At 41.5% G+C, this 72,089-nt stretch overlaps 3 protein-coding genes across 8 annotated transcripts in view; all 3 read right to left on the bottom strand.

The window, feature by feature from the left end:
- The window catches only part of cog3 (component of oligomeric golgi complex 3), a gene marked incomplete at its 5' end in the record, with an annotated part of 17,243 nt that extends 6,583 nt beyond the window's left edge, over positions 1–10,660 (bottom strand). The window contains 12 exons of the mRNA XM_080019264.1: positions 1,281–1,420; positions 1,885–1,976; positions 2,321–2,447; positions 2,566–2,609; positions 2,713–2,793; positions 2,881–3,006; positions 3,345–3,437; positions 3,614–3,688; positions 4,062–4,227; positions 4,451–4,512; positions 7,724–7,870; positions 10,493–10,660. Of these exons, the coding sequence (XP_079875390.1) occupies positions 1,281–1,420; positions 1,885–1,976; positions 2,321–2,447; positions 2,566–2,609; positions 2,713–2,793; positions 2,881–3,006; positions 3,345–3,437; positions 3,614–3,688; positions 4,062–4,227; positions 4,451–4,512; positions 7,724–7,870; positions 10,493–10,660 (1,321 nt within the window). The remainder of the gene's footprint in view (positions 1–1,280; positions 1,421–1,884; positions 1,977–2,320; positions 2,448–2,565; positions 2,610–2,712; positions 2,794–2,880; positions 3,007–3,344; positions 3,438–3,613; positions 3,689–4,061; positions 4,228–4,450; positions 4,513–7,723; positions 7,871–10,492) is intronic.
- Positions 10,661–13,415: 2,755 nt separating this feature from the next.
- mid1 (midline 1) lies at positions 13,416–41,248 on the bottom strand. 5 transcript variants are annotated; one of them, XM_080018671.1, is made up of 11 exons: positions 41,216–41,248; positions 25,209–25,930; positions 23,524–23,583; positions 19,549–19,644; positions 18,633–18,740; positions 17,382–17,530; positions 17,171–17,298; positions 15,829–15,972; positions 15,102–15,263; positions 14,772–14,979; positions 13,416–14,651 (listed from the first exon to the last, which is right to left on the bottom strand). In XM_080018671.1, the coding sequence occupies exons 2-11, from the start codon at positions 25,872–25,874 to the stop codon at positions 14,303–14,305; spliced, it is 2,070 nt and encodes a 689-aa protein (XP_079874797.1). In that variant the 5' UTR covers positions 25,875–25,930; positions 41,216–41,248; the 3' UTR covers positions 13,416–14,302. The 5 variants fall into 5 exon arrangements, with proteins under 5 accessions (XP_079874797.1, XP_079874795.1, XP_079874798.1 ...); XM_080018669.1 differs by lacking the exon at positions 41,216–41,248 and adding an exon at positions 32,037–32,253; XM_080018672.1 differs by lacking the exon at positions 41,216–41,248 and adding an exon at positions 32,037–32,253 and having other exon boundaries at positions 25,209–25,926.
- Positions 41,249–51,137: 9,889 nt separating this feature from the next.
- Positions 51,138–71,301, bottom strand: LOC307244177 (rho GTPase-activating protein 6; the record flags this gene model as incomplete). 2 transcript variants are annotated; one of them, XM_080019260.1, is made up of 13 exons in its annotated part: positions 51,138–52,511; positions 52,590–52,664; positions 52,781–53,040; positions 53,149–53,246; positions 54,182–54,361; positions 54,958–55,106; positions 55,443–55,593; positions 55,717–55,772; positions 56,116–56,311; positions 56,499–56,758; positions 57,677–57,748; positions 58,257–58,416; positions 71,158–71,301. In XM_080019260.1, 13 exons carry the CDS (start codon positions 71,299–71,301, stop codon positions 51,946–51,948), a joined length of 2,367 nt encoding a protein of 788 aa, XP_079875386.1. In that variant the 3' UTR covers positions 51,138–51,945. The 2 variants fall into 2 exon arrangements, with proteins under 2 accessions (XP_079875386.1, XP_079875387.1); XM_080019261.1 differs by lacking the exon at positions 71,158–71,301 and adding an exon at positions 61,798–61,856.
- Positions 71,302–72,089: the final 788 nt, after the last annotated feature.

The following is a 72,089-nucleotide window of genomic DNA, read 5'->3' as shown; positions in this document are numbered from 1 at the left end:
AAGAGCATGAGAGAAAAAGATTGGCCGGAAAAGAAGACAAAAACTAGCATTTCAATCAAGTTAAAGATGTCAATTTGAATAATGCTGCCTTGCTTCCTCCTTATTTTAACAACAAATCTGCTCTTCAGTGCAGCTCGTAGCAAATTGATGCCCTCGCCTTCCTCCTCATCTGCTCGTTTCCACTGTTTCTTAAGCTGTCGTCTCTCCAAAATAAGCCTATTTCTGCCTGTGGCCTCGACTTTACTGAACCCTGCTCTCCTTTGTTCCTCCCCTGCAGGAGTCCATATCTCTCCATACCATGATTATTAAATGATTTTGCCAATTCTCTCTTTCTATTCTCAGCAGCCCCTGCGGCCATTTAACCTTTGGTTACTGCACAATAATCGTTTTCCTTTTGGGATGCTGAGCGACCCCTTGCTCTCCACTATCCAGCAATGGGGAGAAAAATTACTGCTTATTTACTGCCACATGGGTATGTGGTATATTAATTATTATAGTAACAATAATAATAATAAATATGGGTGTAGGCAGCAATGTGCGGGGTCAAGGTTGGTCGTGTTAGTCAGGAATTAGTTTTCCGAGTTTCCATGAAACGCAGCATCTCTTCCTATCGAGCCAAATTACAATTTCCCGAGTTCCCATGGAACTCAGCATCAGCTCAAATTAATTTTCTGGGTTTTCTTCGAACGCAGCATCGGCATCAAAGCAATACACACCAGTGGGGTCTAGAACGCAGCACACTGCGCACCTTGCCCGCTGTGAAAGCCCCCCAAAAGCCACAAGCTGCACGTATATAACAAATTAGACGATGATGTCACAACGCACCCGGCTTCACCACCCCAGGCGGCTCCACCACTGCAGCCCGCTCCGCTCCACCAACGTCCTGCTACTTCAGGTAGATTGGCAACATTTTTTTTTTGTAATTCCTGCCCCAAATATAGATCGATGTGGATCAAACTGGCATAACAAAATGTCGGAACTGCGAATCCAACGACAATTCATGTCCGTTCGGCAGTTACTGTGCGCCAGACACTTTCAGATGGAAAAATACCAAGGAGAAAAAATGCTGTGAGCCAGACACTTTGAGCCGAAAAAACCCCCCCAAAAAAAATTAACTAAACTAGGACCCTTAACTCTGTAACTGTTGTTGATCTCACTTGTAGGTAAAGCTGATCAGTAGCAAAGAAATCAAGACCATATTGTATACTAACTGTCTTGGATGCAAAATAAAAAGAAAGAAGACGTTATTATTATGGGATTGGCACACAGGGGTAACGTACCATTGTTGTGAACGTGGTCTTCCAGCATTTCATTTTTGAGGATGCCACAAAGCTCGGACAGGGTCTCAAGGTGAATGACGTGGATGATTAGAGGCCGGAGGACATCGTACAGAGACAAACACAACTTCTCCAATAACTCACTGTCAGGAACGAAACAAAAATTTGTTATTTTACTCTTTTTTCCCAGCGAGAAAAACAACAATAACAAAGAATTGTAACTATAATATTGCCCCATCAAAATTGTTTTTAAATAACTGGTAAATGGTGAACAGTAGGTACTGATAATGAACGCCTTCATATAATCATTATGTTGTAGTGGTCGCTGGTTAGGTCGGGGCGCCGGTCAGAGTCTCAGTCTTCGGCGTTCCTGGTGACGTAGCGGAATGCTTCCTTAAAGGCGCAGAGCGTGCCAATGTATGTATATTATTATGAAGCAATTTTAGTTTGTACATTTATAAATAAGTAAGTGATTACTATACAACTAATAATGATAACAATAAACAGGCTGAGATAAAGGCTTGAAGATAAAGGCTACCACACAAATGGGCCAAAAACCAAAACAAGCATAATAATAGAGTCTGTGTGAAGTCAGGCAGTGACTTACTCTAGTTTGAGGGTTGGTTTCGAGAAGAACTCGTAGCAGAGTTGGTGTTCATCCTGGCAAACGTGAACCATGAAGGCACAGCCGCTGCGGACCTAAGAAAATAAATCAAAGATCCTCATCTGAAAAAGGGCAGTATATCTCATCCAGATTTGGTTGACACCAATTTCAATGCAGGGCTACAGGGAGAATCAACTCGCCTAGCTTCCGTGAAATTACGGAAATTCCACTTCCAGCACCTCAAAAGAGTTATTTAAGTTTGTCTTAATCTAAGTAAGAAGGTATCCCTTTAAGGGCATACATTACATTGTTTTAGTAATACAAACAACCTAAAGTAATTTTGTAATTAGAAACTAAATCATATTATTCCTGGATATGTTATATATACACAAAATAAACTTATACAATTCCTCTAAAGTGGCAAATCTCACTGCCCTACCAGTGCACAGTGATCTCTGCTGTTTTGACTGGTCAGGTCCGTGATGGTGGATGTGATGCATGGACTGAGCAGCTGCTCCCTCTGGTCCAGGTAGCACTGGTGGATCTGATCCAGGAGCTGATGGTATCTGGTGACATCAGAGTTAAAGGGGAAAATAACCCAAATTTAGGCACACAAAATAGAAATAACATGTCATTTTAATTCTGCAGATATAGATCCAAGCACACAGGGCTTGATGTACATACTCTGGGATCTTCTCAGCCCGCTGCTCTATCTGCTCAATAAGTGACTGAAAAAATAAAATAAACTCACATTCATAAAGCAAATTTTGTTCAAGTTGGAAAAGTCTCCAAAAATTCAGAGATTTAAGAAAATGTTAATATCATACTCACCCTGACTTTTGGTGCAGCTGCTCTAAATTTTACATAGTACAGAGTGAAGGCATTGTCTGCATTGGCCAAGCCAAGAGGATCCTGAAAAATAACAAGTGCTTAGACCAGAAAACATGGAGCAATACATCTAAACAACAACCACTTATTTGCAGAATGGGTTGAACGTACCCTTTTTGTTAACTGGCTCGTGAGATTTTGCATAGTATTTACAATGTGGGTCTTCATGAAGTGCATAGCTTTGGAGAGACACTGTTTGAACTTCGCCAGGTAAACTGGGTAGTCCTTGAAGTTGGGCTGAAATCAGTGAGATAATTATCTGTTAAGTGCGTGTATATATATATATATATATAAATAACATACTTATATATACACATTCATACATACATACATATGTATATCTAGACAAATGTGGGTACATATATACACACACATATACTGTAATACACACACACACACACACACACACACACACACACACACACACACACACACACACACACACACACACACACACACACACACACACACACACACACACACTGCCTAACAACAAAAGAGCCAGAGTTCCTATCAACCAGGCTTCACAGTTCACAGTTCAGAAGCATTTAAAAGGTAGATTGCAAACTACTTACATGGGAAGAAACATACTCTATGCAGTCATCCAGCTTTGATAGCATCGGTATAAAGCCTTCACTATTTACAGACAATGTGGGCGAGTTCAGTTTCTAGTAAGACAAAGAGAGGGGACATTTAGGTTGAATGATCCGTAAACTGTTTTGAGTTGAGCAGCAGCCCGTTGTGCCTGTCTGCACGTCTTTATATGTCACTGCATTTCTACGATAGACATTAGCGGCCAGACATCTATGACAAATAAATAGACAGATAGAAGAAAAATGCATACCGTGTTTATGTTCTCTAACTCGTTAAAGTACGAGAGTTTCTGCTGAATGCTCTCTGCCAGGTCGACAAGCTCCGACTGGAGAAAGGAAATAAAATTTGAGAAAAAAAATAAAATAAAAATAAAAATTGAACAGCTTTCACCCAAAGAACAAAACAATACAAATAATGTCTGAAGTGTGAGAATCAAACAACAGGGCTGATTGTAAGAGTCGACAAAATGGTTGATTAGTTCCTATATCAAGCTCTAGGAAGCATCACAGTTTTAAATCAGTGGTCTGCGAACGGGTAGTTGTGCAAATCAACATTTATTGGTCTGCTGCAGGCAACAGAAATGCCAGGCAGTGTAATTTAAATGATTTCTATCCATGATTGTTACAACAATTATTATATCCACTCCACATATAAACAACGCTACTATTCACTGTCAGCTACAATGGCATGCTGCTAACCTGCTCTTTGAGGAGTTGTTCACAGGCCTCATGTAGTGTGCCTGTCTTATTGGACACAAAAAGGTATTGCTTCTGAAGGGAGTCCAAGTGCTCAAGAGCTGCACTAACATCTTTCAGGATAGCGTCACACTGCTCCTGGTAGCAGTTGAGATGGTCTCTGGTTTTCCTGAAGGAGAAACAAACATACATAAACCGACTAAAGATATGTGACTCAAATATACTAGTTGGAAAGATGGCAGGCAGGTTATCACACAGTAAATCATGAACTAATTCAACTTGAAAGTAAACAAGCCATATATTTTAACCTTTTCAAAATTAATTACTGATACAAAGGATACAGCATTCATAGCACACAGGTATTGGAGCAATAACAATGATTGAAAAGTCACCTGTATTTTGCCCCATCTTCCTGGTCCATTTTTGTCTGCAGCTTGGCAAACCAGGAAAAAAACTATAAAGAAAAAGATTCTATTAGAAATCAGCCTCTGACCCATTTAAACATCTAACAGTTTAGATCAGTGTTTCTGTCATCCAGTAATTGCCGGTTTTTGACCAGGAAAATCTGTTAAAGTCCGACATATTTATATCTCTCCGGTCATAATGTCCAGTGAAAATAATAGCACAAAGTACAATTTGAATTAGTGTTGGGTGGATCATTTTGATAAAAAACGGGAAGCCAATCAGTTTGGACGAATTAAAGCTGATCTGAAAGCTTCACCTCTGACCAATCATGTTTGTCAATATAGAACTAAAACCCGCCCACTGCCAAGTGGACAGGTTGTGCTTGCAAGCACAGTAAACACACATGGAGCGGACCCACACACACACACACACACACACACAGCGTCCTGAAGAGAAGCAGAAAGATTATGTATCATTGACAACAGGGACACATACTGTTCATCCATTGTTTGCCGTTTTTTTGGATATTAAAGTTCCGACCCAAAGCAGACCATAAATATTCATTTTGTAAAATATGTAGACTGGAAAAAAAAATGGTGCCGGTGGCTGTAAGATTAAAATTTCCCGGACAAACGGGAGAAATTACGGTCAAATATTATCTTCTCTCTATCTTTTCGTCTTTATTAAGCTTTAAATCAATTGATAAGCAGGCTTTATAGAGAATGACATCATCAAGGCATGTAGATGTATAATTATTTTTATTGAATATTCAAATTAAAATCCGTCAGTCCTGTCAATAAACGCCATTTTAAAATTAAATAAATAAAAATGACGAATATTACTCCTTGAAATCATGTAATTTCCCAAGGACACATCATCTCTCTGTTTCTCCTCAGAGTTCTAGACGCTGCGGCTCCGTCTCCGCTCCTTGTGTACTATGTTTACCAGTGCTACCTGTCCATGAGGGAGGGGGCGAGGCTTAGTTCTACAAATTATTATGCAAACTGGATTTAAGTGTCATAAACATTTAATTTTTTGTTTTTCAATAAAACTCATGGATGGTATTGTGTCCCAGGGCTCTTTGGATCACCGAAATCAATCTCAGACCCCTGTGAAAATTAGTTTGCCAGGTGAGCCCAATTAAAGGAAAACTACTTAAGAAGGACGTTCCACGTTATTAAGCAGGCCACAGGTTTCAAGCAATATGGGAAAGAAAAAGGATCGCTCTGCTGCAGAAAAGCGTCAAATAGTTCAATGCCTTGGACAAGGTATGAAAACATTAGATATTCCACAAAAACGTAAGCGTGATCATTGTACTGTGAAGAGATTTGTGGCTGATTCAGAGCACAGATGGGTTTGTGCAGATAAAGGCATAATGAGGAAGGTTTCTGACAGAGAAATTCATCGGATTAAGCTGCTAAAATGCCATTAAAAAGCAGCAAACAGGTATTTGAAGCGGCTGGCGCCTCTGGAGTCCAGTGCAGTTGTGCATAAACCTACTATTGGGCCGCTCACAAGCATTGGTTAGGGGTTGCAGTGGGCCCAGAAACGGTTGCAGTGGGCCCAGAAATACATGAAGACTAATTTTCAAACAGTCTTGTTTACTGATGAGTGCCGTGCAACCCTGGATGGTCCAGATGGATGGAGTAGTGGATGGTTGGTGGATGGCCACCATGTCCCAACAAGGCTGCGAGGTCAGCGAGGAGGTGGCGGAGTCATGTTTTGGGCCGGACTCATGGGGGAGAGAGCTGGTAGACCCCTTTAGGGTCCCTGAAGGTGTGAAAATTACCTTGGCAAAGTACATAGAGTTTGTGACTGACCACGTTCTTCCATGGTACAAAAAGAAGAACCGTGCCTTCCGTAGCAAAATCATCTTCATGCATGACAATGCACCATCTCATGCTGCAAAGAACACCTCTGTGTCATTGGCTGCTATGGGCATAAAAGGAGAGAAACTCATGGTTTGGCCCCCATCCTCTCCTGACCTCCACCCTATTGAGAAACTGCGGAGCATCCTCAAGCAAAAGATCTATGAGGGTGGGAGGCAGTTGGCATCAAAACAGTGGCTCTGGGAGGCTGTTCTGACGTCCTGCAAAGAAATTCAAGCAGAAACTCTCCAAAAACTCACAAGTTCAATGGATGCAAGAATTGTGAAGGTGATATCAAAGAAGGGTCCTAATTTAACATGTAACTTGGCCTGTTAAGATGTTTTTGATTGAAATAGCTTTTGATTTCAGTAAATATGACCTCCTAATGCTGCAAATTCAACAAAAGACCCTTTTCAGTTCTTTACAACCTATAAAATGTTTTGAAACTCTGTTGTGCTCAATAATTTGGAACAGTGCATTTTGAGTATTTTATTTTTGAAAAAAATACTGTTATCATTGGGAAGTTTGTTCAATAACATTAGAACTATACCCTAATGGTTGATGACTTGAAAATTATACTGTCATTTGCATCGACTATTTAGGAAAATCAGAGAAAAATATCATTTGCATAATAATTTGGAACGCAGTGTATATTGACCTACGTGATTGGTCGGAGGTGAAGCTTTCAGATCAACTTTAATTCGTCCAAACTGATTGGCTTCCCGTTGCAACTTGCCAAGCATGGAAATTAACAGATCCGCAGATTTTTTTTTTTTTTTAATCTAAATGATCAACCCAGCACTAATTAAAATTGTGCTTGGAGGGAATTATTTTCACCGGACATTATGACGGGAGAGATTAAGATATGTTGGACTTCAACAGATTTTCACGGTCGAAAAACCGGCAATTACCGGATAATTGAAACGCCGGTCGCAAGGAAGATGGACAACACCATGAACTTTATAATTTATTAAATTATTTATGACCTACTTGTCATATTTATTTTGTTTTTGATTTAATCAGACTTTTATTTGAGTGAAATGTAAATAAAAATGGCTGGACTTGTTAATTATTGTTCACGAACGGAAATTATTTGATTTCAAGTAGTAATATTCTTCATTTTTATTTATTTATTTTTAAAAATGGCTAACTGATGGGACTAATTTTATTTTGACTATTCAATAAAAATATTATACATCTACATGCCTCGATAATGTCATTCCCGATATAGACTGCTTATCAATTGTTTTGAAGCTCAGTAAACACAGATAATATTTGACCGGAATCTCTCCCATTTGTCCAGGAAGTTGAAAACTTCCAGGACACGTTGACTGGCAACAATTTCTTCTCATGGAAACTTCGGTTGAGATTAACTGTTCTGTGTTACTGCACCTGCTGCGCAGTCTCAATCCTGTCGCTCTCCATATCAAGCATCTGGAATCCCTTCAGCAGAACATGCTCGGTTGAGGCTGGCACGGTTGTTGTGAATGGTGAGTGCAAGGAGCGAGACGACAGGCTGCACAAATCTTCGATGGGCAACTAGGAAGCAAAGCAATAAAACAATATATACACTCAGTGTGCATTTTATTAGGTACGCCTGTACAATCCAATGTAATCTAATAGACAATACACCAGATCAGCCATAATTCTTTCTTTATGTTGAGTACAATGTTCCTATTATGTTGCTTACTGTCATAGAAGAGGTATTCATTTAATGATATGTTTTAGCAGCGGGATCATAGTTTGTGGTGGTGTTGTACTGAACTGCATTATATTCAGAGGTGTTTCTAATATTCTGTACCCCCCATGTATGTCAAAAGGGAGGACCAAAAAGGTGAAACACCTCAATAGAATGTTGTCATAAACATACACTACTCACAAAAAGTTAGGGATATTTGGCTTTTGGGTGAAATTTATGGAAAATGTAAAAAGTTCACGCTACAGTGGTATTATATCATGAAAGTATGGCATTTAAGTAGAAGCATGCAATGGTGATTTCCTCATCTCAAACAATTTATTGAAACAAAAGCCAACAACAGTGGTGGGTTTACCACAACAAAAAATGTCAATGTCTCAATAACTTGTCATGTGCCCTTGAGCATCAATTAAAGCTTGACAACGACGTCTCGTGCTGTTCACAAGTCGACTTATTGTCTGCTGAGGCCTGGCACCCCGCTATTCTTGAAGGGCGGCCCTCAGGTCATTGAGGTTCTGGGGTACACAGCGACTCAGCTGATCCCATAGGTTTTCTCTGGGATTCAGGTCTGGAGAAAGTGCAGGCCACTCCATTTGAGGTACCCCAGTCTCTAGCAGCCGTTCCCTTATGATGCGACCTCGATGAGCTGGAGCATTGTCGTCCATGAAGATTTAATTAGGCCTGTGTTGTTCAGGCAGGGGCACAATGACTGGATTAATGATGTTATTCAGGTAGTATCGGCTTGTCACTGTACCATTCACAAAGTGTAGGGCAGTTCTGTATTGACTAGACACACCTGCCCACACTGTAACACCACCACCACCACCACCAAAGGCTCGTCTGGTGACAACAGTGGGTGATGCATAGCGCTCTCCTTGACGTCTCCAACATCGTTGGCGGCCATCATTTCTGCTCAACGTGAATCGACTTTCATCAGAGAACAGCACTGAGGCCCACCGGTGCCTCGTCCAGCGTAAATGCTCCCTGGCCCATGCAAGACGATGATGCCTGTGCCTGGTGGTGTGGTCGTCTAGCACCCAGACCACGCTGATGTCAACGGTTTCAAATGGTCTGACGTGACACTTGGGTGCCTCTAACCTCATCTTAAATGTGCCTGGAGTTGAGTGGCATTCACCATCCGGTTCCGCAGGGCACTGTTCACAATGAAGTGGTCATCAGTGTGGGATGTGGCCAAAGGACGTCCACTTCTATGCCTTTCTGTGACTTTTCCAGTCTCTGTATCTCTGTTGCAAACTGCTGATGACACTCTGTGACACTCTAAGCTCAGTGGCCATTTCCCTCTGAGAATATCCTGTTTGAAGCCTCGCAACGGCGAGGTACTGTTGATCAATTGTTAGGTGTCGTCTTGGTCTCATGATGTCAGAATGTGAACAGCATGATGAAGAGGACTGTTTAGATACCAATTCTAATTGAACCAGGAAATGTATTGGTCGATTCATGGATCAAACACCTGTTGTGAATTTTGCCGTTCAGCTCCATGTTGGAGAACAGCAAGTTGCGCAAAAAGTACTGAAACATTGAACAGTTGGACATGTGCATTCAAAAGTTTAGAGAAGGTCAAATTAAGTTCACCTGTAAAGGTTATAGTGCATTTTATCTTCATACTGAAATTTCACCCGAAAGCCCAATATCCCTAACTTTTTGTGAGTAGTGTATAATTGAAGTTACACATTTTGGACGCTATGTCAACAAAAACTGAACATTATAAACAAGTAGAATACATGACAGAGCTGATGTATTGGATTACATTCATTTGTACAGGTGTACTTAATAAAGTGCACACTGAGTGTATATAACACCTAATGTCGATTACGCACATTTTAATATTAAAAGAGCTTATTGTGCACAATCACCGGGTGTCATGACATTTCATTGCATATATATGTATGACCGTATGTATATGTATGTGACAAATAACCTCTTGACTCTCGCTTGACCTGAACTGTCCAGAGTAGCGCATCTGACGTGATGGGGTGCAATCTCTTCACTGAGCTTCATCGACTGTTGTAGCCAATATCTCTATCTGCTTGGTCATAATATCCACATTAGTAACACTCGTAATTTTCTCTCAAATATTTCGTAAGTGTGTTGTGATACCACTAATCATCCCCAAAAGATCACCAAGTTGTCGATACCGAAGTATTTGCCAAGAAGATATTCTGTGTAGCCAATTATCAGCGACCACCTTGAAACGATCATACAGGTAGCTTTATAGACAATAGACAATATACACCAAAAACAAATGAGTAAATCCAAAAACGAAATAAAATTTGAAAAGAAAATGGCAACATATAGTTAACCTAAATTTCGTTATACACAACAAACCTCTGCATGAACAATTCAAATAGTATTGCTAATAGCAATAGTGATATTGATCGCGATACAGCGAACTTGATTAGCATCGCGGCGCTCTCCAGCTTAAGTTGCTAGCTGGACTAGCTCACCTCCGGCGGGACAGAGACGGTCTCGGCGGCCACCCGGATCTCCAGGAGAGAGTCCGTTTGTCTCTCCGTGAGTGGCGCCATCGCGTCGGCGCTACGGTCCCACAGTGCGAGCTTCTCCCGGGTTTCTTTATCAGCGAGGTCCAAGAGCGACTGGTCCGTGGTCGCCATCGTCTTCCTGGACGCTGTCAACAACGTCAGCAGCGGCGGCGGCAGCAGCAGGAAGCTACTTCCTGTTCCGGGAGCGGGGCGTGGCCTGGCGAGTGACGTCGGGAGCAGAAGAAACATGTGGCCTGAACCCGGTGTGAGGTTGGAAACGGACAATATAAAAATATGAAAAGGATCATTATCAGAGCTATCTTTGGCCGAGAAACCTAATGAGCTATTCATAAACTACTTATCCACGGCGGTTGTTCTTCATTTGAGGCCGGAAGCAAGCATAAGATCTCCAAATGTGGATGCATTGATTACGCTGACATGTACTTGACGGCGTTTGCTTATTTTGTTTGTTGCATTTGCAGACTACTACTACATAGGAAAATAAAAAATTTAAATAATAATAATAATATTATTATTATTAGTAGTAGTAGTAGTAATAATAATAATAATAATAATAATAATAATAATAATAATAATAATAATAATATTATTATTATTATTTACTGTTGCTGTTATTATTGTTGTTGTTGTTATTATTTTATTACCTTTCTTTTCACGAGCCCTGCATTATGTTTCAGGCTATGTTCGTTGGGAGGTGGAACGCTCTCACGGCGGTTGCCTTGGTTACTTCCTCTTCAGAGACATACAGGTAAGGCTGATTGCCGAGTGAAAATAAAATGTCCAATTGATGTGACTGGTGTGTGTGTGTGTGTGTGTGTGTGTGTGTGTGTGTGTGTGTGTGTGTGTGTGCGTGTGTGTGTGTGTGAGAGTGAGTGGGCTTTGCGATGGACTCTTAGCCCCCACACGAGCTGGCATGCATGCAGTAAGACTCTTATGCATTTCGTCAGCTCATGTGGGATGTGATTCAACCCCCTGCCACCCTGATACATATCTCCCAGCGGTGCCATGTAATACAACCACTGACTCCTGGAATACACGCTGATTCTTCGGGCGAAAGTAGGTGAAGCCTTCGCATAGCAAATTAAAAGTTACTGTCACAGATATTAAAAAAGAAAAAAAAAAACACCCAGGGCACCAGCAGGTGGAGCCCCGGGACATAACTTTCATTTGCCACCACAGATCACCATTTATTCCACACTGAAATCTCACATGCGTGTTTACATCTCGTGCTCCGGGTTTTTCCCACATCAAAGATTTCCAACTTCCAGGTGAGGCTTCTTGCCGAGCCTAGATTGCTTGTATGTCTGCGTGTCCCCCTGGCTTGTTACACCCCTTTACTAGCAGGGGTGGGCCTAGGATCCAGCCAGCCTTAACAGGAAGAAGCAGGTAGATGGATGGATGGATGGATGGAATGAATTTGAAATGTTTATTTATCCTAAACAATTTCCCTTTATGAAGTACAGTACTTACTTCAAAATGTGCGATTTCCAAAAAGCCAGCGGAGTAATGTATTAAATATTTGTAAGGACTGAAAAGAAGAAGGAAAAACTAGATTCCGACTGTGTCAAGTTGTACCTTTCTTTAGTCACAAATCATCTCACTGTCTATGCTGGTTAAATCTGCCGAACGAAACGTTCATATATTGTACTCATTGGGAATCTATTTAAATGGTTCCATATTTAAATTAATTATTTACAGGACCCCCCCCCCCACACACACACACACACCCTTAACAAAAGAAAGGTAAATTAGAACCAGTTATGCACATGGGGAAATGACACAGTTCTTGGCATCATCTCTGCTGAATAGAATTCATAAAAACAGTAAAACAACAACAAAAGCAACAAAACAGCCTATAACGGAATGTTTATGTGCAATGTCGTCGTTCAAATCATTTAGCCATTACTCCACACTCCCTTGATATTTCAAGTTGTTTGACATGCGTTGTTTTTAACTCTGCCTTTAGTCACATGTGCATTTTATAAGACAAATTGGCAAACTAATAAACAAATGGTGAAAGAAATCCTATTTTTATGCAATGTCCCTTTGCCGTGATGGAGCAGCAGCTAAGATGAACAAATCGGATTACAATTTGATGAAATATTACTGAGAGAAAATGTAATGTTGTTTTCCCATTTCATCTATGCCCCGAAGGCATCCTTTAATAACCCAATTTTGCATCAGCTCACATTCAAACCGTGCTGTTCCCTGTGTTAAGATGCTGATTAATACCATGTGATTATTTAATTGAATTGAATTAACTAAACTGATATATTATCATATAATGGAGTTGCTATCCACAGTCAAATTGTATTTAGTCCTTGCCAACAGCTCTTTGGGAAAAGAGAAAAAGAAAATTAATTAGGCCCATATATTCATTTATAGAGAAGAATTAAAAAGGAATCAACCCCACAATTCTCATCGATTTCCAAACTATGTCTATGGCTTCCGGCGTGTGTTATACATCAAAATAAACAGCTCCAATTTTGATAGCATATGGAGCAGGGAGAGTTCGTGTACTTAAGAGTCCCTTATCATCCACATCCCCGGGGTGTCAGATGTGGAGGTCACAGTGAGTTCAGTGTTTTTCTTTCTTTTTTTTTTTCTTCTTCTTTTTTTTTTTATCTACTTAAGTTGAAAGGAGGCCGTGTGATATTCAAGCTGCGTTACTGCAGGACAACAAACGATGTCAGACCAAATCTTGTCAGATTTAAACGTTCAGAGCGGTGTTCGAGCGGCCCTTCGCAGCGACGGCGCCACTTTTCTCACCCTGCGCCGGGGTATTTATGAGTGTGCAACCAATCAAAGAGTAATCTGGATATTCTGGGTTGAAGTGCTAAAAGGGGTAAGAAAGACAAGTCATGAATAATCGAAGAAGACAATTTTATTTAAACACAGAAAAAACTTGAGTGTGAAAACGTGGTCCATGGCTAATTTAATAACATGTTACTCGCTGCCTCTAAAATTAGTTCAAGGCAAACGTGTGCAAAATGGATAATCCCTTTGATGCTTGAGTCTATTCAATTTTTGCTGCCTCGCGTTTACAAATGAATGCACAACTGCGTTTTTAATTAATAAATAATTGAAAACTATATGTACATTATATGTATGTTTATCTGAGAAAAATGAAAAGTATCCTATATTCTACTTGTTTAGGCAATTGTGATGTTACGTTTACGTGGAATTAAGAATTTAGTTTGGCAGGCTCTGTGTGTTGAAAATGCTTAACAGCTTTCAAACAAACATTTATAAATAATTATCTATTGCAACGGTGTATACCCCAAAAATAGTACAAAAGAATAATTGAACTTTCAAGGAAAAATAAAGGAGGATTTAGTCCACTTCTGCTATCAGCCCCAGTCATCATCACTCAAAATGTGCCATTAAGCGTTTTACAACACATGCAGAAGTTTAAGTGCAAAACAAACAATCTTAGGCCTGCGTAAAAAAGAACCGACACAAATTAAAAAAGATAACATAATGACATCACGTCTTCAAAACAAACTACTAGGCTACTGTACATGACTGTGCAAAGTAGGAAACAAATCTGAACGTGTTTTTGTACAATACCATCAAATCAGTTGTCTCCAACAACAGCTTGGTGTAGGAGTATTAGCCCATGAGGGCGGATGGGTCACTGTGCTACTCTGGTTGTACTGTTGTAGGAATCCCCGCGGTCCTTGCAGTTTTGGCTGCGGTCACTCTGGTCCGGTCACAGCGGGTGCAACGAACATGCAGCCGGACACGTTGCTTTTAATTGTGGCAGTCTGACCCTTCCAAGTGGTCCGGGATGGGAAGCCCGGTCAGGACCGTCAGACACCGGTTCCACACGTTGAACACGGGGCAAACTGGCTGTGAAAAGGTGATGTCGTAGGTATACAGGTTCTGGGAACCGACGGCATCGTAGAAAGACAGAGACCCAGAGTCATAGTCCAGCAGCACCCCAACGCGCCGCAGGTGGGGGGAAGGCTCGATCGGCATCTCCTTGCTGTTGTGACGCACGACCCAAGAGTTGTTACAGCGGGATAGGACCCAGGACGCCGAGTTTTTGCCCACCCACTCATGTTTTGGTGCCGACTTGTAAGCGATGCCGACCGCAAACCTGAAGAGCGTTGAAAAGACAAAGTATACTTCAACAATTTCTCCATTCGAGGATCTGAGGTCAGCGGCTGAGCTGAAGCAATATTATGCCGCTGTGGAGGACGCAGATTGGTGTTCTTACCACGTGCTCCCTCCGATCAGAGCCTCCCAGTAATGGCGGCCGCTGTCAATGTAGACGTTGCCCAAGACACCGTAGCTGCTTTGGCTCGTGAAACGGTCCTGGCTGTGGCTCTTCTTGGAGGAGGTTTCATCCCTCTCCACCGTCAGGTTATCGTGGGACACTTTCAGCTTCCGGTGAGCTGATTTTGCGTCCAACTTGAACGGCTGGCCTACAACAAACAGAAATTATGCACTTGTTTTTGTTATTTAGTCAGGTGCAATATACATTTTCTAATTATTATTTAAAAATAAAAATAAAATAATTCTGAACACATTTTTCCACGTGACGTACTGTTTGTCTTTAGTTTTCCGGGTTCACTGCTCCGGTTCCCAGCCTGGTTAATGGCCTTAACTATGAACATGTACTTGGTACCGCACTGAAGCCCGTGGACAGTGTAGTGATTTTGCTTGATGTTTGGTACTATCATCCAGCTCTCAGCGGAGTTACACAAGCCTGCAACCAGGACAAACAAAGAAGATCCATAAGAACAGACACCAACATGCCATGTCGCCGTGGGAGTCTCGTTGAGTTAGCCTCGTTCAAATCAGGCCCATTATGTAAGGGCGATAAGGAGCAATTGTACTAACTTCCTATAGCTGCTGTTTTTCCCTTCACCTAGTGACACAATACAACGCATCGCAGCGGTGTGCTTGGGCACTGAAGTATAGGAGGGAGAAGTGCTTGGATTGCACATGCTGTGACCTTACTAGGCCAACCTTTTTCCAAACAGTCTCTCCCTCGTTTCATCTGAGTGGCAACTTCAACGTCTTCAGTTTGCGTCTATGTTCCAGTCTGGTCTGAAACGATTTGTATTTACATCCGACGATCCGTCCAGAGCGGTGAGAACACCATTCTCCCGCAGCCAGACAAGTTTGTGACTTTGCATAGATATTTTGTCGTAAACCTGCTAAATAATGCCTCAGTTGAGAATCTATAAGCGAAATCCCATTGTCATAGTCATTGACTCTTTCCACAACAAAAATGAGCTTCCACGAGGAGAGCTGGGTGTATAACTTACTGACGACGTTAGCTTGGTTGGTGAAGATTGCATACTGGAGCTCGTATGAAACAACACAGAACTCATCATCTGACGTCCAGTGCACGGTGATCGTGTCGTACGAAGCTGTGCACAACTCCTCGCGGATCACCGGCGGATTTGGTGCTAAAGCAGGAAAACAAAGTTAAACCCCATTTTAGGGAAGCAATCGAAGCTTTGGACAGTTGAATTTCCTCTGCATAACAAATCTGACATTTTTATTCCTTTTTTGTGTTTTGAACACCACGGGGTTAAAAAAAAAAAAATCGTGCAAAATATCATGCAAACCTAAATAGCCCAACCATGCTCTTTCATTTGGAAATGAAATCTTAACCGCAGGCTAAATGTCTGAGCGTGTTAGTGCACTTTCCCACGCTCTGAAATTAACTAAGCTTTGTTTGAAAATCTTTGTGACAAGGGAAGACAAACTTGTGGCCCTGTGAATAACGTATGCACACGTTTGGATAAACGTCTTCCACAGCTACCATTTTATCTTACGTAACAGTCCACAAAATTTTACATTTCTATTCTTGGTTGCAAAATTGCACAGTTGATGTAGTTCAAATAAATAAAGGTCAGGGACTAGGGTTACTCCAAATGTATTTTGGTTTATTTCAGCACAAACCCTTTGGGGCAAGATGGATGGATAGATAGATTGACAATATACAGTAAAGCTGAGGATAAATTTGAAGGTAAAAGATAGGGAACAGTAATCAATTCAAATAAACCCAAATACAAGCCTCTTATAAAGAATAAAAAATACAATTGGATATTATAATAACCTATTCATATGCCATAGGTGCAAACCAAGAATTAACCAAAAACAGTCAAATGAGCCTAGACATCAAAGAAAAGCAAGAATTAAGGCAATATACAAGAACCTAGAATTAACTTGGAGATTGGGGACATTTTTCAATCTACAATAACCTAACCATAAACAATAAAATAAACCTAACAACACACCAGAAAAATAGATAAACCTAAGAATGAACAATGAATAATAGATCATTTGGCGAATATACACTAACCCTGATGATCACCGATAATTAATAGTCTAGAAACCTAAAAATTGACCAACATAATAAAATAAACCTAACAATAACAGAAAATAATAATTTTGCAATGTATAAAACTACCTAACCCAATCCAACCTCAAATTAACAAAGAATCAAATAAATCAATAGGCAAGTTGAAAATATTTAGCTATTTGCCTACATGCTATACTCAGAAGCTGCAAACAGAGTAAGGCTTGATCATTTGTAGATGTACAATTAGACAGATGGGAATATATTCTGTTCATGGCGTGCAAGACTACGTCACTTACCTGTCAGATAATCCAGGCTTTCGAGCATTTTCTTCTCTCTTGTGAAATCCAGGGCAAACGTATCAAAGGTGTCATTCAGGTTGATTCCCGGTATCAGAATTTGAGAGGAGGCTGTTGCCATAGACACTCTGAAAAGCAAGAGCCTGTCATAATGGGGCAGCTCGGTATAATAATTGTTTGCCGCAATTTGTGGCCTTGTGCTGCCTTTTACCTTTCACAGATGCTTTTTGCGGTTTGCAGGAAGCGGGCGTGGTCTGCCTCTTTGAGCGTTTGGTCAGCCTGAGTGATGAGGGACGAGGATCTCTCGATGCACTGCTTGCAGCCGGCTATTTGCTGCGATAGTTTCCTCAGCCGCACAGTCTACAAATGAAAAACAGTTCATCGTCAGCCGCTGTACACTCAGTGTTATCAACCTGCCAAATGTTGTTTCCAATGTTATTATGGCAATAAGGACCGTGGTTTAACTTTTAAAAGATGACACCAATTTGGATTGGTTTGTGCGCCAGTTTCTTGGTTTACCAACCGAGTGTCCTGGAGTTTTCTTGCTGAACTATTCATTTAGTTGATGTTATATCTCTTAAACGTAGCCAGTCCGTAACATAAACTTGGTAATCAGAACGGCTGAAGCCTTCCCTTGGGAGGACGCTTGCCCCCATTGGCCCAGAGGCAAAATGTATGTCCTGAACCTGACAACAGGCACGATGTGAGGAAGGAAGCAGTTCTCCCCCTGAGAGAAGTATCTCAGGAAATGGGAGCGATCTTAACTCTGCCACTCAACACGGCACGGCATGCCACAGCCTCTATAATGGCATTTAATGGGGGAAAGGGGAAGGGAAATGAATCTGAAGGGAAAAAACACACTTCCCTCTATGCATTGACACTGTGCCAAAAGTCTGCCATTACTGTGAGCAAGGGCACCTTCTACTGAGCCGAGGACAAAATGCATCAATTAGCTATATAGTCATACATAACAAGTTGGCATTGCTGTTATTACGTGAATGCATTTTCAAACCAAAGACAGCCATGCATTATAACAACACAGTAGGTTATCCCACACATCCTCTAGCTCTTAATAGAAACGCAGGCACGCAGTCCAACGTTTCTGCATTTCTTCCACGCTGCACACTGCCGAGTTCATTCTTGGCATCTCTCCCTCTCACCAAGGTGAATAGAATGGAGACATTCAAGCAGACCTGTAAGGTCAGACAGTCTTCCACTTAATGTCAAGACACATCAATGCAATAAACGTTTACTAAGATAACATCGGTTACCTGCTGCAGCTCAGAACTCCAGCACAAGAAAAGAGAACGGCGATCGATTGCAATTCTAGTGTACCTGAATCAGCACATAGTTTGTTTTAATAAAATCACATTAGCCCACAGTGAACATTTAAATGGCAATGGTCCTCGTTTTGTTGTGAAATAACTTTTGCAAACTAGTGCAAATGGTGATCACGCAATACCTTTCCCTCCTTTATTTTGGTTGCAATGGTTTGTCTTCTCTGCTGTATTATGTCAATCAGCAGGTCGCATTCTTCCAGCAACTTGTTTTCTTGTCTTGATGCATTTACCTGAGCAAGGACGTGGAGATAGTCGAGATTAATATCAGTGGTTGTGATTGACATGGAGGTATACTGCATTCAACAGTGTTCATAAGCAGATCAAATGGAGATTTTATGCATATTTTATTGGCTGAGTAATTTAACGGTGAGCCCATAATTTAATGATCTCAAGGCAACAGAGAGAGAAAACAGCATTTTCCATTTTAGAGCTGAATTATTAAATCAAACACATGACCGGCCTCAGGTGTCAATCAGCAGAGCTTATTACAATAGTTCCAAAACATGGATGTGCAGCGCCATCACAGTAAATTCACACCCAAAGTTTAATTACATTTTGAATTAGGGATTATTTTTTCTTTTTATTGATATAAGTTATAATTAAAGGAATCAAATCATTTTAGTACATTGTAAACTAGTTTTCATTCTGTTATCCTAAATGATTTGGGTTTGCAGATTTCCAATCAAAAACAATGTCATTCGATTGCCATTATAACTGTTGCAAAGTCACAATGTGAGAGGCATCATAATGTGAAACCTTCCCTTGTTTTAATGTTAATGTTAATTCTCACAACAGTTACTCCAGAAAATTAGGGATGTGCCTACCGTTTATTTTATTGGTGTTATATACAGTAGAATCGATGTATTTGAAAAAAAATATATATTTTTTATTTTCTTTTTTTATCATAGCAATTCAGACAACAGTGTTGTAAATCTTATGAAGAACATCTTAACTTGGGCGTTAGCCTCTGAAATAATAAATCCACTTGCGACTGGGAAAGAAGTCATTAGGATTGAGAGCCTCGATAAGCATCCTTACCTCCACATGTTGGCAGGTCTGGATGAGCTTGCCCATTAGGGTTTCCAGCTCATTAGTCCTCTTGATCAGATTGGTGAGGTTGGAATCCAAAGCTTGCTGTGGGGGGAAAAACAGAAAAGCCGTTTTATTGCACACGCTCCTTTATCAAACAGCTGAACACATCTTAGAAAACGGTCAGTTGAATACTATCACCAGAACTAAAACTCATTGGGCATGGCTTATGCTTCACGCTCTTGGATCGCTCCCCACCCCCGAACCTCCCCCCGTCCAACCTGTGTGCCAAAACTCCCATCATGCTGAGCTCACGAAGCTTAAAGTGAAATGCAGAGCATCTGCCAGAGATTTGGGCAAATAAACATTGCCTGCATTAATCACCCACCAATGACTGAGATCAAAAGCCCGGCTTGAAAACCGCATATTATATTATAATTCAGTGACCAGATGGCCCAGTTTTGTTTCGGCACAATAAGTCTATTGTAAACTGAAATGTTGTTCACGAATTGTTTGATGATTATTGATGATGTTTTTCAAAACCGAAATGGAGAAATGAGAATATAAAAACGTATATAAAACTTTTCTCATCTTCTCTGTCTTTGCTTTTCATTCGGGTGGCAAGGCGCGTCGTGTTGGAAAAAAAAAAACAACCTTACCAATTACAGTGCTCGAGGAACTACAGCTAACAAGAGCTATAGCATTCTGTGATCTGGTGTCATAATGATTTGCTTTAAACTCGATTGGAGTTATAGCCACATAACCACACAATTGCTATAACAACGCCTTATATATCCAACCAATACAAACAGTACTGTATATGAACGGGTTATTGGCTTTTTCAAATTACTCAGGGGTAAATGACATCTCAGCAGCATAGGCATATTCAATATCTCCATAATCAAGGGCAGAGATTGTGGTGGATTATATGATTTATTTTCTAGCCTTAAAAGGGGAATGAAAGCTTATTTTGGTCCTAAAATCTGATTTATAATTTTTATTTCATAGTCAAGGTGTTGTCCCACATGAGTTTTGATGACAACGATTTGATATCTTAAAGGGTTCACACATAGATATTATGCTATTTCATCTCAGATTAATTCAAATGTATATACGTATTGGAATGTAACGTGCCATAATACAGTACCATACCTCACTGAATAGGCCTCAATCAATTATGCCCAAAGACGATGAAAATAATGGCCTTAGCATTAGAGTTCCTTATACAATGACATTCTATGGCTAACCTCCAAATGCAGTCTATCGATGTATCATTCAACTTCCTATCATTGAAAGTGTGAAGGGACAGAGATATTTTGGTTAATTGAACGTCCGATAGCTCAGTAAATATTAGGGTCTTCTCTTTAACCTTCTCTTTTAGGCCGTAGAAGTGCCATTGCAGTTTTTTATAAAGGCTGTGCATCATTGTGCGCAAGAATAGCAGCGTTTTATTGAACTGCTTTAATGAAAATTACTTATCTACACAGAGGAAATATGAAGAAAGCCATTTGAGTTACTCAGTGGAAGGTTCAAGGCAGTTACAGATGTGCTATCATGGTCTTTGTCGAGAAGGAAAAGGCCCCTTAAATTGTGAGAAAAATATACTTTTTATATGAAGGCAAGTGAATCAAAGAAAATGTACAACGTAAGGCAGGTATTTACAAGGTTTTACTAAATATTTATAATACTAATACTTATAGGAATGAAATTCATGTTGGCATTTAAGCTGTGATGGTACACAGCTTTTTACGTCCTATAGATTTGTACTCGACAAAATCTTGTCTCGTGTTTTTCTTCCTATATCATATAAAATGAAAAATGTTTTTTTAATGGGTGATCGAACAAACTCCCCTCAGACTAGTGAGTGAATGACTTCAGTATGGCAGTAAAACTGAAATACTGTGACTGTTATATTTGCAAAACAATTTAACATAAATCTGGCTCAGCTATAACCAAACTGATGTTTATGTTTGCTTATAAGATAGAAAATGAGGACAAAATTCCAACTGTTGACCTGTCAGGAAGGAAGTGAAACCTGCCAAAATCAAAGGTGTGGGACCAACTGGGTTTCCAATCTAGCGGATGTTTTTTTCCCCCCTTATCATCAGTTTAAAGTGATCTTAGGAAGAGACACATCCATTAGGATCGGCTGTTAAAAAGTAAGGGTACGCTGCATCAGAGCACTGACATGGTGTGTGTGTGTGTGTGTGTGTGTGTGTGTGTGTGTGTGTGTGTGTGTGTGTGTGTGTGCGTGTGCGTGCGTGCGTGCGTGCGTGCGTGCGTGCGTGCGTGCGTGCGTGCGTGTGTGTGTGTACCCAAAAATGTGTTCAGGAAGTTCCTAAAAAAAATGATATTTTAAATAATAATCTCTCTAATAGTTCTCACTTTGCCTCTGCCTAAAGCGATAGAACCATAAGAAGTTATTTGTAGTTATTATTATTATTATTATTAATGGTATTATTTTCAGTGCACGTCACCTCAGAAATGTAACCAAACACACCAATTAGTTCGAGTTTTAAGATACAGAAATACAGTCAATCAAGTTATTAAAATTTTGAATATGTCTATAAAATGGGGTGTGACCGAAATATTACATTTTGCGATGAATCTCTGTTTGAATCACTGTGTGATCGACCACTAATTCAATGGCAAAGTTCAATGAATTGTCTACTAATTAATGTCTGAGCTTTTCTGATTACAGTTATTTTAGTCCTTTAAAGCGGCAATAGACAGCTTTTTTTGCTTTTACTTATCATTATGAAGTAAATGTTGATTGCAGGGTAATGGCTATAGAACAATGACACCATTGGCGTTTCGATTGGCTCCCTATAAGCCTCACTTTCACTATGCAATTCTGTCTGCCACCGGGTACGACCTCCCGGGAAAATGAAGGATCGATTTACGGGACAATTATCCAACGGTTATGCACAGGGGTTTTTTGTTACAATGAATACATGTACAACTACAAAACAATTAAAACAAAAAAAACACTGTTATTATTGTTTTTGTTTGGAGAAAGGGGGAATGGGAATGGGGATGCATAGCAGATCGTGCAGTAGAGCGGGGATCGCAGAGATCGGCGGCGCAGCCAACCTTTTCTTTTTTTTTTTTTTTTTGGTTAAAATTCCGGGAAAATAATAGAAAAACGAACGGGACAGTGGGAAAGAAAGGACAGATGCAGGAAAATCCCGAGCATAATGGGAGGGTTGACAGTTTCGGATTTCTTACGCAGAACTCGGCACCGAGGAAAACGTAAAGCGATCCGGTTGTCATTGCGACAGCGTCACAAAAACTAACACCACTTGGAAACGCTGGGGGGGGGAGGTTTGAAAAGTTGTTTATTGCCCGTTTAAATAAAAAATGTCATCCTGCACAGACATGAACATATTCTCCCTATTTACTCTCAATCCTGCAATGACTAGTCGTCTACCGACCTGAAAAATATCTTTGACTAGTTAATAAATATTTGTTTTGATATTGCTTGTTTTCACCCTGCAGACTCATAAATCAATACTCACACATACACAAACATATATATATATATATATATATATATATATATATATATTCATACAATAACAATAACAAGTCAAATGTTAAAAACAAAGCGCATGACTGATTCCGCTCTATTGAATCGTTCCTTTAAAATGGGGTCACACCTGCCAGTGTCAATCTGTCATCTGATGAGTGTGTGGAGAATAAACTGTGCACAATAGGTTACTCAATGCATATGAATAATACATAAAGAAACCTTCCCAGTACCCTCCCAAATATGATACTCGTCTGTTTGTTTATGGTCCACCAAGACCACATCATCTAACCTATAACTGGTTATTAAGTGTACCTTCTGCTGTTATTTTCGGAGGGATGCAGAAAACCCACATAAAAAGAACAGGTATTATCTTAGAAATGCCCTCCAGATTTACCCGTACAGTAAATCTGTCTCCTAGGGTTGGAATTGAAGGAATAATGCTGTAATGTCACCTGGTCTGCCTCCTGGTCTGCCTGATCTCTCCTCTCACTGAGATAGTGGCCAGGAGATCTCTGCATAATGACAGCATGATGATGAACAAAGGACACGGGTTAGGGCCAGTGCGCTGACCTAAATCACCAAAGTGCTGCAATCTAAGATTAGAACATCCCACTTTCGCTCCGTCCAAGCATTCGCCACCAGCTTTTTTTTTTGTGAGCTGTGAGAGAAAGGGGTGTGTTTCAATATCATTTGCCGTACAGTATCCCACCCACCCTCTCATTTGTGAGACATGGACATGCATAAACAGTGATGCCGCTTGTCGGTATGATAAGCATATGAAATGGGATGTAAGCTTTATGCAATAGACACAATGCACAACTGTGACAAGAGTTTAGAATGTGTCCGGTCAAATGCACAGATATGACCCCAAAGAATTTATTCATTCAAGTAGTTAGAAATGTATATATTCCTAAAAAAAAAAAAAAAAGACAAAGGAGAGGATGTAATGCATTTATATGGGATGCTATGGATCATGATCATGGACTATGATCATGGATTCTACAAAGTCTGCTTTGCTTCTATTGTTATAAATAAGTCAAGGCTGTGAAAGCAATTTCCACAAGAAAGGCTGAACAATGAAAAAAAATTATGCATGGTCGCCTTGTAACTGACTATTAAATAGTCCCATGAAGATTCTGGAGCCGAGGCAGAGTTCTATCCTGACAAAGAGCAAAGAGACCAAATCTCACTCGTTCTGACAGGCTCTAATTCTGGTTGAAACTAGAGGAATGCGTGGCCGCCTTTTATACAGTATGTTCCAGCTAACAGCATATTTTCTTGAAGCTTCATTGTGCATTGCCCAGGGTTAAAATTCTGTAATTCTGCGTAGCAACAAGCACTGAATGTAAGCTTTTCAAAGGTGACAAATTTTATAGCCCTCAAATCGATTATGGTGCAATTTTCATATGTTTTTGTGCCGTGCCATTGTATTATACTTACCAATTGTATTTTAAGTAAATACAATTGGTACATTCAGTACTTAAGTGCTAATAAGTTAAATTAAATTAGATCAATTTAGCAACTAAAAATAATAATTATAAGGAGCTATAAGGCATTTGAGATGCATTATGAATACCAAATAAATCAACATATAGTAAAGTGAACAGGTTGGATCTGTATCAAGTTAAACACCAGTGAAGTACTGAATGTTCCGACGACCCATAAAACAACTGTTTCAGAATTAATTTAGTGAGAGAAGCAATCATTCATTTTCATTCTAATTTGGTATATTTTGCTTTGTCGATGCAGGATTACCAACACATTATGTATGTAATCCTTGTATGACAATATCGAGAGACATTATGTAAAAATGTAGTCGAATAATTTGACTTGATTGATTTGAATAATGCATAACGCTACTTTATTTACAATGTTTTCGAGATTTTCTGCTGTATCGTAACCAATTTCAAATCTCAAACATAAAAACTATGATTTCTCATGCAGTGGACATACAACCAGGACATTACCAGCAAATTAAGCATTATACTGCAAAAATATTTGGTGCATATCAGCACTGGGTGAAAGCAGAAATTGACGCAGCACCATGAAAGCTTATTTTCATATGAGCCGCATTTCCGTTGTATCACAATGAGTCATGAACTCAAACATGCTTTATTTAACCGCGCACGTCTCTTACCTTGAGTTTTTCAAATCGGTCGCTCAGAGCCGCGACTTGGTGATCTCGGTGACGGCCGACCAGTTTGCACAAGGCGCAAATCAACTGCTCGTCCGTCACGCAGTACATGTTGACCTTCTCGTCCTCGTGCTCCAGACACATGAGCCCTCTCAGGCGGGAGTCCGGCAGCGGCTCGATCAGACGGTGGCCCGTGAAGGGCTTCTTGTTGGGGTGAGTGGCCTTGAGGCACTCGTCGCAGTAGGACACCTCGCAGGTGACACAGGTCTTCACGGCGTCCTGCGGCGGGTCCTGCTCACAGAACTGGCACTGGACCCTGTCGCTGGGAGAGGTCATGGCTCCGCTTTTGACGCTGGCTGGCTCGCGGCGGGTCTCGTTGGGGGAGTTGGGTCCGCTCAGGGAGGCTTTCTGGTAGCGGTCGATGATGTTCTGCAGGGTTACGTTGCGTTTGAGTCCTTCTAGGCCCCTCTGGTTGAGACTGATGACATAGCGGCAGGTGGGACACTGGAAGGCGGTGATGGACTGTATGGGCTCGCTGGGGGTGCAGTGGGACACCAGGATGCGGTGGGCGCAGTTAAAACACAGGCTGTGAGCGCAGGGCAAGAGCAGTGGATCCTCAAAGAGCTCCAGACAGATTGGGCAAGTCAGCTCCGACTCCAGTGTTTCCATTTTCAGGCAAAACAATGATGTGTTGTGAGCGAAATCCAGGGAAGCCGATCAGCTATCTGCAAAAAAAAAGACACAGAAATGATTTCAAAAGGAGGTCTGACCTCTGAAAAGGGGTTAAACCGTGGGGGGTTGTCAACTTTCTCAGAGTAGAAAATGGTGTGTCCCCCCGTGACACTTCTAGTTTGGGAGAAAGTCGAGTGTGCTTGGATAACTTAAGACATGTGTGAATGAAATAAACATCATCGTCATCCATGTTCTGTTTCATAATCACTTTTGTAATGAAACACTGAGAGAAAAATATCATGTTTGCATGGATATTTTTATATACAGTTTTTATCAGATGGAGAGAGATTGCATTGAAAATAAATTATTCAATTTAAACTGTAATTAAATATTCATATGAAAGTCGAGCAAACATGTAACATGAAATAAACATTTGACCGAAAAAAACAAGATTATATATCTTCTCCATAATAATTATCTATGAGCTCTGTCAGGTCTGTTTTAATGATGAATCTCACAAAGTGAAACCCTGATTCATGTAAGTATGGGTATGGGAACAGTGTATCCCGCCTCCATGTGTCGCTCTGCAGTGCAGTGTGTAGGCCAGCAGGCAAGTGAGGGCGGACAGGTCAGTGAAGCAGAAGCGTATTGCTCTGCCTGCTTACGGCCGGGACTGCACACTATCCCGGACACTAAGCCTTTTGTTCCAGGCCGGTCGGACACCCCAGCTGCGAGTGGACGCGCTAAGCCCACAGCCTCTACCTGTGTGAACCCTCCACCTCCGCTCATTATGTGTGAAGAAGGCAAAAGCTCATTATCAGGCCGTTTGGACACAAGCGCACTTTGAAGTTGCGAGGATACAGCAATTACCTCCGGGCTACAGAGCTGGGCTTGTTCCCTCCATTTTGTTCAATTTGCGGAGGCATTCGGTGAACCCGCTGTACTGTACCAGACAAGAGACGATTTTTGCACTCGTCTCCGGTGTCTGTGATGTGTCTGTAGGCGTTTTTTTCACCACGCTGTTTTGATGACAGACGGAGAGCCAAACACAGGTGTTTGCAGGCTATTATTTGGGGTCACCACAAGAATGTACCTTTTTGCTATCCGAGTTCTTAGTTTGCAGTTGAAAATAAGATGGATATAATGCCGTTGACATGACCATTATAATGTACTAGTGTTGGCAGGTCAGTCGTTGTCTCCACCAGATTGTTAATATCAAATATTAAATATGGAATTTACTTTCTTTAAATTAAATAGTAATGCATATACTGTACATATCGTGTGGGATCTCAGTTTAAACAGATAAACCAAACTGTGGCACTTTTATATAGAGCAGCTTAGTTACATTTTATTCTTATCTATTTTTATGTTTTTATATATATATATATATACTTTATCTTGTTTCTTTATCTTTACCATCAATCTTCAACATCCCTTTCTAAACATAAATGGGCTTAATCACTGTATTTGCACATGCCTAGGCATAAGGGAAAAAAACAGGCCAGGTAAATCATTACACTGTCATCCAGGCAGGCTGAGTATTAGTTCCTAAATACATAAAGAAGAGAAGTTTTGCACCAAGAACACAATGCAAAGGCACAAGAGAACCCAATCCTGGGATCTGATGTCAACATCTACTGTTAAAAAGCCCCCGAGTTACAAAACACATGTAAAACAACACTGTGGCACAGAGCCACTGAGCACTTCACACACTCCCATTCATACACCCTTTACTTTACCTACCGATGGATTCCCCCCTGCTCTGCACTGCTGAGACATCTTGGCCGAGGTAAAACTTCCGACCCCAATCATGACGGCATATTTCTGACTACCGAGGCAAAAGCCGTGAACTATTAGGGTGTCGTGAAGACAGAGGAATCCAGATGGCACGAGTCCCCATAACCCAGTAATCCAGCAGCAGAGCTGTCATTAACCGAGAGACTGAACGAGAGCTAGCCAACACAACAGGAAAAGCTGCCCGACAATTCCAGGAAAGCCAGCTCCACCTACGGTTGGAGAGTTGGCCGGTCCTGGAAGAAGAGAGAGAGAGAGAGAGAGAGAGAGAGAGGCGGGGGGGGGGGGCGCAAGCAGAGTCAGAGTTCTACAAAAACCTGTCTCACGCACTTCCAGGCAGGTCTTCATAGTCCTGCCCATTCAGCCACCATAGATAGCCAGGGTATCAGGATCAGTTTCCAGTTCCTCTGTGTCCACCCCCCTCCTCCTAATGGCACAATGCTGCCCTATGTGGCACAAAACTTTTCTGGGCTTTGCCGCCAAAGGATTAAAAAAAAACCTAGCAAAGCTGAAGACACAAGCGTGCACAGGGGGGGGGAGCCCAGCTGGCGGGCAGAATAATCTGTAACATGCGAGAGAGCGATCCGCGAATCCCTCAGATCTAAAACAATTGCTGACCTGGAATGCATGGATTACAATAAGTTCTTTACAGACCTCTAGCATGTTGTACGTCTGCCTTTAGGGGGGGGGGGACTTCACTTCAAACAGACTGGGGGAGGCATGGTTGTATACTGTTAAATCATTTCAGGTCAAATGCCTTTCTGCCTCCCCTTCTAATGGAAAACATTGAAAAGACTTGGCGTTGTGAATGACAGAGTGGTGAATGGCCTCGTCCGTCAGACCCGAGCGTCTGCCGGTTCCTCCTCCTCAAGTTGCTCTTGCGGAGGTACCAGCTGCTTCCCATGTGCCCCTGCTTTCTGCCACATCCCCACTGAGCTCCATCGGGTTCCTCCCGTCATTCAACTTCTGCCTCCTGAATGAACGTCTTCCCCGACTGACTGATACATGCCGTAGGTATGAAAAGACATGCCCCAGTTCAGACAAAGCGACCGGTGTGAGGCGTGTGGCGCGCTAGATGAGCACGGTGAATGGAAATGCCATTTTGAGGACTTGTTCTAAAGTGTCCAGCTGGGGGGTGGTTGTCAGTGGGACAGAAAGACACTCATCAGCTTCACTGCTCCTCCGAGCAGAGCCACAAAATATAGACCTAGTGGGAACCTTTGGACGCGTTCAACACCTAGCATTTATGCTTTTTCCCCTGTTTTTCATCGGGTTAATGGGGTTTACATTATTGATTTTGAAATAAATTTCAAGTTACATTTAATGTAATAATTAAATGGAGCGGGGTGGACTATGTATGGAATAAAATAATGGAAAAAAAGGTTTGGATCAACCACTTAGTACGCAAGCGTATCCAATATATTCCACACTCCAAGAGAGTTTCAAACAGTTAGGAAATCGAATTTATGAGCATCACGCTATCAGCCAGACTTCTTTATTCAGTGCTATATAAATAGCTGTCACTCTGGTATAGAGTATATGATCAATTCGGGACAATGATCATCAGGTAATTAGTCATTTAGAGATGCAGAAAATAACAGTCCAATGCAGGGCGCCATTTGTTCGAGCCCGTTCAAACACTTTCTAATCCTTTCGGTCGCAGTTTTTTTATAACCCGTAATGATTGTCATGATTCACGCATTCATCAGCGGAGAGAAAGAGAGTTTGCGTTTACTTCCCCCCCGCCCCCCAGGGCAGACACCTAACATGTTTATCTGTAATCCTGTCTTCCTAGCATAGCCGTGACCAATGCGTGGCCTGTTGCTGCTCCCTGAAGGATGCCGCTCCGTGCTGCAGCCCACTCAGGCCTAATGTGATTTACCGCGGCGGCAGCACAGGGATCCAATCGGCTCTATCTGCAACGGCACACATTGTAGTGATTGTCAGTGCGACTTGGTGGCACTCCGCCTCAATAGAAAAGCTTGGCGATGTGTGAGAAAATGCGGATTATCTTTAAAAAATAAAAAAAGTTCACCGGAAAAAAGGAGGGAGTTGTACCTTTTTTTTTTGAACTCGAGGAAGTAAAATACACGCGGCTTTCGTTGGAATTCATTGTGGCTCGTAACTCTGGAGTTGTTGTTCATTTCCGATGAAGGAATTAAAACAAGCGGAGGAGAGCCCTGTCTGCAACTCACCGAGAGAACAAGGTATTCCTGTTTCAAAATGAAAAAGCGAGCGGCAATAACTCATAACAATTAAATCAAACCGCCATATTAAACTGTAGGTCACTTTCTGAGTAAACAGATCGTCACGCAAGCTTCTCCGGTTAAGTCGCGACCTCCCATATGCTGCCTGTACATAAGGTGATAAATTACTGTTATTACATTTTTTAAGCGCAGTCTTGTGCTGTACGGTTTCCTTCTCCTGGGAACTGCTCACCAGCCGCCAAACTCTTGTTTCCTCTTTGCCAGTTTGGCAGGTGGCGTCAGCAGAGAAAATGTGGCGTTCTTTCCGGAGCCACATTCAATTTTGCAGACTGCGCCTGTCCTTGCACATTTTTGCCTCAGCCATTTACCTTAGATGTCTTGGAAATATAATTTCTTTTTAAAATTACACATGTTTTAGTGTGCAAAACCGTTCCAAACAGTCTCAGAGTGACATCTAGTGGATGGTACGGGTCCCAAGTCTGTTATAGTCTATATTAAAGTGCAAACCAACCAACCAACTCCCACACACACTTTTAATTGTCATTGCACAGAGTACAAGTACTGAGGCAACGGAATGCATTTCTCTGCATTTCACCCATCCCAGTAACTGACGAATCTAGGCGCAGTGGGTTGCCATATAGCGGCGCCCGGGGAGCAGTTAGGGGGTTAAGTGTCATGCTCAAAGACACATCGGCACGCTACCAGAAGGAGCCAGGGATCGAATCGGCAATCTTCTGATTACTAGACGACCCGCTCTACCTCCTGAGCCTCTGCCCCCATGAGCCCGTTAAACATTGATATACTTCTGACACGGCAGAGGAAAGGACTCACCAATTTCATTGCCCTGTTAGGAAATACTTGAAATCAAATATGAATGACAAATGATGTCTTGATCACCACGTTGCACCTTCATCTACTCCACTTCCCTCTTGATATCACGACTTGTTGTCAACCTCAATGACCAAAAACATATGAATCCCCGTAAAGTCTGTTTTCCAATTAAATCCAAATTATTAAAAGGGTCGGCAAGTAAATAATATTTCACGGGTCACCATTGGCTTGCTTACCAAGCAAATGCATTCCACCCAATTAGTCTGATGGCTGTCTGAAAGACGCCCAGGTCTCCCATGGCGACAGTGCACGGGGTATTTATCAAGCTCAAAGGAATGTCAGTCCGGTGGGCGGATATCCCACATTCCTCTTCACTAGGTAAAGCTGAGTTATTGATTAATAATGCAAGCACATCCACCGAAGCCTCTGAGTTTTACTCTTTATCTAAAACATATACTTATACTACACTATACTTACTTTTTCTGGGCTGTGTTAACAATCCCATGCTGCCCCCACATCCTATTGGATCACGAGCAGGACGGAGCTGCCGTGAAAGCTCTGTGTCTGTGTGTTATCTTATCGGGGAGGTAAATGGTATTTTGCGGGTCACGGGGTTATCAGAATACGGAGCGAAATTCTGCCATTATTTCCTTCGGCGCACTAGACGAGCCCTTTTAGAGAAGCAGGAATGGAAAAGAAAACATTTTAAGAATGATTGGCATACCGAGAAAGGCGTTTCACAAAGATATTAAAGTGTAGGCCATTTTTTATTTTTTTTTGCTTAATCCTACTTTATACATCCAGTGTGAGCAAAATAAATGATCCATTAACTGAGAAGTTGTCATTTTCATTAACATTAACATTTCATTCTACGTAGGGTGTCCCAGATTACAACACTCCATGTGAATTGCATGTTTCCAAAAACTGATATGACATTCCCAAACATGGAGCTGATTTCAACATACGAATTTATCAAAACTAAAGGCGTGCCTCTAGTGATCCTTTCATTCTTATCTGTAACTACTTTGGTTGAAATGATTGGGGTTGCCATTTAAAAATAATAGGTGATGATTAACATTTGAAATGACACCCTCTTGACCTTCTAACTGGGCCATCTTATCCTCTCGCTTTTTTTGTTCAAGAGCGACCGCAATCTGAGAGCTCGGCAAGACAGAGCAGAACCTGCTCCTCCACAGATTCCCGCCTGGAGGCTTAGAAACTTTGGGATGAGTCAATATTTGGCTGGCTACACATGGAGACACAGCAGCGCACAACATTCGCTGCCCAAAGATTTACAGTGGAAAAGTAGGGAATGATTTTGTCTTACCTGCCTCATGATTACATCCATTGACAGGCAGAGACTATCTTGCTCAGTGCTGATACTTTTTACTCAACAGGAGTGATCGCCAGCAGCGCTCTGTACTTTGTGCGGACCCACTCCTCGTGTGTTTCTCTTCACGCTCTCTGTGATTTCCTGGCCCTCCGTTTCTAACCCAGTGGTCCTGGCCTGTTAAAAAGGCAGCGAGAGGGGTTGACGCCGTTCACCCTTTCCTCTCCCTTTCGCTGAGAATTCCATCTCGCCCTTCTGGCCACAGTGGGCTGCAAATTGTTATATTATCCAATCGCGTGGAAGCGGGCGGGGCTTGTTCTGGGCAGGTCTATCAGTCAACTATCAGAATATGGATCCCTGCCACAACTCTCTACAAAGCCTTTTTGTCATCTTGAAATGAACACGCTACAGCGGGATGCCTCTGTGTCTATGACTTTAATTTAACACATTAGTCACACATTCCTTTAGGGGCTTGACCAAATAGGTAGATTATTCACTTAAAATCCCCCAAAACAGAAAAATAAAACACTAATCCCCGCAGTTCTAAGGGCAGAGCAAATCCCCAAGCATTTGAGATGATAAAGATAATATCGATTTGATGCCAACAGTGGTTCTTTGCTAGCGTGGATTCAGTGTTTGCAATGTGTGTCCTCAGTTGAGAGGGCCGCCTCTCCTATCTCTCCCCAACTCTCCCCTGAGAAGCCTCAATAAATTGGATTATAGGAAACTGGATGTTGCAAAATTGATGTTGCATGCCAAATCCGAAACCTGATAAAGCCAAATTAAATAGTGCATAGCCGAACACAGTAATCAATGATGTTCAAGCCCCGTCCAATGCGGCCCCCATACAGATGCCAGCATTGATAAGTAGTCTCTATCAGCCGCCTGAAAAAAATCCATTAGATAATGTAGACACTGTCGTTTCAAATACCAAATCCACGTATATTTTCTGGGCAGAAAGGCATATTTGCATGGTTGTAAAGCAGGCAAACCATGATAGCCAGTTGAACTTTAATTCAACTTCACATGAGCTTTCTCATTATGTGACAGTCCATTATTCCAATTCAAAAACATTGATTTGCATATAAACACACATCGGACACTGTGGAAGTAGTTGACTTAGATAGTGATGAACGTTGTCTTGAATGCTGGCATCAGTAGAACCCCTCCGTGGCAGTGTGGAAAAATGTTAGCCACAAAAACATCTGCAATATGACAAGTTTGGCAAGAGCACAATGATACCGTCAAATCACATCAACTGTGATCGCTTCCAAACGTTGTCTTTCAGCCCACGCTCATTTCTTAATTATGAGGCACTGTGTGAGATGTAGTTAGGCTGTTACCTTGAATGACTTTTGTCAGAAACGTTGTGCTGTTGTGTAACTTGATATTGGTACCACACTGTAGAACAAATGTTTTGCTTGTGTGGTAAAACAGCAGAACAGTATTTCTGGCACCAAAACCCTAGAATGGTATGAAGCAATAAGAATTTGTCTAAAGCCAGAATAAGCCCCTGCCAGATCTCTTTTTTTTTTTTTTTTTGAAAATTAACCTTGACTACATCAAAAGAAAATTGTAAGTAAAATATACTTTAGATATGTCTAATAGTTATTATTATTTAATATGGATTATTATATGAATACATTTGGTTTATAATTGGTTAATCAGAATCACCCATAGCAATGGTGATTACCGCAAGTACATGATGGGCAGCCTAAAAACACCCAAACAGACTTAATTATTTTAGTAAAGATAATAACTGATAATGATGATATCATTTTCCAGTGAAAGAAATAAAAAGAGGGCCATATCATTTAAAGTTATCTAAAGTGTTACCAAGTGAATGAAATCTGAAGTTCAGCAAGTTAAGGAGTCTCATTAATAAAGCTGATGATACAGAAATATATTTTTATTATTATAATTATTATTATAATAATAATAATAATTAACAACTTATTCCGACAACAATTGCTCTTCAATTGACAACTAAATAAGCATCATTCACTACACATACAAAGGCTGCAAGTTAAGTTCAGGCGAAACACACAGACAGACTTGAAAGCTGAGACTGAAAACAACCCACTGTGAAAATATAAATGATACTACACTCCCTTACCATCCAGCCAGCCAGTCGTCAGCAGTCTCAGAGGCAGATGAACTGATGCCTGGGAAAGGGAGTCTGCAGTGGGAGCTGCCCGCTTTCCTCCTAGTGCCGGCTGCTTCCTCTGCCTCCACACTATCTCTACCATTCTCGTCACACAGCTACTTCTTCTCTAATCCCCCTCCAATGGAAGCCAAGTCTGCTCCAAATGGCTCAAGCAGGCACCGACTTCTCAGGCTTCCTCTTTGTGTTGTTTGGTTGGCTGGGATCATTAACCTAGTCCCATGAGAACATGGGAGGCAAATAACCCCCCCCCCCCCCCCTTCCAGTGGGAGACTGTCAATCAGGCCTGATGATGAGTGTATGTGTGTGTGTTTGGAGGGGGGGCTTTTGGCTACCTAGGAGACACCCCTGATTGGTCATTAGGGAACAGAGGTGCCCAGCATAACGAGTGGAAGCACTGGGATGGACCGGGCTGTGAAGGTGCTCAGCTGAGCTTACATCACTCATTTTGCACAGCCCATTTGTTTGCATGACATTCAAAAGAAAATAAAGCCGTGAGAAAGGTTGAGTAATCACACTTGACACAGCAAGAATCTCTTCAAGGCAGAAGACTCCTTATAATGTGTTTTATTGGAAACAAACCCAAACGGGCTGACATTTTGTGTCAACTCTAATGACATGAAACGTCTTTAAATCTGTAATTCTTGCTTCAGTGGTCTTTCTGTACAGTTTGGGGACTCTGTTGGGGTTAGGGAGGAAAGCATAAAGCTTCCGTTGCCATGACGGTGAGCTGGCGCTCCATGGTGCGTCTTGGCACTTGAGCCAATTGCCACTCTAATCTTTTCACGACCAGTCCTTCAGCTCTCCCTTCACAGCCTACTTGTTTCTCAGTCAAGCCGACAGCGGGCTGTCACTCTCCCTTCGCCTCCAATAGTCCCCCCTCACATATCTTAAGTTCCGGAGTCTTGGAAAAAAAAGGCAAAGAGATTTGTAAAGAGAAGACCCAGCAAATATAGAGACAAGACCTGAGAAGGGTCTGAGAAAGGGCATCCCGCTCACAGTGACCCCGGCTAAACTTTTTTGGCTGATGGATTTGAATACAGGGAGCGAAAACAAACAAGCCCACGGTGGCATCAAGTGCCCTTGCATTGCCAGCTAAATTGTGCGCAAACAGCTCTGGTTGATATATGTGTGGTGGCGGAATGCTTAAATGGCTCCTGAGAGAAAAATAATAAGTCACATCCACACACACTCACACACAACACAGATAATATACACACACACACACGCACACAGTATATATATGCACACAACACCAGATTTAATTGCATCAATGCTCAACAGAAGTATGTTGCCTCTGGTGTTCGTATCACTGTAATTTACAACATTCACTGTAATTTACAACAGCATGGAATCCTAAATGCATGCACGTCTGTGGATGTTAGTATTGCCACCACACCAGACAACATGGGGTTCCAGTTAGATCCCCAGTGATGGGCTGGGCAGCGAGACCCAGACTGTATTAAATGCCATTTAATAAACAGTTCAAATGCAGCTTTAGGATTTAGCATTCTGAGGACACAAGGTCATCTGTGGCCAGACTAGACTAAGGTCAAGGCCAAAGTCACGCCCGTCTGGGGCGTAATAAACATTCAGTTGGACTTTTTAAAATATTTTAACCACTCTAACACAATATGTCTGGCCTGTGGTATTTTCGAGGATGTCTCCACCTTAACCACTGGAAACCTAAACCTGATTGAGGATTCTTCCCAACACAACACTGCTTTCTGGAGGAAAAATAACAAAAGCATGATTTTGATGCATGCCTATAACTTACTGTAGTCTCACATGCAGAAAGAAAGTGTCTCTGGATTTTATCATAATTATACATCACAGTGTATTACAGTACTTGAAAAAGGACTGATTCATTGTGGGCATGTCATTGTGGCCTTAGTGCATTGTATATTTTAAATCATCGTGTCAATTCAGTTCTTGATGTTGATCTAATACTATGCAAAAACATTTTTTTAGATATTAAGGTTCGATAGTCCTATTGTACATACATTTGCCCATCAATCACTATAGCACATTTATTTCTGTAGAAAACAATTCTTCCACACAAATGAGTATTCATCCATACAATAAGGCCAATGATTGCTGGAAGCTATTCTGCTTTTGGTTCTTGGAAAGAGAACTGAAATAGCCTGAGAAGGCTTTCCTGAACGAAAAGAGAAAGGGGATTGATGGAATAAAGCAGTGAAGTAAAAAGTAACACAATCCTTACAGCATAGTAAGAATTATAGATTATATATATATATATATATATATTTAGGTTTAAGTTTGATATAGTTGCATAACCTTCAGCTGCTGAGTGTTATTTTCTTTTTGAAATGCATAGAAAACAAGCAAAATCTCAAATCAACATTTTCATTTAAATGCAAATTCATTAACTACATTCCATGGTTTATAAGCTCAATTTATAACTATGCATTCAACTAATTGTTCAATGCATTTAAAATGTTTAAGATTATTTCTATCTTTCTATGAAATGCATTCAAATATATGAAATGGTATTCAAGCGGCACCATATTTTTAGAAACGGATTCATATTAAACTTAAGAAGACCACAACGCCAATGAATGTGATTTTCAATGGAAAACAACCTTACAAGTAACGCCACACAACACGGATCATTTTAACTTTCTAACTAGATTCGGCAGACTATAAATGCTGCAGACATTACTCACTCTGTGGTCCAAGGTGATGCAACTCCCACTGACGGCCGAGCCCTCAACGTCACTGGCACATGGATGAAAATCTAAACAAAACATACTATCCCAGGCAGCCTCTGTCTGTCCTCACTCCTTCATTCCTAGGTCTCCCGGCCCCGCCCCATCCCCAGCCTTATGCTCATGTGAGCGTATAACATGCCCAGGAAGCGTCACTTCCACGGGGCCATTTCATGGACACTGCCTCCATTAATGCTGGGGCTGCGCTCTTGGTCCCGGAACCCCCCTATCAGGGATCCTTCTCCTGCCCCATATCTCCCCCTGCTTCCACCCATAAGACAAAGATTTGTCAAATGGAGAGACAAAGGGAGTTGGGGTGTGTGTGTGTGTGTGTGTGTGTGTGTGTGTGTGTGTGTGTGTGTGTGTGTGTGTGTGTGTGTGTGTGTGTGTGTGTGTGTGTGTGTGTGTGTGTGTGTGTGTGTGTGTGTGTGTTTGTGTGTGTGTGTGTTTGTGTGTGTGTGTGGGGGGCGGGGGGGTTGCAGGGCATGGGGGCAGGAACCTCAGGGGCCGCATTGTGATGAGTCTCAGACTATGTAACCAGGCAGAGAACAGATGGGGTCAGTCTCCAGGGCCCCGTTGCTTCGTTGCCTTCAATACACAGCACCATGCATCCACATAATAGATGTAGTGCACTCGGCTCCAGTGCTCGGTAAATAGTGCTCATCAGATCATCGGTGCCGCTGATGGCCCAGGCATTACAGTACAAAATAGATGTTGTGTGGCGCATGATCGCTTCATTGTGTTATGTTTGTCAGAACGACTTTGGAAAGAAATGAATCAAAGGAAGTCAAGGGTTTTTTTATGCCTCACAGATGTTAATATTTATCATACTCAGCCAATTAGAATACGCAGGAGAATATTTGTGCAATGTTGTCCTATCTCTTTGAGAAGAGAGAAAATTGCCAATGAGTATTAGAAGTAAATCTAGCCTCATGCCTTAACCATGGCAGAGGTTCAATATTTTAATTACTTTGCCACCTAATCAGAATGGTATTGTTCCCTGAGGCAAGCACTTGAAAAACAACCCACCCTTGCATTAACCAAATACATTGCAACATTAAGGGGCACACAAGTGAAATTACTCAACATTTGCCTTTAAGTTTAAGAAGAAAGCAAACTACATAGAACTAGATCTACAGTAGTTTCTACAGTAGCAATCTCTTAGTTGTAATCTAATCTTTATTATTTTTGCCCATTGGATAGCGATAAGGAATAGAATGAATATATACAATATAATGAAAACCACAATATACCACATGAGCTGATATTCACATTTATTATCTTGCTTCATAATTAGCCGGCATAACATGTAGGGTTGGTGCAGGCATTGACCTGGAAACGATTCCTTCCCTCGAGTATATTACTGTTTAATTGGTTCTGCGGTTACGGCTTTGCCAGCAAAACAGCCTTCGTTTCCAGAATAACTCAACAAGCAAAAGCAAACAACAGCCTTGATCTCCAATGGTATTATTAAATTGATCAGAAAATTCTTGTTTGCAAGGATACAGTCAGTGATGTCCACACTTAAGAACAGGCCTTAATACAAAACACTCTTGTAAGTGGTGTCGGTCCTCTTTCACATTTTATGTGTCAAACAAACTTTGTGGAGGGAGCATTTACTGCAGATTTGGTACCCGAGGTTATTCTAAGTCCATCCGTAACCCTAACCCTAACCCAAATGCAGGCGTCCTACTGATTAATATCTGGTAGGCTTTAAGATGACTACTGACTAAATACTGACATTAAAGGAGCTTTGTAATAATACACATATACTGTATATAAAAGCTATGTCAGACATCTATAAATCATTCATTGTGATAAACAGTTGGTGTTTGGGAGAAACACAATGACACATTGTAGTGTCTCACATTTTCCTGTTTGAGCAAGTCAGGAGGAGCGAAGGCGTTTTGGAAAAAGTAAGGTCATGCATTATGTTTAGCCCTCACCACATGCCAGACCTTAAAACCTTTGGTTTTATTTTTTCCTGAAAAAATTTATCCTTCTTTTGAAAAGCTGTGGTGAGAGCCTGCACACATTCTTTGCTGCTTGGAGAAGCCTGTAATTGCTTCCAGCTTCTGAGGGATCGACTCGGTCCCTCAGAATGCTAGTTTTATGTATCCGTCAAGAAGCTCCCTTTTCGTAAATCAGGATTTTTCTTATCATTTTTGGTGTTAGCGAATAAGTCACCAATTAGCCCGTCCACTTACTGCTTCACCTCATCCATGTTTCTCATTGGCGAGTGCAACCGGTGAAAGAATGTGATAAGGGCTTTATTTTGACGCAAGCTAAACACGGAGCGGCTGCACACCCATATTGCATTATTCCATCCTCCCACAATCATAAAGACGGAGACACTGCACAAACTAGGGTTTGCTCGGGGGGGGCCTCTGAACATCTGTTGTGGTGGGTTACGTTGTCGTGTCCAGGGAGGCTGACAGAGCCCAAGGCGCGAGGCCAGCTGGTACACTCTCAGTTGGCCTGCGTTCAGGTTGAGGCAAGTTATCAAAACACTACCTGCCCAGGTCGGGTTTTCCCCAACAGAGTTGCCAATTAGCAGCGGCCCCGGCTCCACCGTGGTACATGAGCCACTCAGGTTGGCTCCACACAATCGTTTTTTCTGACTGAGCGTCGATGTCCATCGCTATGGTTCAGTGCGGTCCTGCACTATATCCTCACTTTCACTTCATCTCCATGTCAACCCAAACATTCTTTCGAGGCAGTGTGGGACACATTCCTCAAACTTGGCCTCAGAACGAGGCTCTCCAGAGTTTGCGATGGATTAAACAGTTGCCTTTTGCACAGTTTGTTCTCTCCGAGGAAAAATGCAGCGGAGGTATATCCATCAAAAGAATATTCAGCCGCACAATGTGGGGAGTGATTCTTTCTCTCTCTCTCTCTGCCTTGTGTTCTTTCTCTAGTTTCCTCCTCTTTCACTCTGTCTTTGACATACAGTCCACACACGCAGACACACACACACACACACACGCATGCACACACACGCACACACACATACACACACACACACACACACACACACACACACACACACTCAGACCGGTTTCTCTGCCTCCGATTGTGAATAAACCACCTCAGCTTCTTCTGTCTCAACAAGCAGGCCGAGACGTCTTACAGCTGCTGCCAGTGCAGCCACTGAAGGTGTTTATCATCAGGCAAGGAGCACAGCACAGGCATACGTAGGTAATACAAATAAATAAAAATAGCATGTCACATCTGGGGGAGAGTAATAAACCATTAGTAATACATGTATTCTCTTGTAATAATGTTAAAGGAATGCTGAATGAAACCCAATACCAGGGGCACAAAAAAATGAACGTGGAGAAAAAATATTTGACTTTCAGTCCCTTAAAGCTGAAGAAAAGAAAGGAAGAATTTCAGAGGAGAAGCACATGTGGGCGAAGAAAAGGAAAGGGAAAATGAATCCACCAGAGTTTGGCTTCCATAGTTATTGGCACTATTATACATTTTTTGTGCTTTAATAGAATAATATGGTGCTGCATCAAATCCCACCAAAACAAAAGTAGAGCGAAAAGCAATGGCGCTCAATGAAAAAGGATAATAATAATAAACTTTCTTGTAAAATGCAAGAAGCGGAAAGCCTCACTTATTCCAAATAGGAAAACAAATTATTCCCTGTGGATGTTGTGCTGATTTAGTTCACAAGTAAGTGTATTATAAAAGAATATGAGATTCATAGGCCTATTCTTGTTTATCCTGATATATGACACATTTGCAAACAAGTCCGAGCTTGCTTTTTTAGTGACAGCACAAATCCTGCCATGCAAACAACACACGGCATTGTTTGTGAATGTCATTGCAGGCATGTACATGTGTGTATGGATGTATATTAGTTATGTAATGTAGCCCATGTGATAAGCGCGCCTTTATTCTCTCAAAATAGACCATAGTCATTACAAACTACAGTGTGTGCTTGATTCTTTCCTAGGAGCACTAAATTCAATAAAGGGGTTTAAATGATAAAATCAGAAAATAAAATATTACCAGTAATTCCCATCGTACTGAGGAAATGTGAAAGATTTTATTTCTCACTCAACTCAGCTTGAAAGATTAATGCGATCCATAAGTACTTAATCCAACTCAAAACAAAACCGCTAGATCCCTGAAAGCTGTCAGACAGTCGGACGTGGTGGAAAAAAAAATGATTAGCCTTAACAGTAATCATAATAGATTTAGCAGATATGTACGTTTAAAATCTTGGGTCAATTAATCCATTGGTTATTTTTCATCTGTGCCTTTTACTGTACCTGCTTCCCCATGGCTGCAGTGGTGAAGGTCTCTCCTCGGTAGATAGAAGGCCAATGCTGAAGGGGATTTTTTTTGGGCAGCTGGAGGTTCTCCTGGGGGAAAGCAGACGGGAGTCAGGAGGCTAAAGGTGTTCCGTCTGCCGTACACTCCTCCTTCCACTGGGTGTGTACACACACACACGCACAAACACACGCACACACACATACCTGATTGACACACATTCTGGTTCTCATCTGCTCTGCAGGTTCTCACAGGAGCTCAGAGGAATACTTAACCCCTGAGGGAGGTGGCATACAAACATAATGCTGTGAGAGGCATTTATTGTAGTATTGCCATGAAAATTCACCCACTTAGGCGGAATTTTACTTTTTCTTGAACCAGTTCACCATTACTGGAGCTGGCGTTCTTCACATCGAGTTCTATAATTGTACGCAGTCCAACACTGAAATATTACAGATAGATAATGAGAAAATGTGGGGTGTGCGTGAGGCTGTATCTGCTTGCAGTGTATTGATAATAGTCTGATAATGAGGATGAATGGTCCATCTTCCTGGAAGTCCATGTGGCCTGTGGGCCGCTCCGGTGGGTTACCAAAGCAGAGAACGAGGAGAGATAAATAATTCTCAAGCTTTGGTATTCCGAAGCAGCCAGCAGCCAGAAGAAAGAAAGCATTGCGATTAAACAAGGGAGAATTGGATTTCTCCACACTAATGAGACCTCACCCTGTGGGAGGGACTGGTGAGTCTGAAAACACATGATTCCATCCTTGCGATGGTGAGATCATAGCGAGGGCCCAGGATGTGCATCCCGTAAGCAGAATGAAGCCAAGGTTACTGTACGTTTCGAGCAGACCTAATCCTAGCCTCCGAAAAATTCCCTCAGTTTTAAATCCTCTAATAAAAGCGAGACACTGCTTATTACATTGCCACATCTTTTGGTTAATTATTACCTGTTTGCGCCGTCTTTGATGCATAAAATGCATGATTATATGTTTTGAACAAGATTTATCACTACACTGCCTTCACTGCGCACAGGTTTATCCTCCAGTCATCTTTTAGAGGGAACCTACTTACTTCACCGAGCTTATTAAAAAAATAGAACACACAAGGAACAACGTCTGAATCACATTCTGTTTGAAAAGCATTGTGTTCAACGTTTTCCCCCGAGAAAACCTTGTTCACAAACAAGCTCTGCAGAAAACATCTGGTTGCTGCTCAAGCAACACAGTGAACTTTTTGTACGGCCAGCCGAGTTTTGAAGGCTGACCAAAAACTCCCCCGTTTGAAGACTGCCTATAGTGGTTACTCTTGATACAATACATCACTAATAAAATCCCCATTAACAGCTCGTCAGCCTTGTTTGCCAAATCAGTGACACACTGAGGTTGACCCAAATTGATTCCCCATCCCACCCTTGCCAAAGCCAAATGCCAAAGCATCCCAATTGCACCGTTGAGGATTCAAGGGCAGTGAAAGCTGAATGTTGAAGCTGAAATGACATGCAAAAAAAACAACAACTCCATAAACAAATAAAAGAAGAGCTGACGCTATATACTATTTAAAGACAACAACAAAATAAAGTGTTGTATTGAGTACAGCTCAGATGCAACCCTAATCCTCATTCATTCACACATAAACACACAAACACAGTAAAGTGATACCACGAATGTTACTTTCTTCTTTCCCTGGGGTCAATGTGGTCTTCATTTCAAAATTGAACTCGCAAAATGGATCCAACCTCGGCCAAGAGGAGCATGAGGCAAAGCAGATGGGGTAAATAAAGTGGGTCTGGGCTAGTGGGCCAACTCACCCACAGAGCTGCCTGTGCCGCTCTGCGGACCTGGCAGAGACAAGGAGTCAATATGTGTAAGGAAACAAAAGAAAGCACTGTCCTGATAAAACAACAAAGGCTTGTCAAAGATTTCTGGCATATTAACAGAATTTCAATACAGATGCTGAGACATACAATCATACACAGGGATCTGGTGTTAGATCCCGGGATCTGATGTTAAATCGGCGAGAGAGCCCATCAAGCGGGCTCTCTCGCCGACTGTTTCATTGAATTAGGCCCATTACACCTCCGGAAGGCTCGACAGCGAACCACCCCCTCCGTCGTCACGTCCAGCACCCCAAGCAGCGCTGATCCCAACCCAGCAGAGGAGCCCACAGGCCGCGTGGAGTAGACTTCCAGGAAGACAGACATTGGCACTGCACTGACATGCCCAGTGGCTACCCTCAATCCCTAATTACCACCGCCAATACCCCACAGGCCCGGAGGATAATTCTGCTGGCACCGTTAATGCATACTCAGTGGCACTGGTTGTGTACGGTTCCTCGGTGGCTACCATCCGTCCCTAACTATCATCATGACAGCATGGACGTGCCTCCCCAACCGATCTGTTTTCTTCTCATCCACAGCCACTTCACTAGCCCGTTCAGCTATTTCAGACGGATCCTTGAGCTATAATCTCCGAGAAGGACTTCAAATACCAAAATTCTAAAAGATGAGCCGCACTTGATTTGATTTCAAACCCTCTAACCCCTGTTTCTGCTAGTGTAATGTGTGCCGACCAGCCACGGTCCCCTACGTCAGCTACTAAATCTGTATACTTTAACCCCTTCCTCAAACAGAGCTGGCGACTCAATTAAATATACAATTTGCTTCCTTTACAAGCGGCAGGTCTCAAGGTAAGGGACACAACTATTTGTGGAACCATGGGGTTGCATGCCAGCATCTGCAAATAACTCAAGTCCCTTGTCTTGCCCAATTTACTAGAGTCACAACTTCTAGCCTGGACTGATATTATTTCCCTGTCTTTCCTGCACAAAGCCAATTATTCTATTTTCTTTGCGAACAGGATCTGAATTACCCTCTGTGTGATCAGGGACTGCCATTGTTCTGAGGGCCCATTATTGCGAAACCGGAATAGTCCGAAAAATGTTGGTTTAGAGATGGTTAAGTTTAGGTATAAGGTTAGAGATGGTTAAGTTTAGGTATAAAGTTAGAGATGGTTAAGTTTAGGTATAAGGTTAGAGATGGTTAAGTTTAGGTATAATGTTAGAGATGGTTAAGTTTAGGTATAAGGTTAGAGATGGTTAAGTTTTGGTATAAAGTTAGAGCTGGTTAAGTTTAGGTATAAATTTAGAGCTGGTTAAGTTTAGGTACAATGTTAGAGCTGGTTACGTTAAGGTATAAAGTTAGAGCTGGTTAAGTTTAGGTATAAAGTTAGAGCTGGATAAGTTTAGGTATAAGGTAAGAGATGGTTAAGTTTAGCTATAATGTTAGAGATGGTTAAGTTTAGGTCCAGTTTCGTCCATGTCCAATGGGACATTTTTCGGACTATTGGGGTTTCTGAATGATATGACGTCAGAATAATGACATGACACCGTGAGCTCATGCTTTTCAAACACTTAAAGACGGTCACGACGCCAAGTGTAGAGGACCTGGTTGAGATTATGACCTGACAAAATGTGTTTCAGTGTAGCTGGGCCTGCACACAAATGGCAACTTGCATCTCCACCTTCTCACTGATGGAGGTTTTGCAAGCACACCCTGGATTGCTCCAAGGAGAAACCTAATAGGACTGGTCTCCATGCGCCACAAATCTCGCCAGCTAATCTTCCTTCTCTCTACTCTTTCCCAATTCAGTACTGACCTTGTTTTGCCTGTGAAACTGCCCTCGCAGTCCTACCATCTTCCACCATTTGCAATCGTCACAAATTTCTTATGTTTTAGGGGCGAGGAAAATACCCTATACTAACAAAGAATGGAAACATCATTTTCAAGATTGTGCGAGATTTCTCTATATAGAGTTGAGAAAACATTGAAGTAGTAAGCTTTGAAAAAAAAAAAGTTTAAAGTTGTGTTTACTATGCATACATCATAATTCAGGTCAGACAGGCTTTCTAGGAGACAAATTAAAACAACAAACAAAGCCATAATGAGCTCTTCTGAGTTCCACCTTGGATGTAGTGTAGCCGCCCCAACCTTGGGCTACTAGAGGAGCTGGGCCTGGTCTCTGCTGGACGGTCAGCTTCACATTGTGGTTTTGACCTTCCTCTGTCCTCGCTACAGCTGCTCCTGACGCCAGCGAACAAACCTAGACAGGATGGACCCCCTGTGGGAGGCTGCCGCTTATCTCCCCGTCAATGAATCGACTTACATCTGTCAGTCTGGAGGGAAGAATTGTGAAATCATAGATCTTAACTTTATCATTTGCATAGGAAGCAAATCTGTAGCTGAGGGAATGGAATTGTCTCCATGCTACTTTTTATCAGTTTCTCGCCCGTGGTTAGAAAGTTGACTGTGTATAAAGGCGGTCTGTTCTCCTGTGAGACACATGGAAAAGGGGTAAACAGCAGCGACTGTGGCTGGATTCCCTGTAAAGCACATCCAGACATCCTGTTCCGTTCTTCTTCTTGCTCTGTGCACACTGGAACTGTTTGGTGGCCGAAGACTGAAGCAGTACGGCCCACGCAGATGTGGAGCCAGGCCCACAGAGTTTAACCACATTTCTCAGTGTTGAGGAAATCCCCTGGCTTTGCCTGAAGAGGCAGGGCTGCATTCAGAGAGGAAAGGCCTCTTTCAAACAAACACTTCTTGGATTTCCAATTATTGCAACATTCAAATTTTTCAGATTCAGTGCAATGACAACTGGTCAAAACAGATAAAGCGTTTAAACATCTGAACAAACTACAACTAGGAATCAGAAATGCTACCTTACCATTACATAATGCATATACGATTAAATTTTTTTTAAAACATTTCAAAGAAGATGACAAAGTTATCAAAAAAAATGTTCATCACAGTAAAGTAATGTAAAGTAAAGTAAATTAAATCTGTGATACTGGGGCGCTCAAAAGCAGTCTTTTCTTAGCTAATGTTGCCCCCTCTTGGCCAGTTTGTATAATTGTTTAAATCTTCAATCCTTAACACTCAATCACAGAAAGAAAGATGGAAACAAAAACAAATAATTTTGATAAAATCAATTATTGCTTAGTTGCTTTTAATGTTTTCTTTTAATATCACCACAGTGAGTTACATGGAAATATCCATATTCAGCTGCATATCTGTATTCAAATGAGAGGCGTTTCTATAAAAGGTCCCTGCATCCCAGAATCCAATTGATTTCAGACGATCATGACACAAATGACCAAATTACAGGGCTGGTTATAAAATTAAAATTGTATAAACACAAGGAATTAGGGACGACTAGTTTTCACCACTATGCACCTTACACTTGAAAGATAAAAATACATTATTATACGTATTGTTAAATGTTATTGTGATTATTAGCCTATTATTATTATTATTATTATTATTAATATTGTTATTATTATTAATATTATTATTATTATTGTAATTGCATATCTGAATTTTTCAGTTTAAAACAGTGTGAATTTGAAACAGAACAACAGCAGAAGTTACAAACCCGTTTATGTCTCATTTGAACCGGTATGTCAGAAACATCTCGTGCTTCAACTTTCATCCAAATTGATCCACATACGGAGCAGAAATGAGTGAAAAATAGACCAAATTTGCCTCTTCAATAGCCCCTATTCATAAACAAAACTAACGCGATGAGATTTACAGCAAGACGCTTTATGACATCATCATACTATTTAATATAAATGTGCAGGTTCTGATTCGCAATGTACATTGACACCGTGTCCAGTGTGCGGTGTAGACTCCATCGCTCTGAAGTGGTTCCACGCTACAAACCATGCGTTTACATGTATATTTATGGACCTTCTTACATGGTAGATGTCTGTGGATCTGTTTGATTGATATTGAAAAATCCAAATCAAATCAACTCGAATGTGCGACTGATTGATGCGTGCAAGATCCAGCAAGGCGTGCAAGATGGAAGCCGTGATGTGGTAATTACTCACAGAAATACCACAACGTTTTCCGTCATTCACGGAAATGTAACTTATTGAAAATGTAATTCAAGGAAGACGGTCGCCACTAAAATGTTGTACGCTTGATTACCTTCGTAGACCTCCATAAATACGTCCCTTCAAACACGAGACAAAAACAGCCAATCGTGCAGCAGGAGCGCCGGTGCTTCCTCTGCTCGGCAGCACACAGCGGGGATGAGGCCCCCCAGAGCTGAAGCAGCGGGTCTTCGTTAAGCGCCGATTTCAACTGGAACTCTCGCACTCCTCCCAACCAGAAGCCCGGTGCGGCCCCCATCCCCGCAAAAGGAGAGCGATTAAAGAAGGAATCCCCAGGAGAGAGTCCCTCGTTCTGCTCCAAACGGCCCCACATATAATCACAGAGCGCAGATTCGGGAACCTCGGAACCTCTGATACCTTTGATACGTACCTAACATGACTAAACTGGATCCTGTGTATTGCTGCCGGCAACTTTATTTATTATTATTATTATTATTATTATTATTGTTATTATTATTATTTTCATCATCGTCGTAATTTTCCACATAACATTACAGCATTGCTAATTTGTACTTCTGCACACAGATTCTATTGTGGGGGGGGGGGTAGGCTTAGGCTCATACTCTTTCCTTTATAAGTTTTGAGATTCCTATGTATGGAGTTTTGGTTTTTTTCCTCCAAACCCTGTGTAAGGGAAACTGTAAGCGGCTTTCCAGGATCTCTCAGAGGGCAGACAACTTAATTTCAAAGCCCTGAGTCTGTATGTCTGTCTGTCTATCTATACATCCATCTATCTATCTATCTGTCTATATACACATCCATCTATTATGTCCTACCCTTTTCTTTACAGTTTGAGTCACAAGAGAGTTCAATTAGAGTTCAGAAATGCTGCTGAAACATCCGCTCTACTGTTTTTCAACTGTTTTCTGAGCGTGAGCTGGCTCCATTGTTCCTGATCTTCCATTGAACCCTTAAGGATACTTATGTAATAGACATGGATAAGCCAATTGTTAAACCTAACCTGGAAAAAGGACGGGGAAAAAAAAAACAAAAAACATTTAACCAGTGGTGGAGGAAGAGTCAAATCAAGTCACACTGAGAGAAATACAATCAAAGAAAATATATAAAATGTCTGTGCAGAATAAACAAATCTCACAGCATACAGAACACGCACACACACACACACACACGCACAGAACTAAGTCATAGGCTGTAGTGAACAGCAAGGTTTTCAACCTGCTTTTTAAAAGTGTTGAGTGTGGGGGCCTCTCTCAGGTCCTCAGGCAGGGTGTTCCATCTACTTGGGGCATGGATACAGAAGGCAGCCTCCCCTGCTTTGGAGTCAGTACGAGGGATGGTTAAATGACCGCTGCCTGTGGACCTGAGAGTTCTTGGTTTGTGTGTAATGAGCATTAATTTTATATAATTAGGTGCAAGGCCATTTAGAGCTTTATATACAAGCAGCAGAATCTTAAAATCGATCCTAGTTTTAACGGGCCAATATAAGAAGAACGGGTGTAATATGTTCTTTAGTCCCAGTGGGACCGCGTGCAGCCGCATTTTGGGTTTACTGTAGCCCCTGCACAGCTGATTTCGGGAGGCCGGTGAATAGGCCATTACAGTAGTCCAATCTACTCGTTAAGAATGCATGGATTATTTTTTCAGAGTCCGCTTTTGACAGGAGGCCTCTTCATTTTGAATATTTCTTAGATGGTAGAAAGCTGATTTTGTGATGTGATTGATATAGCTCTTAAGATTGACAGTTGATCGCCGTGTATGATTACACACAGATTTCTGGCTTGATTTTTGCTCTCCGGAGACAGAGAACTGAGTTGAGCTGCCATTTTCTGTCTCTGAGCCTTTGCACCAAAGATGAGTATTTCTGTTTCATGTTTGTTCATTTGTAAAAGGTTCTGTGACATCCATACGTTCATATCATTAATACACTGAGTGAGGGAGTGTATGGGGAGTAGGTCATCAGGAGCTAGGGATATGTACAGTTGTGAATCATCTGCATAATTATTAATCATTATGCAGGTAATTTATTCTGTGTTGCTTTATAACATGTGCAAGTGGGAGCATATAGAGATTTAACAGTAATGGTCCAAGAATCAAACCTTGGGGCACTCCACATATAATATCCACTTTGTTCGAGACAAAATCTCCAATGAACCCAAAAAACAACCTGTCCAATAGGTAGGTTCTGAAACAGTTTAGAACCGGGCCAGATAGGCCGGCCCATTTTTGTAATCTTGCCAGTAAAATATGATGGTCAGCAGTGTCAAAGGCAACACTGAGATCCAGGAGCAGAAGAACAGATCATATTTTAGAATCAGTGTTTATATGCAGATCATTCACAATTTTAATATGTGCTGGTCTGTGCTATGGTGAGGTTGAAAACCAGATTGATAAGTGTCTAAAAGGCTGTTTGATGTTAGATCGTTGTTAAGGTGAAGGTAAATCGTTTTTTCAAGCATTTTGCTGAAGAATGGCAGGTTGGAAACGGGCCTGTAGTTGAAAATACTTGTTGCATCAAGATTGCGCTTCTTCAGAAGTGGTTTAATGACGGCTGTTTTAAATGCTTCAGGAAATACACCTGATTGAAGAGAGAAGAGAGCCGTTTATCATTTCTAATACCTCATGTGCTAAGCAGTTAAAAACGGTTTTAAGAAATGTGGTAGGGAGAGGGTCCAAGCAGCAGGTGGAGGACCCAACCCAAGCTGACCAACAACATTGTCCAGTTTTTTTTATGTCTAAAGGGACAAAGTGAGACATGGCAGCAGTTATTTTACTGTAGAACTGGAGGGTAGGTTCATTTCTGGATGTCGAGGCACTAATATTCTGTCTGATAGCTATAATTTTATGACTGAAGAATATAGCAAATTCTTCACATTTTTCATCTCTGACGGGGTTGTAGATGGTGGATTAATAAGTCGATCACCAGTGGAGAAGAGCACTTTACTATTGTTGATATTTCCATTCATGATTTAAGAGAAGAAAGACTGTCTGGTCTGTTTAATTTATTTTGTTGTACTGATTGTACAACAATCAGTACAACAAAGTCTATCCTTGTAAATTGTAAGTACTGAGTCTATCCTTGTAAATTTCATGGTGAACCTGAAGTTTTGCCTTCCTCCACTTTCGTTCTGCCTGGCGACACTCTCTCCATCCTTGTAAATTTCATGGTGAACCTGAAGTTTTGTCTCAAGCTGCCTAACAACCGCTCCATTTCTCCAGGGGACTTTTTGTTTTTCTATGTTTTTAGTTTTAACAGGTGCAATGTTATCAATGATATTTTGTATTTTTGAGTTGAAGTTAATCACAGGATCCTCATTTGAAAAGTACAACCATTATGCAACATTTGGCAAGATTAAGGAATCGCTGTTTCAACCAACCGTGTATTAGAATAGAAAACATAATTAGAAATATATATATATATATATATATATATATATATATATATATATATATATATATATATATATATTTCAAATTTATGTCATGGGGATGTAAAGATAAACATGGCATGAAAAAAAATTACAATTATACATATATATATATATATATATATATATTTTATTTTTTTTTTATTTTATTTATTTATTTTTTCTGTGCCATGTTTACTTTTACATCCCGATGACGTTAATTTAAATGTACTGTATATATCTAAAACATGAATTTATCAAATACATTCAAAGATGGGATACTCCATTATAAACTGTACTAAAAAAAACATATAATGTGTACTACATGCTTTTCCAATATACTGATTGTAAACATTCCATTTACTTTTAAGTATTGACCAGTTTGAGTTTAAGTATAGCAAAAAAAAACAAAAAAAGAATGGATGAATCAGTGTGTCACTGTGCCTTTGGAAACAGTCACTACAGTGTAACAGTCCATTATAGCTGGTGAACAGAACAATTTAAAAGAAAACACATTTAAAAGCACTAACATTATTTTGTTTGTAATTAAATCTGGGGGTGAGCAAAGATCAAGCCAAAACCAATTTATATCGGTACAAAATCAGACATGTTTGAAATGCACAATGCACAAAACAATTAGTTGGCATTTAAGCAGAAAATGAGTGCCATTACATCGAGGGTGGGTCGGACTTAAAAAACCTTTTTTTAATTGAGCAAAGACATTCCTGTGCTGGGCTGGAATAAATGAGTCACATTACCTCGGAGAGTATTGCAAAGTTTAGTGTTGTTAAACTAAGGTAGTGAGGCGTCCAATTCTCAATCTGTGCTTTCACTGTAGTCATTACAAAGAGTGTGTAATTTGCTTGCATTATATCTTCCAGTTTGGTAATATGGATGGTTAATACTGCATAAATGGCACAATAATATCAAGGTTTTGCAAACATATGTAATATAACAACCGTTTTGCAAGAGAATATTATCTAGGAAGGTTTCAAATGAGACATTCTTAATATCTGATTCCAACTTGAATGTGCAATGCCTTTGAAAGAAAAGTCTGGATTTTACAAGGTATTAAACAGAGCCACAACATATGATTAGGTGCCAAATGATCTCGGTCATGTTTAATTGCCTTATCCAGTCATGAAAACACAAGGGATTGTGATGCAAATGCATTCAAATGATGCTTTTACCAGGGAAACATAGATAACAATGCTAAGCTGCTATATTTTTATAAAGCGGCTATATAAATATACTAAGTTCATTGTAAAAAAAATAAATTTGCAATAAAATCTGAAAAATACAGTATACCAATAACAAATGTGTACATTTGCTCGTAAGGACACACGCTCAGTAGCATAACAGTAATTCGAACATTCACGTCCCTTCTTAAGTCGACCGGAGGGGGAATCACACCAGAGTCTCCGGCAGGGTGTCGGCGTTGTCCGTGGACAGAAGCTGCCATATGTTCCACCTCTCCCTCGGCCACTCATGGCTGCCGAGCGCTTTGCCCTCTGCGGGGCCCAGCACAGTCACAGGACACTCAAGCTGCGGGGAATGTCTGCTGCTCTCAGAGGGTTCATGTGGAACTCGGAGGCCCAGACCTCCGGGCTGCTGTGTGGGGAGCGAGGGGGCCGAGTGGGAGATGTGGTCGACCTGAAGGGGTCCGGGGTGGGGAAGGGGACACCTGCGGCCATGCGTTTCGCCCTTGAGGGACATGCCGACGGGGCGTTCTGTCCTCCCCGCCAAGTCCTCGGAGCTGACGGCCCTGTGATGTAACCGCGATTGGGCCTGTCTCTGTCCCCGCCGGTCGCTGGGGCCGCTGCTGGCGCGAGTCAGCAGGGGGTGTGGCCTGGGCTCTGACACACCCAACGAGGTCTGGGCTTGTGTGACGGGCAGCTCGCTCTCGCCCTGGTGACAGCTGAGTGCCTCCGGCCATTCGTAGGACTCGCTTTCCGACACGTCCCCATGGGAATCTGCAAACGGGACCATTCATTAACATTCCGGCATTCATCGGATCTCTGAACAGCAATATTTCAAGATGATTCTATTACCGGTGAAGCAGCGGTCCATCAGCTCTTTGCTCAGCATCCTGTGCCAGGCGCCCCAGAAATGTTCATCCAGGGCTTCTAAAAGAGATGACATGAACAGTGTAGCTTCAGTTTATTGTATCCGTCACTGAAAAATACACTTTACTAATGCATGGGTATGAACCTCGTTTCTCCAGTTAAAGGGTGTCGCTTACCCTCCCCAGTCGGCGGAGTGGGACAGGTATCACCAGGTCTGGCTGCCGAGTTTTCACTGACTTTGTACTGCCCAGAGAACCTGAAGAGCCTTTCTGAGAGCGGCCCGCCGTCCCCCTTGCACTGCCACATGCGGTTTGACATCACGGGCGAGTTGTTGTCGTAGGGAGACACCTCTCCGCTCGACGCTTTGTTGGAGTCGCTGGATAAGCGTCTGTCGGTCCGCGAGAAGGACGGTCCTGTTCGGAGGGGACCGGGGCCCCTATGGAAAACACAAGAGGACGGTTTAGCTTGAGGAAGATTCCGCTCCGTCTTACGGCAACGTCCTGTCAGTCGTGAGGGTTTTAACCAATAATATTTTGAGACTCACGAGTACTGCGAGGCCTTCCTCCGCAGCAAGTAGTCCACGACGTCAGCGTCCGTCTCCTGCACACTCATCAGGACCTCGTTCTGCAGGTCAGGGGGAACCTTGGTGGACAAATATTATATGTAATAATATAATAAACAATATAGGATTTTACAACTCATAACAAGGGTTGACAAATCTATCTATCTATCTGTCTATCTATCTATCTGTCTGTCTATCTATCTATCTATCTATCTATCTATCTATCTATCTATCTATCTATCTATCTATCTATCTATCTATCTATCTATCTATCTATGTTAATTGCACAGGATCATGGTGAGTAGATTCTTCTTAATAATAAAAATGTGTTGAAGAATTTAAGGTGACTAAAATGGCACAATCCAAAACAAAAAGGTTCTTGTTCTAACACCTCCCCCAAAGATTCTTAAAAGATTTTTCTGCTGCACTTTTGTGCGTCACTTTCGGCTCCACTACTTCCTGGCTACGACAATTTCCAGCTAAGATGCATCCACTCCAGACGTTGCAAAGAACGAACTAAAGGAATGAAAGCAAAAAATCCAGTGCCCTAGCCTGAGCGCCAGGGGTGGGTGACTGTAAAGCCGTGGCCGTGGATGACACTTTCATCAGTTACTTCTCCAGTCCAGAGTCACTACTCATTACTCACTTCCAGCTTCGTGGTACCGGAAGGCGAGTTCAGTGAGCCCAACCATAACAAGTCTCAGGCAGAGGAGAAAATATACGGCACGGATTTACGAGTTTTACTGTAATGCTTTGTTTTATTAGAGGCCACATCCAAGCTTAGTACTTCTGGAAACTTATAAAGCTAGAGTTTACATTTCATTATGTGACTCGAACTCTGTTGAACTCAAAATTCCCCATAAACACTTGACTGTTGTGTTACTCACAAAATGAGTAACACAATGAAATTGTTTGCAAGAGTGAGTCATATTTTTTAATTTGATCGCAATCTTTTGTGAAAAAAAAAAAATCTCAAGAGAAATTCATAGTTCAGCATTTTATAAGTATAGTTTACCATGAAGAGGGTCTCGCAGGTGTTGATCATCCGTTGTACCACGCTGATGATGGCGGTGCTCTCCTCTGCTCTGGCAAAACTCTGCACTGTGAACTCCTTGTCCGAGTTCTTCTGCTTATGCAGGAGGTTTGGTCCAAAGATGGTGGCAAGGTTAAGAGACGTCATCTTGTTCCCTGTGGCCTAAACACAACAGGAGGCAGAGTTTAGACGTATTATTATTATTATTATTATTATTATTATTATTATTATTATTATTATTATCATTTTTCTTCTTCTTCTTCTTCTTTTTCTTCTTCTTCTTCATCTTCTTATTATTATTATTATTTCTCAATCTACTTAATTCGTTAAAACAACTGCTAAAATGTGTAATTTTGTTAGATTACCAATGGGAAGGTTAATACAGCAGTTTTTATTTTGTCTGATTCAAACGCAAATTGCCTATCGACTGAAATCTATCAGATTGGCAACAAAGAATCACAAATAATTTCTCAACATCAAACAAACAAAGCCCGTCTATCAATATTCTATTCCACATTTCGAGGAAACAGAAGGACGGTGCGTCCCATACAACCCTGGCAGATCTTTTTTATTATCTCCCTTTCTATTATGTGGAGATGCAGGAACAAAACACTTATGTCTCCCTCTTCAACGTTGTGTTTCCAAGCGCTGGGACTGAGGCCAAGAAGAAGAAGCTCAACAAAAGAAAAACAACATAAATATTGAATCACTGAAGGAGAGCGCTGTGTTCAGAGATTTCATCTGCAGTCCTACTGTACCTCGAAGCCCTCGCCGTCAAGGCCGTCTTCGGCGTGGGCGGCCACCGTGGACAGGAAGTGCAGGAGGCGCTGCAGTGTGTCGGTGTTACAGGGAGGGAGCAGGTAGATCAGCAGCTGGATGGCGCTCACCTGGTCCAAACAATCCAGCGCTGCGGAGAAACAAATTCCAACATCAGAGGTGAAGAGGAGACACTCATTTGAAGCTTGCGGGGTTGTTAAAGAGAAAAGATATTGCATCAGTGTTGGCAGATACTCAAGATTTCATTATCGGAAAAGAAAAAGTGCTCTTGTGCCATTTCTACCAACTTGTAGTGTGTGTGTGTGTGTTTGTTTTACTATACTTGTGAGGACCGGTCTCCAAATGTAATATTTATTTGGTTTAGAAGTGCACCAGGAATATGGCCCCTTACCAACCCTTACCAGGTGTATTTACTCAAACCTCACTTTGATACTAGTACAAGAATGTGTGTGTGTGTCCTACTCACACATTGAATTAATGAAGGCCGTGTAGAGCTCTCTGGATAGCAGTGCATCCGGCATGTCCCTGAGGAATTCCTTGAGCAGCGCAGCCACGTCATGGACGCTGTGATCCTCATCCAGTTGGACTTCAATTCCCTGGTCGAACTCTTCACGGAGCTGCAACAAAAACAATTTGGGCATCAAGTAAACAAAATACTTTGAATGTGCATGCTTGGAAATTAGGTCCTGATGTGCAACACAATGAAAAATGAATGACGACAGAAATGAGCTGAAACTTACCTGCCTTAGCCTCTTCTTTGAGCTCCCAATGCGGAAGATGCCAACTGTTTGTAGGCCTGACGGGGAAAAAAAAACAACCATCAGTGGCAGCACAACAGTGAATACAGTTTGCATCCAGTCGATTCTGCCTGTGAACATTCAAAGAGAAAATTGAAATTCATGGTCAACTGTTTATGATCAAAACAGCTGCTGTACTGAATTTAATATAGGACTTGTTTAGATGAAAATTTTAAATCGAGATAGTGATATCTATCATACCGTGGCCTCCCTATGACATGTATCATATTGTTGCCTCTGTATCGTAATAGGTATCGTACCGAATCGGATCATTTGTGAGATTGTGGGCAATACACGCCCTTAGTTTGAAGCTGTGGCTTCCTGAGCTTTGGTGATATTTACCATATTTCTCCAGGTGCTGGCAGCAGCAGTCTACCACTCTGGGTACCTGTCTGTAAATGGGGTTAAGGCTCAGCTTTTTGTCAGGGTGTTTCTTCCTGCCTTTGGGTGTGTCAACTGGGAGAGACAGCTGGAGGGCTTCCAGGAGCCGAGACTGGTTATCGTCCAGGTCAGTGATGCAATCCACAGACACCCCGCCCTGCCAAGAAACAGACAGATGACGACTGTATTGTCATGCACTCTTGATGCAAAGTCAAGCAGCTGATTGCATCTTTTAAAACATTACCACATGGTGCGGTGAATAACTGGCTAGAAGCTGGAAAGTGTATTTTTCAAACACATGAAACTATCAACCTCATTTTCGGTTCCTGGAAACCTCGTCTTACCCTCCTGCATGTCCGCCGTGCCACCTCCGGGGTGCTGGGCGCCGGCGACGCGTTTGGCGTCTCGCTGGCGGAGCTGAGCGACGAGTTGCTGCTGGAGAAGTCTTTGTTGGCCCTCTTGGAGGTGGATGTGAAGTGGAGGAGGGACGGCGTCAGATCGCTGGTGTGCTGCTCCTCCTGCTCGGGGTCCAGCCGCTGTTTGTGTGCGCGGTCGTTGGATATGACCTGCCACAGTGGTATGCCGAACGCCTGAGGCATACTCTCTGTGTGTGTGTGTGTGTGTGTGTGTGTGTGTGTGTGTGTGTGTGTGTGTGTGTGTGTGTGTGTGTGTGTGTGTGTGTGTGTGTGTGTGTGTGTGTGTGTGTGTGTGTGTGTGTGTGTGTGTGTGGGGAAGTGGAAGGGGGACGTGAAACACATGAGAGATCCAGGGTTCATATACAGTATATGAAGCCTTCAAGACAATGTGCTTGATGGTATGCTTTATTGAGAATCACTATGATCTGTACAGGGCCAAAACACACTCCCAGTCAACCAGAAGTCTGAATGAAAAAAAAAACATAGATATGTATATGAATATGTATATTTTACGATTTCAAAACACTTTTTTCAGAGACTTTTTTAGTCTCTGTTAAACCCAAGGAGGGATATGCAGGAGCCGGTCATGCCTCGGGACAGGCTGTGATGACTGAGCCACCTCTCCAGATTGTTTTTGTTATTTCCCTTGACTGCCCGGCCGACAGAGCAGCTCAAATTCCTGCCTGCATTGTTACAGGGGGATGGGCAAGGCAGGCGGTCCGCGCAGGAGGCTGCTTAACTGTATATTTTCACTCAGTGGATATAAACAGCTGAGAATGTCTGCCCCGGTGAGGTCCGTGCACTCTCAGCCAGACGGATCAAATGCTCTCTTGTCCACCGTCGGCGGCTCACCAGGTCGGGGTGCGAAGGAGGGGAGAGTGTGAGACCCCAAAATCCCTCTGGACTTTGTGGCTCCGACAAACTCTCCAAGCGGTCGGACGGGAACAATAACCTATTTTACTATGACTGGCTTTGTTTGGGTCTGGCTTATCCAAAAACTACTGCTATTACAATGGGCATGTAATAGAATACCGACTTGTGACTTGTGACTTGTGACGCAACTACTCCCATTCAAATAATTTACAAATAACCTCAGATTCTCATACCTTTGTCTTTGCTCTTCTCTTTGGATAGCGAATCCAACTTCTTTCTCAGTGACTTCTTTCTTTTTTGCCCATCTGAAAGAGGCAAGAGAAAACATGATATCACGTACCGCATATTTTGATCCATCGGTTCCCTAAACTAGTTTGTAACTTTAGAAAACACACTCTATGGAAAGCTGTCTCCAAACTATTTCAAGATGAATAAATACATGAAGATGCCCGCATCGCCCGTCTGCCCCACTGTGATTCCCAGATTCTTGCATGAAATGGTGTTCTCAAAATATTGCGGGACATTGTTTGACTGAATTGCATCAGACCTCTCCTTCTTTCTTTTGCATAAATATGTGATCCGTGAGTGAGGAAAGACTGAGCTGAATCAGTACATGAGTAGAGGACAGAAAGCCTCGTGCCATGAAACGCTTAAACTTCAAGTGCGCGATCCTTTGGAAAACCTTTGAGTCCTATCGTCAAATGGCGACAGGGTGGCGGTTTTGGACATTTTCAATTCATTTGTTTCTTCCTCTTGTGTAGTGTGTGTAGAGGGCCGTTTCAAACTGAATAACACACAAGAATGCTGGTTTACCTTTGGGAACGGCGATCTGGCAGCCCAGGTCGTAGTCCTGCAGCAGTCGACTGAAGGCCACATCCTGCAGGCGAACGCGCTCCAGCTCCGAGAGGCTCTGCAGAGGAACCGGCTGGAGGCCAACGCTACGCCCAGACACGCTGCTCCAGGTGAAGTCACCCTGAGGACACACACACACACACACACAAACACACACACACACACACACACACACACACAAACACACACAAACACACATACACATACACACATAATGTAGGTGAGCTGCATTTATCACTGCTCTTTCCCATAGTCACACTCTGGGTACCCTAACAGGCTCATATATCATCAGATACCCTGTGCCTGTCCAACCACTAATCTCCTTTTCAATATGAAGAGATTATGGGGGGCAAAACTTCCTAAACGCTCTTTTGAAAAAAAGGCAGTGGGCATAAATATACATTTTCCTGTTTCATATTTTTATGAAGATACATGCGATTATTATGAGAGGGAATTAAAAAACACTGAAGTGAGAGCATCTCCCACTAGGTTTGCTAAATTCTTAACTTCCCATGGCTTAACCAGTTGAAGTGTCTCACGTTAATTATATTTGTGCTCCATTTGATACGGTGCACGGACGGCGCTAGATTGGAATTATCATGGTGTTTGACTGATTCTCCAATGGTTCAATCAACACCGTGAACTGAGAGGCCGTGATGACTCAGTGGTCCACCACATTACAGCACGCTGCGGCATTACTGAGGATGAGCCGTTTCGGGGGTCAAAGGAACACAGATGCAAATAATCTGAGCAGAAATCCTTGACCTTTGACTATCTCCCTTCAAAATCCATTCTTGAGATTATTGTGCCTTTGATCCTGCAGAGTAAAGCCAATCATACGAACCATGTTCCAAAGAGGCTTATCAGCTTATTATAAGGATCAGGCCTTCGGTGAGGTGGCTCGCCCCCATTAAACAAGAATTAGGCTGATTGGTACAGTGGAAAACTCATCTGTAGCAAAATAATGAAGAAGCACAGTTGAGTTTGACCAGCTACCGAGTAGAAACAATGGTGTTGGATCGGCCGCAATAGATCTTGGACCAGACAAAACTTCAATGTTTACATATGTAATGCTTACATCAACTCCTATATGAATGAATTCTCATTCAATCATTCTGTCTGCATGATATGTTTTAATATATTATCACATAGTTGTCAGTGTGTCAGTGTCCCGTTGTCCACCGAGTGAAACCCCTCTGCAGGTCTCCAAATCCTCTGTGTGAGGTGTTATTTATATGCCATTGCCCAATAGTTGGCCATCTTGATGTTCTTGATAATTTTTAGTAAACTTGCATGACAACCAACCATTGGAGTTTGCTAAATTACAAAAAAAATATTAATTAAACACACTTGTTGGTACACTGTAGAGCCATAACATTAAAACCACCACTAATAACCCCTAATATTGTGTAGCCCCCCCTCGTGCCACCAAAACAGCTCTGGTCCATCCAGGCATGGACTCCACAAGACCTCTGAAGGTGTCCTGTGGTATCTGGCACCAAGACGTTAGCAGCAGATCCTTTAAGTCCTAGAAGTTGTGAGGTGGGGCCCCCATGGATCAGGCTTGTGGTTCCAGCACATCCCTCAGATGCTCCATCGGATCGGGCCCTAACCCCGCCCATCCACATGATGTAGAAGAAAACGTGATTCATCAGACAAGGTCACCCTCTTCCATTGCTCCATGGTCCAGTTCTGATGCTCACGTGCCCATTGTAGGAGCTTTCGGTGGTGGACAGGGGTGAGGATGGGCACTCTGACCGCTCTTACCAGTCAGAGTTACCGGTTTTAATGTAGTGGCAGATCGGTGTATACTACTACTGTATTTCAAATGAAATACAATTCTGAAACATACAGTTGTAATAGATTTCTTCCTAAAGAGTGCAGGAGGAGAAACAGTTTCTTCTGGCTGAAAGTCTCAACTTTCTTAATCTGTTTTGTTGTCTAATAACACAATAGTGAATACATCATGGATACAATATAGAAGTATTATTTGATCAGCCTCTAAAACTGAAACATAAAAGCCTGGTGTGTTTTTCCTACCTAACATGTTGTCTCACTATAATGAGCATTTAGTTTGAATGGAGATACAGAAATAAGTCTGCAAGTTGCCACTTATCAATTCCATTTGTTTTGTTTGTTTCTTATGTGATTGAGTAATATTTTGCTTATTTTACCAATATTACAAGGATAATACATGGCAGAATTTAAGATAGGATTAGGCATATATGTCTTCAATCTACTCAAACACACGTAATATAGTATAGTTGTATGGCAGTATAGTACAATATAATAAAGTGAATTTTGCTGGTATGTATATTACAGTACATTACAAGAGGTGTTATCACTTTTGATGCATTAAACCTTCAGTGAATGATCAGTCATTAGAATTGAGCTTTGAGCTCCCACAGAGTGAATGCAAAATATAGACAAATAGCACCGTTAGATAAAATAATTGAATAGGCTTTGTGAGAGTGATAGGGACACATAGGGCCTCATCACAAAGCTTCGGTCACTCATTATATTATATAGACAGTAGTTAAACAATCTGAGAAATACTAATAATGCAAAGACAAGACCCGGCATGCATGGTGGCTGTAAGAGAGGCTCACAAAACTGTTTTGCAGTGCATTTTCTTTGGGGTATTAATTACCTGATCTTTATCAAAAAAATTAAACCAAAAAACGTATACAAGACATCTACATAAATGAATCAAGTAATAAATATTTGCTCACACTGTTTAATGTCAGCATTAGTAGTCCCAGTAAACGTGCTTAAATTAGCCCTCTTCAGGGTCTTTTCCTTTGATTCACAATGTGTTGAAACACGGAGGTGGAGAAATCCCTGAGTGGAGCACAATGAGCGGAAATGTGCAAGGTACTTAATACAATATACTGCGATGGAGAGTCCAGATTGCAGCAATCCACACTTGAGCTGGATCCAAACAGGTGATAAATAGTCCTCCCGGTTATTTTCAATGGAACATTTGGGGAGGAAAGCTTTTGACCAGAACCTCAACCCTGTGTCCAAAATATGACATTCCCACTGAACTCTGTGCATGTCACAGCTGCCTTCAAGGATATTATCCAAATTATAAAGTGCATATGAACAACGCTCCTAGATTTTGTGACATATTTAATTCTTTCATAGCATTCGTTCTGTATTAGGAAGCTGAATTTGATGCTATATAACCTTTTTTCCCCGGATGTGTTTATAGATGTATCCATGCCAGGTTTCATGCCCGGTTATGAGGTCTGAGGCACTGGCAAACTATTTTATTCCACATGTCATCTTTATGAAAAAACCTAAACAGCATTCCTATGTAGTTTATTAGCTTTCATCATACATGGTACATGTCTATTGTAATTGAACGCTTGGAGAAAAAAAAAAAGCCACTTTAGAAACCAAAAAGCCAGTAAAAGGTCTTGTAGAGCTATGGCTGAATCGGGCTGATCTTAAAGCCACAGGAAAGTCAGACAGAGTTAAAGAAGTCAGATCCACTTACAAGATAAGCAGGGTGCCTCTCTGGAATCGGCTCCATGGACAGAAAGTCTATTTGCCAAGGCAGTGGACAAGCTTATGGTGGAGAACAGTGAGTAATCAGCTCCATTTACTGAGTTTAAGAGGCCTGAACATGCTGCCTGCTCTGCTGCTCTTATTCTGGTTCCTCACTGAGCTGTGAGGCTCTGCAGGACCTGGGCGGGGCTCCTCCTCCGAGGATATGCTTGAAGAAAAAGGTGTTTCTCTTCATGAAGCTGTCCAAACGATGTTATTATTATCATCATCATTATTATTATTATTATTATTATTATTATTATTATTATTATTATTATTATTATTATTATTCGTTTTAGAGCAAAACTTCTTGATATCCTGCATTACTGTTTATGTGCAGTAATATTCACCAACTATGTTCTATTCTTTGTAGCAAAACTTCTTACTTACCATAATCCTAGAATTCATCTTGTGCGCAAAGTTCATCCTGTATATTCTGTGGATTTTGTATATAAAGAACGATTGCATAAAACATGAAAAAAAAAAAAAAAGGATTTCAGATTCTGATGCAAAAAGTCACATGTGCAATACAGTATATCTATTGAATTCCTCAATTATTTGAAACTGAACAGCCCCACAGCACCGGAGGCATGCGAATGAGTTGGTTTAATGCTATGGGCAGGCAGATAGAGCTGCATTTGCTTTCCAAACAGGTTCAGTCTGAATCATAATTCAAGGAGACTCTTAAGCGGTGGAACAACCTCTAAATGAATAGTAACGGTAAAGTAACTGAATAATATCTTCATCATCTTTCCAAAAGGCAACTTTCCAAAACTCAAACTCGGCTAGAATGGTTAAATCATTGAACGTTGTTAATACTCCATTGTTCCAGTACATTGTTTGTGCTTTTATTTTGGACAGTGGTTGGATGCTGCTCACATCTGGACCTTCTTATCTCGTCTCGACACTCGCCTACTCTACCGCTCATTACTCCCCATCCATCTAAAACGCGTAGATGCCGATTTTATTACGGCATCACCTGTCGTTCAATTCATGCGTTGTGACTCATAAGTCTGTCCATTGGGTCACTAAGCTGAAAGAAATGAACAGTCCAAAATGTTATGAGACTGTCTTTGTCAGGGCAGATTCTGTCTGGAACCCCCTGCATGGTCGACGGTGAGATATTTTAGAATTCCAATCCAGCTACAATCAGCCATCAGATATGCCATCATGTAAATTAATTGAGTTTATGTTTTTTTTAATGCAGTAGATTACACTGAGCCCTCAGGATGTGCAGTATGAAGAGCAGCAAACTCTCATCCAGGTTTTATTAGAGACAGACTCTTGCATTTACTGGAATGGATATGATGCAATTCTGTTGGAAAACATGTCCTTGTAGTTCACAGTCATAGATACAACTTTTTTTTTTTTTTTTTTACTTTTTTTGTTTGTTGTTGGTTTTTTTGTTAGAGCCGGGCAGCCCTGTACCAGGGCAGATCAGTGTCTCTAGCAGAGCTTCTCGTCTCTCCTCGTTCCAGAACACGGAGGAATGTGGACGGCATTCCGCCCAAACACTCCGGGAGCTACACGCAGTCTTGAAAAGCCCCTCCTCACAGTCCCTGTATCGTAAAGATTCCAGGTCCGGAAGATCATCTCTCCGTGTCACGTGTCGTTGTTGATCCCTGTTGCCGGAGGGTTTTTTTTTAGATTCGTCTTCTACTGACCACGACGCAACTGAGAGAGGATTAATACCAAAAACCATTAGGGAAGCTCTGCCCAAATGCAATCGAAACCGCTTATGCGCACATTGAATCTTGAATCTATAGGCAGCCTATTTAAGATTCAAGATTCAAGATTCAAGATTTTTTATTTGTCACATACATATACATACTTCCATACATATATGCAGTGAAATGTAATGCAACGCACCCGGTGATAGCACACAATATGTCCTAGGAAAAAATAGAAAATAAAATAAAAAGTAGAAAATTCCTTTCTAATAGACCGACTAACTGACTCCTAAAACGTAATACAGTAAGTGGAGTACGTATAGAATAAGATAAAAATATATAGAATAAAATACAATAAAAATGAATTGAAATAAAATGGATAAAATTTATATAAAAATTAAAAATTAAAAATTTAGAATTTAGATAAAATTTAGATAAAAATTTAGTTGAATAACTGCATGAGTAGCAGCAAAACAAACACAAAACACTTGTTGATTTTCAGTGATCATCTCCCATACACCAAAATAACACATTGTAGTAATCTCCTCCTCAATTATAAGTATTATAAAACGCAAATTTACTGCTGCACTGAAGCAAACTCCACATTTTCAGCAATGTTTGACAGCAGTAGGATAAATGGCGCCCTCTAACGGTCCTGTGGTGACATGACAAGAGAAATCGTATTGAGTTTACTGTAGAAAGTAATTAAATTGTAATTATTAATTCTTTTAAAATCATATAGTATGGCATTTATATTAAGTGTTTTAATTTAATAAAATCTGTAGAAACGAGTCACATCTTGAGCATATTAGAGCCTTTCATAGGGATCAGCTACCATTTGCAGTAGAGCTCAGCTCCATCAGGTATTTACAAAACAAACAAAAGCAAAATAACAAAACAAACTCCAAATTAAAGCCAGGCAATAACTTCTTTAAACCGAGCAAGTAAAAAATCTAATATATCCCGTAATATCTCACAGGGTCTTCCAAGTTTCATACCCAGAGGCTAGTCTAATAAGAGCCCAAGTTGAAATGCTAAAACTTCATGAATCTAAAACATCACATGATACTAAGCAGGCATCTCAATGAGGGAGCAAAAAAAAAAAAATTCATAAAAACATCCACCGCAGTAATTTTAAATGAAAATTCACTTGGGGTAGATATGCCTACAGCCTTCATATTCAAGGAATAGAAACAAGCCCTGAAAATCAGTTCCAGCTTAAAAAAAATAGGGCATAATATGAAAATAAAAAATAAGCAATCGTTGGGACTTAGACACAGTGAAAAAAAAAAAGCAATACTTTCAAATCATTCCCCTCTTAAAATTATTATTATTACAATTTCACTTACCGGGTCTGAAGTAAAAAGGTTAACAATGCAGAGCCAATGCAGAGTGACAGTGTACTGGATAGTACACTGCGGAGAAGCTATACTGTCACACAGGTAGTGATGTGGTTTATGCATTGCATTTATCAGGAAGAGCTCCTACAGCAGCATTTCCAGAGTACACCATTTATTGCATTTAACTGATGAGACGACTTTCCCTGGGCCAGAAGCATGTCATCAGACTGTACACAACCCTTATCAAGTTTATCCACCCTCGACCGCCCCGCTCTCTACGAGGCGAGCCGGCAGCCATGGCCAAATCACTGCCCATCTGCTCCTGGCTTCCGGCTACTCCTCTCTGGGCTACTCCAACTCCAGCCAGAGGCTTTGTGTGCTACTTTGCACGCTGGCACCAAACGTCACAATGACAGCTCTTTCCCAGAGGCCGCCCTGCTCCTCGACAAGCCCCATGAGCCCTGCTGTCTAACTGAGGACCCCACCAACCATGAACATACTATCCACCCCGCCAAAAGCCCACCTGTGCCTCGTCCCTACCAATCACACGTCACTACACACCAGTTCCTCCACCACACAGATGGCTATGACCGTACCATTCAGTTAAAAATAACTATTACGGGGGCGTCCTGGCGCTTCACCCGGATAGTGCAAATACCATGAAGGCAAAGTGTCTTCCAGCGACCAATGGTTTGGATCTGGCCTGTAGTCATCCGCTGCCTGTCTCTCCCTCTCTCCCCGCCCCAATGTTTCCCGTGTCTGTCGGCTGCTTCTGTCATGACTGGTGTGCAGTATTCCCACCCCTGGTACACCAGGCTACTGCTCTGTGGGACTATCACGACAGTGCACCACTGCATGTACTGGGTCGCTGAGAACATCACCGATGGGTTCTCAAGCCTCTGGAAGCCTCCGCAGTCCTTTGCCTGCCGTTTTGGACTTGTCCTTGCGTTTCTGGACTGACATGTTATTTTGAGGCCTTTGTTTCATGTGTGTCAGCGCATCCCTCCTCGCACAGCACTGTGAGTTCCACAAAGATGATGTGTTCCTTGGACCACGGCACCGTGTCTGGGCGTAGTGTGGTATGGAGCTCCTCCTGTGGGAGCTCAAGTCTTTGGCGATAATGTCGACACTATGCCTCTTGCTTGTAGATAACCTATACCCCCGCCTTTATGAAAGCTCGCCCGCTCTACTTTGTTGTGGTGCCGCTGTGAAACATCCTTTGGTTCAGGCTGTTTTCTACCCTTTGGTCCCGAGTTTTTGATCTTCTTTTTTCTTCCTCGCGGTTCCTCGACTCACCCTCGAACCTCTGTTTGTCCGTCCCCCAGGCTGGCGTTTCGCCATCCCTCGAAATGTGCAGAGCCATGGCCCCCGTCTTCATTCCCAGGCATGGGCTGCCGACGATGTCACGCGCTTGGAATTTATGGATGAGTCAGCTGCCTGCCTGTTTGCAGCCTCGTCTTAACGTAACTCCACCGTGACGCGCAAGGTCATCAGTGTTGACAAACACTGTCAGCGGTCCAATTTTAATGTCCCCGCTCGCTGGAAAAACTTTGACGCACTTTCCCAATAATCCTGTAAGTGCTCAGGGCTGTCCCGCTGTAAAACCGGCGAGTGCACAGGGGCTTCACTTGCGGGAATGACCCACAATTCAGAGTGCTGTGATGCTACAAATGGGAAGCAGGACAGGGGCAGCCCGGAACCATTAAAAAAACAAACCAAAAAAAGCGGAGAGGAGTTTACATGTAAGTAGACTGTAAATGCATAGCATAACATAGCACTGATGATTCATAGCCAGTATGTCGTTTAATTGTTTGCGCTATGATGGCATAATGATAAGTACGAAAAATGTCTGATTTGATCTCATAACCTTACTATTGCTTATGAACAGGGAGTAAAAGCAAATGTTCCAATTCAAATTCACAAATTCGCCCTGAGCACTCCGGGTGGCATCGCTTAAAGTCTGAGAGTTCAGAACACAAGGTGGACATTGAGTTTGGACCATTGTTTTTTGCCATTGCTTAAATAAACAAAAAAGCTTCTGCCGAAAGGCTGAAATTCAAAACATAACAAGGAGCTTTCAACAAAACAGAGATATCGCTGCTATGTTTTACCAAGCGACGGAGGTGAAAGGTTGTGACAGGCATCACCACATGCTGTCATTGTTTATTGTTTATTGAAATTGGAGTTAAACAGCTTGAGTGACCAGCGACCTATCGAGTTATGGTTTAGGTGTTAAGTGTTTTTTTTACAGATGTCTGTGCGATGGAACTAAGATGTAGTGAATAAACTGTTGTTAAGTCCTTTCAATGGGGGACTTCATTCATTCCCATCCTGTAGTGATGGCCGCACGGCTCTCTCACTTCAGCCTCAGAATGACTGTTCAGTCTCCTCCTTCATGCAGTATTACAGTGTGCCCCAATATACCCATTGCTGGGCATTTAGGCAAACCCTGAAAACCTACACGGAAGGGGGAGAAATAATGAGTCGTTCATAATGCAAATTAGGTCGCTAACTCTCGCCTCCATCTGCTTTCTGTTTTGTTTTTTTACTTAACTCTGATACAGGAACATGATAAAAACTGGGTTTTATCATGTTTTGTTTTCCTTCGTGTCTGAATGTGGATAAGTCAATTCATGATGTCATGACGCACATTTGCACTCAGCTGAGGAAAGCACCAATTTTGTACAGAACACAGTTGGATAGTCAAGCGCTGGAAAACAATATCTTTCCACCAAAGACACAGGTCAGATCTGTCAAAAGTCAAAACAGTCAGTATTAACAGTCAAATCAAAATAATTGATTTTGACCAATATCGCACAATCCAAAAACAAACCCTGCGTGTTTTTCTCTTATCGCACGGGGGGGGGAACCGAGTACCGCGGTTCTAAGCACTGCGGCTGCGAGCCAGAAGTTTTCGTTCCATGCCATACAAATGGACAGTCTCCTGTGGGAAGAAATATGTGCCGGAGGGAATGCTGCCAAGGATCAGGTCATGCTGCTCTGCTGTGAGAAATAAGAGCTAAGGCTTGCTTCATGTAAACCAGATGTCCCCTTGCTTTACATTTCTCTTCGACCCCAAGAGAGAGCGGACCCCTAACCGGGAACGGTGATACCTGACGTACGGTCGTGAATGGAAATGCACAGTACTGTACATGGCCACTTGTGATATGGAAGGACGGTACTACTCCAAAAGGAGATGTCAATTCACATCATGTAATACACATAAAAGACACACTGAAGACCAGGCCTGGACCAGGACATGTTGCACCGATTTATCGATCTCCTTTCATTTAATGGGCACCCATGACTCCACTAAGACAATAAGTTCACACAAAAAAATCATACCAGCCATATGCATTTTCTATAAGTGCTAAGTGCACTAAGTTTTGCTCTTTCCAGAGCCCTGGATGGCCCGCGCCACGAGGCATGCTATATATCTCATAAATGGAGAGAAAGAATGAGCCGGGGCTTTTAGTGGGGGCAGAGGTGCAGTGTTTCATACAAAGGGAAAAGTAATGTCAACCTGATGGCGCTATTGTTATTGCAACGGTGTCTTGGATACGGTCACCCCCAAACAGAGCACAGGATGGATATTTACACAAGCCAAACATGTGACTTTAATTACAGAATAGAAGTGAGGTGTGTGTGTGTAAAGCAGGAGCGCGGTCATGTAAGTCTTTAGGAAGCAGGACGGACTCTACTCACTCATATTCATGGCAAATATAAACAGCTAAGAAATAGTGTCTCGCAGTACGCAAAAGATCTGCAGAACAATCAATGAGAATACTGTATGCAGAACAGAAGTATGTATTTTTACTGCAGCAACTGTTATCTGTTCCATTTCAAATTTTCTGTTCCATTTTTTTTTTTTTTTTTTACAATGCATACTTTATAATAACCTCCCTCACAGTGATTCAGCGCAGGTAGTTTATTCTGTAAGCACTATAGGCAGCAGGAAAGCTCTCCAGTCCCGGGCGACATAAATCATATTAAATATCCATCCTGTCGCACAGTGTACTCCATCTTTAATCCGGCTCAATCAGATTTATAATGATTACATTTCTTAGGGTTCTGGCAGTACAATCTGAGTTCCTGCTGATGACTACAGGAGAGACCAGATACCTGGTATTCATTACAAGCCTAATATAATGTCACTTATATAATCTATCTCCATTACACCAAACAAATAGTGTTACCATGAGGACCAGTGCAGCAATGGCACAAACCCTGCCCACATACAGTGTATGCAGTCACTGGAAAGGAGAAAAGGCTCAGTTCTAGGGTGTGCAGCGTCCCTCAAAATTGATTTCATATGTAGGTTTAGATATGTCTGATTCTTCTGACAGTATTTTTTTTCTGCTGTGGCTACAGCACAGTTTGGTCAGGTGGAAGAACATGGTGCTGTGCCAAGCAGGCTAAGCGTCATTCTTTATCAGGAGTCCAACCTCTGGCATAATTCCAGCACAGGATCTAGTTTACTTCAAAAACATTTGCAATTTAAATACTGAGATAAAAACAAGTCTGACAGTGTTTATGGTTGTGATTGTATGGCTGTTTTTCCTTATAATTGAATGCCTGCTATTTATCGGCCATTGCAAATAATCATTGCAAGCACCATGTTGTTCTTGGGTGTGTTCGGTTTGAAGCCAAAAATGACAAATCCTGTTAAGGTTAGAAACCTTCCAAAGCTCGACCTTACAAATTGGTGAGATATTTTTCTGGTTTTGCCTAAGTATGTGCACTCTGTGTTTGAATGGGCTCCAACAACATCCCAGTGAACTAAATACATGGTATTACTGTCACACCTCTCAATAGAGCAAGTTAACACATGCCTTGGTGACAACGCCACTGGCAGAGTGGAGTCAGTGAAATGCATGACTCACTGCACTGGCTGCTGGTTAATGATCAAGTGGATCATAGGATTTCAACAAAAAGTTCAATTGTTTGGTCTCCCTGCTGCATGAGCATACCATGTAATGTCCATCAAGCAAAAGGAGAACTATAAAAGCACCCCACCTATCTCATTCTCTCTCTTGTAAATTTAAATTTCAAGTTGAAAATATACTTTTATGATATTATATATTCTTATAATAAATACTAATATAATAGATATACAATTATCATGTTTCTTCATGGAATCTTTTTTGATTAAAGATACATTGGGGACCTATTATGCGCCTATTCAACAAGTTAATATCGTTAAAGTAATGTATCTGAGTTCCCCAAAACCTGTTTTTGAAGTTCTTTGCGGAAACTACCACTCAGATTATGCATTTGAGCCTTTCTAACATGCCTCTATACCATCCTGTTCCAAAACGGGCTGTTTCTATATGTAGCTTTAAATGTAAATGAGCTGCCAGGCCCCTAGTTCTGTGAACCAATGGGGTTTAAGCATGGATTCCACGTTGGGTTGTATTAACTCCATAAGTTTCACTGGTTTCATTTTACTAGTCCACCAAAATCACCAAAACTTAGTGTAAACTCTGCATTTTTGTCACGGAGAGTTGGTGTTAATTCCTCTTTCTTTTAAAAGATTTGTGCTGGTCTCTGCGGTCTCTGAACGGCTTATTTCACCCCATGTCTTCTGAAAAAGACAGCTCACAATAAATAAATAAATATATATATATATATATATATATATATATATATATATACTGTGTGTATATATATATATATATATATATATATATATACTGTGTGTATATATATATATATATATATATATACTGTGTGTATATATATACTGTGTGTATATATATATATATATATATATATATATATATATATATATATATATATATATATATATTAGTGGTATGACTGTTGGTATTCTGTTTATTTAGTTGTTGTTTTTTTGCTTAAAAATATTTTTAGCAGATTTTTATGAGATATTGTTAGACTGAGATTATATTATGATTTAATTTATAAATATTTATTGATGTTTATTAATTAATATTGTATGTATTTAAAAAAAAAATATTGTAAAATGTAAAAGCAGTAAAGATAACATCATCATCATCATGATCATCATTTTTATTACCAATGATGATGATGATGATGATGATGAGTACTGACAATAATTACCCAAACCTGACTGAACTCTTTCATTTCATTCTATAATCCGTCACATCTGTCACATTTTTTGGGGCTGTGAAATAGTTTCGAGGTCAATCGATAGTCGGTGTCACCAAAAAAGAGTTATGACGTCAGAGTTCAGTTCCACTCGTGCAAAGACCTGTATGTAGCTGGAATTCGCTCCATAAATGTCGAGAGAGTCACACCGAAAAAAAAGTCACTGACCTTCTCGGGTGCCTCCCTCTCCTCGGTGCCGTAGTGTCTCATCAGAGCCGGGTCCAGGCTCCTGGTCTGCCGCAGCCTCCTCTTGAAGGTCCTGGAGCTCGGGGAGCAGGAGAAGACGCTGCTGAACAGGCTCTGTGCAGACATGCTGCCCTCTGAAGAAGAGGAAGATGAAGGAGGAGGAGGTGAACTAGTAGATCCCCATCGCTCTCCCTCTCTCTCTCTCTCTCTCTCTCTCTCTCTCTCTCGCTCTCGGAGAGTTGGAGAAGTCTTCCAGAGTCTCCCAGTCTGTGAACTGGTGCCTCTGCTCGTCACCTCTGTGAGTAATGTGAGATGTGTTACTCCACCCACCACCGCTGCTGCTGCTGCTGCTGCCTAAGAAATTATGCAAGAAAGTTTTTTTGTTTTTTTTTACAGATATTTCATATGCAAGTTGTGTCATGTCTTTAGTGCCTGAAGAGGTATTCAGAGACAACGTTACTCTGGTAAAAAGTCAACGTAAAAGTACTTGCTATTAAATGTACCCTAATTAATGCCCTGATTATAACATAGCCTATAACATTCCATAAAGTGCCTTCCATAGTTATTTTTCTGTTGATGAATGTTCATGTATATCCAAGAATATGTACCTAATTAATCACTGATGAGTAATCCTAAATGAGCAGTTTGATTGATCCAGTCGCTGATGTTGTTATTATTATTTTGGTTTGTAAAAAGTGTAGATATTTGCTTTGAAATGGAGTGGAGTAAATGTCAAAACTCCCTGAAAGTCTCTGAAAAAGTACCAACTGAATGTACTCAAGTCAGCACAGATACTTGAAAAATGTACTGAAGTACATTCCGCCGCTGTTCTCGTCACAAGCACCAGGAGTCGAGTAGAAACCAGGAAAACACAGCTATACAACTGAATGCATGGTTGGTGATTGTTTGGTGTA

Source organism: Zeus faber, assembly GCF_960531495.2.
Source record: "Zeus faber genome assembly, chromosome: 18".
Lineage (NCBI taxonomy): Eukaryota > Metazoa > Chordata > Actinopteri > Zeiformes > Zeidae > Zeus > Zeus faber.
This window is presented reverse-complemented; position numbering and strand designations above follow the sequence as displayed.

Coding starts and splice junctions, on each gene's coding strand:
- mid1 (XM_080018671.1), bottom strand. CDS start 25,874: ATGGAAACACTGGAGTCGGAGCTGACTTGCCCAATCTGTCTGGAGCTC. Junction 14,980..15,101: donor CGGAAAACTAAAGACAAACA/GTACGTCACGTG, acceptor TGTTTGTTGTAG/GCCAGCCGTTCAAGTTGGAC. Junction 14,652..14,771: donor CTGATCGGAGGGAGCACGTG/GTAAGAACACCA, acceptor AACGCTCTTCAG/GTTTGCGGTCGGCATCGCTT.